The following is a 71235-nucleotide window of genomic DNA, read 5'->3' as shown; positions in this document are numbered from 1 at the left end:
CATGCATAGTGACTATATGGAGTTAATTACGGACCGGGCAAGGAATAGGTACCAAGCAATTCAACGGGCATTATATTGGAGCGCCGATAGGCATTTCCGCCCGCCTGATGAGCCCATCGATTCGGTCCAAACAGTCCTGCTGCAGAATCAAAGCATGTGTCTACGTTGCATTGCTATGATCGAGTTAACCCCCTCCGTTCTTGGGAATTTTGCATCTCAAATAATCATATTCGAATTTGAGCTTCAAACTTCCATCCAAAACAATTCGGATTATTTTTTTTCTTTTATCGATTTTGTTTTTCTTCGATTTTTTTAGAAGGTGGGGGTAAATTGTTGATAGTTAAGATTGTTTAATACTTCCTCCATTTCACAATGTAAGACTTTTTAGCATTGCACACATTCATATAGGTACTAATGAATATATAAACATGCTAAAAAGTATGTGTCTAGATTCATTAACATCTATATGAATATGGGCAGTGCTAAAAAGTCTTATAATATAATCCCTTTTATGTTTTATCATTTTCCTTTTACTAAAAGAATTAATTTACAGTGGAACTTTTGGATTTTAGTTTTGACTGGGAATACTGTCAGGGCTTTACCCAGCAATTTAAATTTTATAGAATGGAAATATGTAGAACTTTTGGATATTGTTACTGGATTACATGTTGAGCATTGGAAATCTTTTTTTTTTCATTTCCATCTCCGTGAAAATTGTATATGACTCATACCTGTATTTAATATTATTAACAAAATAAAAATTTAGGTAATTTATAACTTTCTAATTTCCATTAAGGATCTGCAACCAAGAGCAAAACACAGCCTGATTCAGAAAATACTGTAAAAGCTTGAGATCTTACATGCTACTTCCTCCGTTTCACAATGTAAGTCATTCTAGTATTTTTCACATTCATATTCATGTTAATGAATCTAGATATGACTTACATTGTGAAACGGAGGGAGTATGTTATTAGAATTTCAGGATGTTACATGTATTAAGAAATGGTTTTGGTCAGTTTTCTTTGTTAATTCTATGTAATTTTAGAAATAATTTATACCTAGAAATAGAGATAGCAGGTTCTGACATATAACTTAGTTTGAAATGGTATGAACATAAAGAATATGGTCTCGTCTGAGAGGACAAACCGGTGAGGACTATAGGTGGTGGAAGCTTTGGGCGTGGCAGCTCAAAAATGGTGCTACTCTTAGGGTGGAAAATATATTAGACCGAGAAATTTTGTTAAAAGTTTTTCTAAGCTATTGATTCAGTCAATTCGGTCACCACCCTTGTTTAATCAAATAGACCGCAGTTTGCTCCAATAGAAGACCATGAGGCCAACTAGCACAACAAACCCTAAGTTAACAAGCGTCAGCCGATCCCCTCGACATCGACACCTTGATACCCCAGGCCTGGGTCATAACTTGGGTAACTTGGGTGGATTTGGTGGGTCTTGAGTATTTTATAGTGTAATTCAATCTTGATGACCGAAATTTCTATAAAGATGGAAGACCGAGACTAAATTGATCGGTCCGATCAAATAACCTACCCTAGCTACTATGGTACCATGTAAAATACTTTGTCTCTAGCGACAACATTTGATACACTCTAGCAAAATCTTGTCCATAAGCATATATATTTGGTGAATTTTGTATTACTAACAATAGCCAAGAACATGAGGACTCTGTTCTGGACTCTGTTGTGCCCTCTCAAGAAATTGAATGTAATCTTCTCAAGCTGCAGAGACCGGCCTTGTTGCCGCTGCAACAAAGATGCAGTTGTCGCTCGCGAGAAAGAAAGAAAGCTGCAAACATCTCGAGCTGCCAGGGGCAGAAGAAGCTAGCAATGGGAAGTAAATAAAACAGTATTAATGCGTGCAGTGGAGTGCAATGCAAGCGAAGAGTTATTAAGGGGGTGTTTTGATCCAGGGTCGTAAAATTTTAGCGTGTCACATCGGGTATTATATGAGGTGTCGTATGGAGCCTTTGGACACTAAAAAAACTAATTACAGAATCCGTCAGTAAACCGCGAGATGAATTTATTAAGACTAATTAATTCGTCATTAGCAAATGTTTACTATAGCACCGCATTGTCAAATCATGGAGCAATTAGGCTTAAAATATTCATCTCACAAATTAATCGTAATATGTTTAATTAGTTTTTTTAGCATATATTTAATATTTTATGCATGTGTTTAAACGTTCGATATAATAGGGTGTAAAATTTTTGTGCGGGAAAACAGGGCCTAAGCAGGAAAGAGAGAAGAAGTATAGCTGCTGACTGCTGCATATTAATTGGAAGAGGTGGAAGGAGGAATGCCATGGGAGTACGGCTGTTCTTCACAGGCATCGTATGGGAGATTCAGAGATGAATGATACTATATATGACAGGGGCGAACTGGAGAAATTTTGCAGTCGACTAGTACTCCCTCGTCCTAAAGTATTTGGTGGTGTTGGCCAATTCATTCTCCAGGATGGAAATTTATTCTCAGCATTTTTTTTAAAAGAAGTAGACAACACATATTTACAACAACAATGTGTAATTAAGCTTTGTTCAAAAAAAAACAATCTGTAGTTAATTAGCTGATTTTTTTGCCAAATAAAGCACCATCAGCATTAATTTGACAAGAAAAGCTTTTTCAAGGCAATGTGTGAATACATATGTTGGAATAAAAAAATAGTGCTCCCTTGAATTTTGTATACACTCCTTCAGTAATAAATATTTAACGTTTGGAATAAAATTTAGTCAAACATTTCAAACATTGAAAAAGCCAAAAAAATTTCTATACGACCCATTGTTTCGTCTTATAAGCCATAACACTCATTAACGCAAAAAGTAATTTATAGTAAAATTTTTAGCGACATAAGGGCATGTACAATGGTCTTTATTAGCAGTCTCTCTTTATTGTCATACAAGCATATTTAGTGATGTAGAAGAGAGAGGAAGAAGAAAAGAGAAAGATGGTTGCTACGCATGACAACAACATAGAGTCGACTCTTAGCATTTATTAGAAAATTTTTTGTTGCATTGAGTCTAATAAAGGAAAAAAGACTAGTAAGAAAGTATTTTGATACATTAATGGTTAGAGACCGTATTGTCTTAACTATTGTAACATGATAGCCTCTAATTAACGTAGAGACCATGCCGGTCTCTACCTTTATACTTGCCCTAAAAGCCAGTGTTGTGAAAATAAACTATGAGCTAATAGTTGAAGAGTAAACGATGGAGCTGTGTTTACAAAATTAATCTAATAAGGGTGTGTTCGCTACAGTCCGCTCCCTACATGCACAGTACGTACAAAAAATGGAACGGTTAATTAGTATGTGATTAATTAAGTATTTGCTATTTTTTTCAAAAATAGATCAATATGATTTTTTAAGCAACTTTCGTACATAAACTTTTTGCAAAAAAAACACACCGTTTAGCAGTTTGAAAAGCGTGTGCGCGGAAAAAGAGGGAGAGGGGTTAGGAAAAGGGGTGCCGAACACACCCTAAATCCATAATATTACTGCCTCCGTCCCATAATATAAGGAATTTTGAGTTTTTGCTTGCACTGTTTGACCACTCGTCTTATTCAAAAAATTTTGGAATTATTTTTTTTTGACTTACTTTATTATGCAAAGTACTTTAAGCACAACTTTTCATTTTTTATATTTGCACAAATTTTTTTAATAAGATGAGTAGTCAAACAATAAAAAAAACTCAAAATCCTTTATATTATGGACCAGAGGGAGTAGTATAGTATACTTTTCAAGACAAATCTACATACTATTTTATTTTAAAATTAAATATTTGAGAAGTTACGATGTTAAACATTTAGGACAAAAGGGAGTAAGTTAATTTAGACATTGTAACTTTTAATGTAGGCTGCTACCCTCTCCATTTTAAAATATAGAGCATGCCTATTTTTTAAAATTGTTTCATAATATAAGATGTGCATGTAGCATACAATTAATTAGCATCTCCTCTCTTCAAAATTATTATTTTCTTAAAACCTACTCTCACAAGATCTTTAATTATTATTTTTTGAATTGAATGGTTTCAAACAAGGAGGTGATAATAATTGTTCGTTGGTCTTTAACCGTTAAGGTAGTTGTACCTTATAGGAGTATTTTGGAATGGAGGAAGTATATGATTTAGAGCCACTTATCTAAGTATCTAACTTTTTTCTATTAGTGAATCACGGATGTTAGATTGTAATTATAGGAGTAACAAGTTCATAATTTTGACGTTTTAAATTGTACTCCCATCCAAACATCTACTCCCTCCGTCCCATTTTAAGGACAACCATGAGTTTCCATGCTCAACTTTAGGCATCCGTCTTATTTGAATTTTTTTTATAATTAGTATTTTTGTTGTTGTAAGATGATAAAACATGAATAGTACTTTATGCATGACCTACAATATTATTTTTTTTCAAAAAATTTTTAAATAAGACAGATGATTAAAGTTAAGCACGAAAAATCATGATTGCACTTGAAATGGGACGAAGGGAGTATTTAGAATCATATACATATATTCTGACAAGACTGGTGCTCCACATATGTGTAGTCACGAATATCAAGCGGAAAAGATGCAGCAATAAATTGATCAATTACGAGCTCCCATCAATCAAACCTTATGGATTGAAATTTGAAAGCCATGGTATTCGCTCTAAATTTGGTTTCTCCTGGATCGATTAATTTGGTCACTCTCTGAATGTGAACCTTGGAGAAATTTAAGGCAACAACAAGAGAAACGGGCTTGCCATCGTGTAATTCCATTCAATACGCATGTACATATTACTGCTCCCTCCGTCCCAAAATAAGTGTAGTCATGGTTTTTCGCGTCCAACTTTGACCATTCGTCTTATTTGAAAAACTTTTGAAAAAAATTAAAAACACAAGTCACGAGTAAAGTAATATTTATGTTTTATCATCTTATAACAACAAAAATACTAATTATAAAAAAATTCAAATAAGACGGACGATCAAAGTTGGGCGCAGAAACTCATGGCTGCACTTATTTTGGGATGGAGGTAGTACTTGCTACTAGCTTGAGGACCATAAATTTGTGTGTTTGATCATGAGGATGTGATGTGGTTTAAATGTTTTTGAATTGAATGGTTTCATGACTTCAGTTACCCTGGTGGTTTAATGTGGGCTCCTGGGAAATTCCCCATATATACTTGCATATTCTACTGTTACTGCTCAATACTACTAGGCTGATAATTTGTTGTACATCAAGCAAAGCATTGACTGCATGTCTCTACTCTCTAGCATGAGAAGATGTATGAATGAAAAAAAAAAACATTTGCGATACATATGCTGGACCAACATTCATTTATTACTACATGCTGGACTTAGAGGGCCCACTTGCTAGTCATTTTGAGCTAGCTGGTGGTGGGGCCCAAAATAGCGTTGAAGAAAAGACCACATGGAATGGCATGCCTACATGTCCTTGCCATTGTTCTGGGGCCACAGTAGTGTGTGTGTCTATATATATATATATATATATATATGCGCTCGCGCAGTTAGACCCGTTTAGATGGGACTAAAACTTTTAAGTCCCTATCACATCGGATGTTTGGAAACTAATTATAAATATTAAACGTAGACTATTAATAAAACCCATCCATAATTTTGGACCAATTCGCGAGACGAATCTATTGAGCCTAATTAATCCATGATTAGCATATGTGATGCTACAGTAAACATTCTCTAATTATAGATTAATTAGGTTTAAAAAGTTTTTCTCGCGAATTAGCTTTCATTTATGTAATTAGTTTTATAAGTAGTCTATATTTAATACTCTAAATTAGTGTCTAAATATAGAGACTAAAGTTAAGACCCTGTATCCAAACACCACCTTAATTGGCAAGACATTCGTCTTCTTCTCTTTAATTGGCAGCCATGCAATGTAAATGAGAAACATATATACTGCCTGCGTGTATGTACTCCCTCCGTCAAAAAAAAAAAAAAAGACAAACTTGGTTTCCGTGCCCAACATTTGACCGTCCGTCTTATTTGAAAAATTATGAAAAAAATTAAAAAGATAAGTCACGCATAAAATATTAATCATGTTTTATCATCTAACAACAATAAAAATACGAATTATAAAAAAATTCATATAAGACGGACAGTAAAAGTTGGACACGGAAATTCAATGTTTGCTTTTTTTTTTTTTGGACGGAGGGAGTAAGTGTTGTGGTCAAATGGATCATATCACAGGCTTTGCGTGTGTGGTAGGAGAGAGACCATATGTCCATAATGAGTCTTCACAAGTGATGGAGTGCACCTGATCGATTGATCAATCCAAGTTCCACCATTGGAGGTATCGTATGTCTCTGAAATCTTTGCATGTGTGCTGCCCATGCACGCACGCAATAATCAGTTGTCCACATTTTATTTTATTTTATTTACTATGGTGTTCCACTCCTACACTACGGTCATGTTTTTTTTTTTTTAGCTTAAGATTATGAGAAATAAATGATGAGTGATTAGCTGGTGAAAATATGAGGTAATTAGCTGGTGAAATTTTGAGAAAGTTAGGTTTATTAGCTTCTAGCTTCTAAGATTATTTTCTTGGATAAGAAAACTATCAAATAGTTTAACTTTTTTGGGAAGCTAGAGACTCTATGATACATATTTGTTAAAGTGGCCACCCTTGGTCAAATTAGCTCATAACATGAAAGTTTAGATGTAAACATGTTTTGTTTAGGTTTAGGCGTGTTCTTCTATAAGGCTGAATCAAATCGAATGGAAAGTTGAATGTCGAGGAACACATGGACGAAAAATACATAAATGGTATTTAAAGAAAGTTGATGTAGCATTTTTGAAAAAAAAAATATCCCCATTTAAAAGTTTAGAAAACATGCATATTTATGTTCTATTCCATTACGGTAAAAGAGTACACCCTATACCTGTTGTTGACACAAACTCTTTAGCCCCTCTTTGTAGCCCATGTATTAGTGATAAAGAGCCCCTAAAGAAAATGCATGATTTTCATAGGATTGCTGGATTAGTATATTTAATCTCCATTAAATTCTTGCAAGGATTATACATTTAAAGTGACATTTAATTTAACCTGTAGATCGTATTTCATTGAAAATGGCATGTTTTCCATCCTGTTTTATAGCATATTTATTAGAACATACTTTTTTTCTATACTTATACTTATGTAAGTCTAGATAAATTTTGTGTATTATACTTGTGTGAATCTAGGTAAAAATATATATGTTTATTTGTTAAACACTCATTTAAAAATATGTGTGAATCTATGGATCTATTTTTATTTTTTTCCGGGGAGAATCTATGGATCTATTTGTAAATAAGCTTTTACTTTGTAAAATAAATATTACAAAGGGTCATTTACATATCTATAATCTTTTTAGCCACTTTTTTGTTTTTCTCATCATCAATCATTTAAAACCGTAAGGTTACGAATTTTCTCCTTTTTTTTTAATCGTTTAAAGCCGTAAGACTACGAATTTTCTTATTTTTTGGAATTTTTTTTGGCTCCTCTGAAAGGTTAAGCGTAGTTGGCTATTTTTGCAAAAAGCTCCTCGTGTTTGCACAAAATTACGCCCGCGTCCTCGAATCACCTGACACCACGTTGTGTTTTATCCGAAAAACCCCTCGTCTTCCGTAGAAATACAACGCGAAGAAGAGAAAATTCCATTTCTAGGGGTAGCTCTGTAAACATAGTAAAATAAGGGACTTTTCTAAAAAACATGCCGCATATACCCCCATCCAAACCCTAACCCGCCGTTCACCACATCCTGCCCACCCGCAACCCGCGCCGCCGCCGCCATCCGCCTCCCCACCCGCGGCTCGCTGCCGGTGCTCCTCCTCCGTGCGCCGCATCCACAACACCCACCCCCCCCCCCTCCCCGCCCCCAGCGCAACGCCGCCTCCCCGCACCTCCGCGGGCCCGGCCTCAGCGACGCCGCCACACTCGCTCCGCGCCAGCGCTGGCGAGGAAGCGAGGCAGCCGCGGTGCTGGGCTGCCTCCGCCGACGGAAACCACGGGGCACGCACGGGACGGCGGCGGCGGGACCAAACCCCCCTCCCCCCGGGGACATGCCCCGTCTCGGCGAGCGTACGTGTCGGCGCGAGGAGGCAGACTGGCGCGTGGGCAGGCCACGCGGCGACGCGGCTCGTGGCCTCATCTCCGGCGCCACCGCGGCCAGATCTGGCGGTCAAAGGAGACGGCGCGACAGAAGAGGATAACCGCGATAGGCGCGGGCGACGGAGCGGCGGAGGCCGACAGGTGCGGCACCATCGTGGCCTTCATCGTCCGCCTTCCCCCAGACACCGCCCTCCCCCTTTGTTCTCCCACCACCCCGCCCGCCATCAACGGGGCTTGCGGTTGCGGCAGATCCGGCCGGGCACGGGCGTCGTGCCACCGCCGCCCGTCAGAGCCAGCTGGGAGAGGCCGCCTGCGCGAAGGAAGAATTGGGAGGGAAGGCAGGGGGTGAGACAGTGGTGGTATGCCGCCGCTGCCACACCGGCATGGCGTCAATGCGGCCCTCTTCCTCGCGTAGCCGTCGCCGTTGCCGGTGGGAGAATAGGGGGCGGGGATCCGCCGCCATGCGCCGCCGGTGGAAGGTGAGGAGAGGGTGGAGTAGTCGTCGCTGTGCGCCACCGTGGGAGAGGATGCAGAGGAGGAGGGCGCGGGGAGTCGGCGCCGTGGGAGGAGGACGGAGAGAAGGACGAAGGAGCGGTGGAAGTAGCGATTTTTCTGATTTTTTTATGGTGGGACCTACCCAAAAAAAATTGATGGTAGACCCTATCTGATTTTTTTTATGTACGACGGTAGAACGCTCCACCGGCTCGGTTGACCGGCTGTCCTGGTTTTCTAAGGTTGTACTCGTTGCTTCATTTTTCTAACTCACTCCACTTCTTTTTTCGTGTGTACATTTCCCAAACTGATAAACGATGCATTTTTTGTAAAAATATTCTTTACAAAAATTGCTTTACAAAATTATATTAATCTATTTTTTAAAAGAATAACTAATACTTAATTAATTATACGTTGATGAGTTGCTCCGTTTTATGTGCAATGCAGATTAGTGCATTTCTGTAGTAGTGTTCCCACCTCCCCACTACTTAGGACAGAGAGGGTGGATGACTCCTCCTCCTTATCGTGCACAGTGGTGGCGGCGACCGCCGCCATGGCGATGGTATAGGCCGGCATGTCACGCGTCGTCCTTATCGGCGCCGGGATGGCTGGCTCTGGCCTACCTCTCTGCTTGAGCACCACCGCCCAGCGCTCAGATCTGGCGGATGATCGGCTTCCGCTGTTAGGAGCCAAGGGGTCTATGTCGCCGCTGTCTCCCGCTCCTAGCACCAATTTGGTTCGTCCTTTTTCCCTTCACCAATTGAGTGCATCGTGAAAGCGTAAATAATTTATGGGGTCAGAAATGAGATTGTCATCTAAGACTTCCTAGAAAAAGTCATGCATAATTTTTGGAAGCAACAAACTTACCATCACCTAAGTGATGTTAACAATCATTCTTAAAAAAAAAAGGCCAATGATCTTAGAGCCTATTTGTACATGTTCTGATCACCAACCAAGAGGTATCAAGGTTTGTTTCTTGCGACACCACAAAGCATACATTTTTCATACTATGACTGGCCGCAATTATCCCCTCCTAACTCCTGTAATTTATTGATGCAACACCAATAAAAGCCACCAAGAATGGATTTCAGAATGCGAAAGGTGGTTGGGGTTGGAGTATTGAACACAAAAATAGCTTTAGCTTAATGAAGTTGTTTGGAACTTTGTGCATTTTATCTTGTGAAGTTGTATGGAACTTTGGCTTAATAACTTCTGTTTTTTTTATGGTAATGATTTTTGTTCTAGAAGAAGGATAAATGCATTTTATCTTTGCTAATATACCTAAAAATATGGGTTAAGAAGTGCATGTATTTGTTGTCGTGCGCAGCGTGTTGCCGCGCGTACCCTTCTAGTTTCTCTCAACATCTGATGAATCCCGAAACTCCTAATGGGCGATCGATCGCCAGGGGCGATCGGGTCTCCCTCCTCTCCTCCACGTGGTTTCCATTTTTAGCACCGCATTACTTTCCTATTTTAGTAAATTTATACATCTAGAGTTTATACACCTCAAGTTTACACATCTAAAGTTTACATACCCAAAGTTTATAAATCAAAAGTTTATATATTCAATTCAAATTTGAATTTGAATTCAAATATTTTTTTATATAGTATTTCTATACATCTAAAGTTTATACACCTAAAGTTTATAGACCCAAAGTTTATAAGTCAAAAGTTTAGATGCCCGATTCAAATTTAAATTTGAATTATATCCGATTCAAATTTGAATTTAAATTCAAATATTTTTTAATATAGAATTTCTATACATCTAAAGTTTATACACCTAAAGTTTATAGACCCAAAGTTTATAAGTCAAAAGTTTACATACCCGATTCAAATTTGAATTAGAATTCAAATATTAGTTTATATACCAAAGTTTATAAGTCAAAAGTTTACATAGCTGTTTCAAATTTGAATTTGAATTCAAATATGTTTTATATAAAGTATTTCTATATATAAATTTTTCCAACTTTGTTTATTTATTTTTTAAAAAATTTATAGTGTAGTAGGAAGAGAAGCAGGGGAGGAGGAAGAGAGGAAAGGAGTGTAAGGGGGGTGGGGATCGATCGCCCATTAGCCACACCCGATGAATCCTTCCAACCTAAGCCACAAAGGTTCCAGATTCCTTATTTTTATTTCTATATCCTTCCTTCACTACCACATTTCATCCAACAGCTGATATTGGTTTCACCTATGAATCCAACAGTCATCTTTCACTTGATGACGTGGCTCACCCTAGAAGCATCGTGAGAAAAACTTTTCACTTATAGAGATTTGAATCAGAGAAAAAATATTATCTCCTTTGGAAATAGAGGAGTTATAAAAAACTGAACTATTTTCTACAAAAATCTATGACGTACTAAAACCATTGTGAGCCCTGAAACGGCGGATACAGGTCACCAAACTATAGGATAATAGGAAGTGCATTTTAAACAAGTTTCTTTCTATTTTATATTTTGGATGCTTTGATTTGTTTTTACAATAAAACTTCTTTTAAGTTTAACTAAATTTATAGAAATAACATCCATAACATTAAATTAGTTTTATTAAATCTAATATTGAATATATTTTAATAGTATACTTGTTTTGTGTTGGAAATGGTGTTATGTTTTTCTATTAACTTAGTTAAATTCAACAAAATTTTATTAAGAAAAGTTAAAATGTATTGTAGAATGAAACAAGGGGTAGTTGAGTACTAGTAGTAACAAGGAGAAGATCAGAAGATTGGGTGGGTTGCAAGAATTAACAGTATGGTTCCTATATGTCGCGTGTCCCATGACACATCAATCCAGAAAGCGTGTCCACAGAAGAAGCTGTGGTGACAGACACTCTCCCAGTGCCCTGCCTGCCAGCATCCGTATCCAAATGAATCTCACCTTCTATCTAATGCCTCTGTGATTTGCATTTATATGGTCTCTGCCTCACCAATCCAAATCGTAAGCAGACTACTGTAGTACATTATCAGTACCACCTGAATAATTAACAACAAAACAGTTCCATCTCTACTTCACTGTAAATTTCAGTTTCACCCAGTTCTTGGCTTTAGATTCTTTAGGTACTCTTTTTTAGAATGGAATTGTGGATTCCATTTACCTCTACTAAATCATTAATCATCGCCGCTGCATGGATCGAGATCCATACTTGATTGAACTTTGCTATCAGTATTTTCCAAGAACCTAGTGGTTATGGTACCCCCAAAAAAAAAAATCTAGGGATGCTCAAAGTATTGTCATGTTCAAAACTAACATGCTTGATCAGTATTCCCCTAAATTGATTTCGTATTCAGAATAAAAATTTAATTAAAATTGCCATCCAAATTGTTTTATTTTCTTAACTTTGTGACACATCAATGTACGATGTAAACGACAGCACTACGAATATGTGGCCTCCTTTGGAATTGAGAAATTTTACGGGAATTTACAGAAATGAACTAGTGAAAAATCGTGTAAAATTCTAGCCTTCCAGAGGAGCCCTGAATTGCCACAAGGTAGTACCACCGGAAACAATCCAATATATTCAGTTGTCCTATTCCATTGAAAGAAAAAGAAGTATTAATAAGAAGCTAATTTCTTACTCTTTCTTTTTTAGCAGAGAGGACTACCTAGTCCCTCCATTTCACATGCTTTCGTCGCGAGATGGAGAAAAGAGCCCAAAAACATCCCTCGTGAAATTTGCGAGCCGATTTGGCACGGTTCCTTCGTACAAACAATATTATTGTACACATAAAGGAAACCTACAGAAGACCTAAAAAAGAAAGGCAATAAACGGACAAGCTCAAGAACCGATGAACTTTACGAGCAAACAGACACCAGCCATTGTTTTTTCACCTACCAATTGCTTACCAATATGAGCATCCAAAGCCTACAGTATCAGCATATCAAAGATGCATTTTGGATCAGATGGATATTGCCCTTCCATTTTTCTTGTCACACCGCGCGCACACACATACACTGATACTAGTATGCAAGATGCAGGAAAGATCCAACATTTAGGTCCAAAATATCAGTACATTACCAAATCATTTGGTACATCCATCAAGATCGTAGTACTGATCCACATGCACGCGCGCTTAACTCCACGCATCTCGCTCAGCGAATCCATCAATCCATCTAGTACCACCACTATTCAGCAATTAACCTGGAGATGTACAGCATTAAACGCCACATTGCATTGAGCATATGAATCTGGGGAGACCTGCACAAAACCCAGCATTCAACTCAGCAAGCCGTAGCATATACCGTAGGCCAATCAAAACGACGGGTTGCAAGTCCCAAAGACACATCACAGGTGAACAGCATTCAGTATTACTAGCAGCTCCACATTTGTCCCAGAGATGAGCTGGCTGGTGTGTCGATTTGCCATCAGATTGAACAGTAGTCTAGTGCGTCCACACAAAGTTCCAGCACAGATTTAATGGCACAGATCAGGGAGATTACATGTACTAGATGATCCAAACGAATAAACCATCATGTTTTGCCTCTAGCACGATAGTTAGAGAAGCCTACTTTGTGGGTAACACAAGACAAGCAGCTCTGCTCTTAGCCTCCAACAAGGTGGGCACCAAGCTCGCCAAGGTCAGCATCGTCATCTTGTAGACGAACAGCATCTAACTTCTGCCTCAAGACCGTGATAGCGTTCATGATCAGCTCATAAGCTGTGATGGCGCCAGTTGTTTCAACAGTGAAGATAAAGCTGTCCTCCTTAGCATTGATCTCTATCAATCCGGGCTTTCCCATGGCATCTGCTTTCTTGATGACCTCATCATCGTATGTATATGCCTCTGCATCCTCAACTACCACCTGGTAAAGTCACAGAAAATTAGAGCTCTGTGGCAATCATGATTTGTTCCAATACAACAGATATGAAGAATCTTATGCTGTTAGAGTACAGCTATAATCAGCTATAAGTAATATTATGTTCGAGAAAAGAAAAGTTATAAGTAACATTCTTAAAAACACAAAGCTCCACAAGCCTACTCATATGTGCAAACTGAGAAAATCAACAGAATATATGAAAATAATTTGAACAAATAACCAGAATAAACCCCAGTGTCTTGTGGAAGAGCACATGTATCTCAAATTTTAGTATCTAAATGTGCTTTTCCATATAATAATCTATACGGGGAAAGCTTATGGTGGAGCCTATACACTAAGTAAGTTTAGAAATTCCCAGTGGAGTTTATGCTGTAACATGCTTCCTTTTTTTTTTTTTTTGCTAGTTGGACTTATTAGATAGCAGGAATGAATCATTTGGACTGGTAGTCTGGTATACTTCGTTAGCTTTCATGTGCACTCCAATTTATAAGATAAAAGATTTGGGAACATCTTCAGTTAGTCCACATTAAAAAGGTAAGTGAGTTTCTATGAAAAGCATCACCAACATCTATAATTAGCAGTCCAAACAAAGCAAATCCAGTAAAATAATGTTTTCTTTCAGAAATAGGTGCGTGCATAGTATTAAGTTGACTAGTCGTGCTCGTGCACTAGTCATAGACACTCGTTGCTCCCAATTTGTGCAACCAACTTGATTTGGATGGCCATTGGGTATCTAGGCAACTAAGTGCAACCAATTTGATTAGAAGAGAAAGGACGTGGGAGGATAAAGAGGCGATGAAATTAATTGAAAAGAGTATCCAGGCTTTGCTTGGAGGCCTGGCCCATCCGGCCCATCACTAGGGAATAAAGGAGAGAGTGCAATTATGTTTTTATCCCCCATACACATGGATTTGTGTTCCCTGTTTTGCCATCACAGTAGCAGCAAGAAGTTATAAACTTGTCAGTAGCAGCAACAAAGTCAGTAGAAGGCATCTTTCTGGGGCTAATGTGTTTGGGGAATCAGGGATTTAAGGGAGGGCATAATCGTGGATCGCAGCCAATAACCCATCGCCCTGACACCGTACCATACCAAAGAGAAGGGGAGGGTTTGTGTTTTTTGTTTCTCTGATTACCTTTCATCATAGGCATAATGTACTAGTGGTTACCCCACGCGTTGCAGTGAAAAAAATTAGAAATACTTAAAAAAAACACTTGAAGAAAACAGTTTGTAATGTCTAAGAGGACAAAATTTTAAGCTTGATAGTAGGTGACAATGGTCATGGAATTGCGAGTGTATATTACACAAAAATTGTTATGTACCAAACATGTGAGGTATTTAGTGGCTATAATTTGTCTAGGTGACATATATGGTTTTAATGGATATTGAGATTTATAGTAATAACTACACTAAGTGGGTTGTAAATGCGCATGACACATGAATGGTTGAGATCAAAACATGAGAAAAATCCAAAGGCTAATATTTTCTTGATGATGTGACTATGCATGTCAAGCTTTTGGTTCCAATTATATAGGATATATAGATATAGATGAGAAGTAATTTATAGGAGAGGACCTAACAAATCGTCTAATATTTCTTAATATATTCCTAAATATCAACCAAATCAACTGACAAATAAAAATGCCTATTGTAGCATAAAATGGTACTGGCTGAACTCCAGCCACAGCCAGACAACTGCTGCCCTGGGTGGAATGCCAGCGGCAATAGTGCTGGGCTGCTGGCCCAGAGAGCGCATTCCATACATACAGAGTGTAGTCGTCGAATAGTTGGCAATTCAATGGCTCAGTGACTTGAATGTACTCCGTACAACTTAATAACGGATGCACAAGGAACAAGACATGAGAGCAGAGTGTCCAAAGCATTATTAAGTAATCCTGAGGAATATTTCTCATATCATTCACAAAGCAAAGCACCCAAAGCAATGCACCGAGCAGCATAACATGGTTTAACATAGAAATACAGTGAAATAACAAAGATCCAATTGATCTATGGGACAAATGAAGGCTCGTTAAGGAAAATGATGTGGTCTAGTGGATTTTCAGTAAAATTGCTAAAATTGTCAAAAGCTCTTTTATTGTGGTCCATCTATCCTCTTACGAGGGCAACAATAGATACTAAATGTTGATTGTCTGTGCTTTACTTTGCTTCCATTGATACATCATTGGCAAAAACACAGTATCCTTTGTAAAATAAACATGTGCAGCACATGGTGCGAAAATCAGAACGGACGAAAATCAAAACGGACAGCTGGTTTGACCAGAGATAAACCAGAATTGGAGGATTGTGCGATCTGGATGTGAAAAATGATTGAAGAGACGATAAACCAGTAGGGACAGGTTAGCCTGTGTGTTGTGACAAACATGGGTCAAATAAAGGTCCCATTACTCGTGCGGAGGCCCATTGTGCCTATTGTGTCATAATACACATAAAAATTGTGCACGCAGGGGCTCGAGCTTTGGGTCAGCTGGATGGAGTTTAACTCAATTGGCCACCATGCCAAGCAGCTGGTTATGTCCTATGGGGAACATGCAATTTAAATAAATAGTTTTGAACCAGCCAAACCGGCAGTCAGACCACTTGGCCGGTCACCGGTGGCAGTGAACCAGGGGCCTGAATGGTTAAGTGACCAGTCCAAGTTTTCTACTATGATGCAGCACACCAAAATCAGCAACAATCATAAATAAAAAATGGGTTCACATATCAGCGGAAGGCTAAAATTTGAATTTTTTTTTAAAAAAAAAAGAAACAGCCAAGTTATACAGTACTAAATGTAAATATACAGCAAAACAAATTTGGTATGACGAAAAGTGACTGTACTTTAGCCATTATATGAAACATAAATTAAACATCATTAAAATTTTCCAGTTTTCTTCAAACTTCCATTATACTATCCATACTTCACTGAACAAAAAAATACTTCCTCCATCCCAAAATATAAGCATTTTTAGCATAGTGACAAGTCAAACTTTTTTAACTTTGACCATTAATAGCAAAAAAAATAAAAAAGATCGATCATGTAAAATTGATGTTACTAGATTTATCATTAAACAAACTATCATAATACGCAACTCTTTTTATTTAAAACATCTTACTTTTACAGATATTGTTGGTCAAAGTAGCATATCGAAAACCGTGTCAGAGTCCAAAAATACTTATATTTTGGGACGGAGGGAGTACTAAACTTAATTCAAATAGGGAACTTATTGCTTTTTATATATAATACAAACTTGAATTTCAAAATTAGAAAATATTGCTCCATTCCTTATTGGAATGCAACAATTGGCATTCATAGACTAAAAATGGAAACAATTGATTTTTTTTACCATTACCACGTATCAGGTGTTTCAACATGAATGTTAGCCATTGGATCTGTGAATAATGTATAGTTCACAATGACTTGGCGTACTATAAAAGTCCAAATGACAAACAATATAAACTTAACTTTAGCATGAAACATTTTAGATATGTTAATTCTCCAGCACATGTGATGCATTCAATGTGGTAGAAAATGAATTACTGGTTAATGCCAGTAGTAGGTGTATGTGATTTGGATGGCAATGGGTTAGTTCCCTCCAAGAAGGCAATATTAAAAAAAGGGCTTCAATGAACCCAGGATGGGAGTACTCTGAGAATTTAGGGATGTCCTGACAATATGTAATAATAGGCCTAAACAAAAATATTTTTTCAGAATTTTCTGACCCACTCAGGGTGTGTTAAGTTCACGCCAAAATTGGAAGTTTGGTTGAAATTGGAACGATGTGACGGAAAAGTTGGAAGTTTGTGTGAGTAGGAAAGTTTTGATGTGATGGAAAAGTTGGAAGTTTGAAGAAAAAGTTGGGAACTAAACCAGGCCTCAGTGTACAAGTTTCATGTGCATGCTCGCTTGCAGCTGGAGGAGCCTGCATGCCATCCAGTTCTTCACTGGGTTTGGCAAAACGGGATGACCCGGTCTTCATTACCCCTACTTTGGAGGCTTACGATAGAAAAGTAGGCTAGGGAGTTTTTTTGGTGTCATTTTCATGCAAGGGGCTCTTTTGAGTGATACCAGCACTTACCATTTGCTCGAAAAAGTGATTGGGTTATGGCAAACAAGATTGAACAGAACAATTCTGAATTCCACATCTTTAACAAATTTTATATTTAAAAACAGTATCTGCATAGTTTTCCCATAGTTCAGTGTGCAATGTGGACATCACAATTCCTGAATGTTCATCAACAATTTGAACATAACTTGGGAACAGACAAAACACAAATTCATCGAACATGCTACTGCACAATATATCCAGGCAAAAACATTGTTACTCATTTAGTTTGGTAATAGAATTTACAGAAGATTACATATACTAGCAACAATGCAATCCCAAGTACTTCCTCCGTTTCACAATGTAAGTCATTCTAGTATTTCCCACATTCATATTGATGTTAATGAATCTAGACATATATGTCGATCTAGATTCATTAACATCAATATGAATATGGGAAATGCTAGAATGACTTACATTGTGAAACAGAGGGAGTAGGTATCAATTTTCATTAAAAAGAAGATCAGGTACCAACCTAAAAATGTGATCACTAGAGAACTTAACAATACATGTCATCACTGTATATCAAATGCAATTTGATAGATCAGCACTCAAACCAAGGTATTAGACTATAGCTAAGCATAAAAACTGATAAGCCACAACAGATGACTGTAGTGACAAACATTGTCACTTCAGTGACGGCTTTCTATAACAGAAGTGCCAAAGACTCAGTAGTAACAGACTGTAAGACAATAGAGCATGACATTTTAAAACAGCGTGCCATTTGAAAACAGCAAAACATATCGATCGCTATCTAAGTAATCAAATATGGCTACCTGTGTTGAACTCTAAAGCTTAGATGGTGATATCATGGGGGGAAAGAAACCAAATTATCAAAAAAATAAAAGGGGGTTGGGGGGGGGGGGGGGTGAAGAACATGCTGACCTGTTGAGTGTTGGGATCAATGTTAAACACTTTTGTAGGGCTACTCTCAACCAAATTTCGTTTTTCCTCGAGTGTCAATGTTTCCATGAGTTCTTCATTGATACGTATTTCAGGCTCATACATGAAAGTCACAGTAGCGGCAGGGGACCACTTGGCATGGTCCTTGCCAATTCCCTTCCTAGCAATTGCTCGGAGCCTGAGCTCTTGGCCCCGACGCAGCTTTACAATTAGTATGCCCCTGGAATTAAAATATTATAGGTTGGTTGTTTGTAAGTATTAGTTCAGAAAGAGAGTACACTTACAGCTTTTCTGGCATTTAAAAGAAAATATAAGATAATAAAATACAAGCAGATGCTCCTAATCTAACTAGACCAATCTTGAGAACAGAAAATACATGTATGTCGGCATCATCCAAATATAAGACTGGAAACAATGACCTGCAGTCTAAATATGGAACTGATAGGAATGTTCCCCACACTAGATATGTTAATTTGGAATTTTGGGCATTTGCTCAATGCTTCACATAGGAATGAAAAATGGAAGCAAATGAACATATGGTGTACTTGCAACAAAAGCCTTGGATAAGAGATCACTGCTAGACCTGGGTCCGTTTGGTCACAGGGGGAGCTTTTAGGGGGATTGGGAGTTTAGAGGGATGAGGCTATTAACTGTTCTGTTTGGTTGGGAGATATGAGTTTGGGTGGGATGGGGATGAGAAAAATTGTGGGAGGAACTCCCTCCTTTCTAATACCTGGGTAGAGGGTGGTAATTGGGAAGGAATTCCTCCTTTACTTTACCTAAACAAATCTCAACCATCCATTTTCATTTAAGATCTAATCTATAGCTAAACTCCTTATCGATTCCCACCATATCTGCCAAACAAGAGATTGGGACTAAAAAGCAAATTTCCATGTTAATCTCACCAACAATTCCCTCATCTAAACTCCCAATCCTCTTCCCTAAAGTTGACAAACAAGATAGTCTATAATGTTAAAAATAGAGTCAACCTGTTCCTAACAGCATTTTGAACTGAAATGAGGAACAGCATTTTGAACTGAAATAAACTTGCAATAATATCCATAATGGGGCAACAGGGGAGGGGGTGTTGCCTCTGGTCAGCAGCAGCGGCGGTGTCGAAGGGTTCAGTTCCGCCGAGAGCGTGCTGGTAGGCCCTAGCCTGGTCGACGGGGCAGACCTTGGGGTCGGTGGAGCGGAGGTCGTTGGAGGTGACCTCGAGGGTCTGGTCGGAGTCGGTGGCGCGGGCGGCGAGGTGGAACTCGACGGAGCAGTACTCGCAGGAGCCGTCGCCGTCGCAGGCGTCGCAGTCGCGGGAGAAGCGCATGGCCATGGCGGCGGCGGAGGTGAGGGGGATGAGGCCGAGGCGGTGGGCGATGAACTCGTCGTTGAGGACGGAGGAGTTGACCTCGATCTCGACGAGGTCGATGGCGACGGTGGGGACCTCGGCGATCATGACGCGGCGGAGGGCGTTGGCCATGCTGGCGTCGGTGTCGCGGAGCTCGAACTTGGCGTAGTCGTCCTTCAGCTCGCGGATCCGCACCCGCGGGAACCGCTGGTACGACACGCCGCCTGCCGCCCGCTCCATGATCCTTCCGCCGCCGCCGGAGACAATCCTAGGGTTTCGCCGCAAACAACACAACTACGGAGGAGGGGATGGGACGGGAGGGTTTTTGATTTTGGGGAAAAACCAACACCCAAACCCAATAGTATAGGCCGAGGGAGGAGGGAGGGTTTACCCTCTTCATTTGGAGCTTGTATTGCTCTTGCGGCTGCGGGTGGGGCCATCTGGCAGTCTCGGCTCGCGGTGTCTCATCTCATGGTTTTTTTTTCGAGAAAATCCCTGGTATGCCCATGAAATCTCATCCAATCCCTTTCATGCCCTTGAATTTTACTCAATCTCCTCTGTACCCCTCAAATTTCGCTTTGATCCCTTCCATGCCCCTCCCGTTAGGTTTCCGTTAGAAATGGTAATCAAACCGTGTGTTGTATTGTCAGTATTTTTAAAAAATACTAAAATGCCCCTCCAACCCTAAGTCTTATCCCCTTTTTGGTCAACTTGCCTCTTATCCACTCGACTCGAGCGGCCTCCCGCGCCACCGGCTTGCAGTAGCTAGCGCTGCCGTTCCGCCCCCCTCCGGCCGTACGCGTCACCCTCCCGCCTCACGCGTCGTCGTCCAGCCGTCTTCTTCCTGCCACGCGGGCGTCGCCCTCCCACCGTGCGCGTCGTCGTCCAGCCGTCCCGCCGCCCTCCCGCTGCGCGCGTCGTCGTTCAGCCATCTTCTTCCTGCCGCGCGGGCGTCGCCCTCCCACCGCGCGCGCCGCCCTCCCCGTCACGCACGTCGTCGTCCAGCCGTCTTCTTCCCGCCGCACGGGCCGCCGGCCACCGCCCTCCCTGGAGCAGGAGGAGAAACCCCAAAGGAAGTTGGGGATCTCATCAGTTGGGGATCATCTAGCTGGTAAGTTAATCCTCTTCTTTTCCTGTTGATTTGTTGCACTTCTTATTGGGGGTGGATCTACCAGACCTAATCGACGGCGTGAGTATCCCAATGATCTGCCTCTCCTGGAGCTTCCTTGCAAATGCTTGGAGACCAACAACACTGCCTAGGCCTAGGGCACTTTATTACTAGGAGTTCAGCGACATTGTCCAACCTCTATTTGGAATTTCCCATGCATTCCCCGTGCTGTTTGTTGCAAGCTTGTGCTGTTTCTAGCATCGACAAATTTTGGTCACTCGCATTGCCTTGGCAAGAGCAGCGCTACAGCCAGCAGCTGAAGCTAACAACAGCCGAGACGACAAGCGCAGCGTTTTTTCCCCTAATGTGTTAAACTATCGAATGATTTAGTGCTTTAGCGAGCCCTTTTTTTTAATTATCATGGCTGCTCCAATAGTTACACCAATAATAGCATACTCTCCTAGGTTAGGCAAATTTCTTTATTTCATTCTACATGGATTTAGATCAGTTAGGTATATAACAATTTATTTTCCACAGTCAAAACTTTTATTTCACTGAGGACAATAGTACATGGAACAATAGCTCATGTTCAAGTATATCAATTAGGTAAGTAATTAGATCAAGAGACATAGATCAATTATGTCAATTTGCTGGCATTATGTTGTTCTATGCAATTTATTCTCAACTCTCTTTTCTAGATCAAGATCACTTACTGGCTCTAATCAACCTGAGCCATCTAACATGTTGTAGCCTTGCCATGTCTTGGAGATAAAACACCTACCGTTGCACCAAAAAAGGCGAAGAGCAAAACAAAGGGAAAGCCATCACGTTCTGGTACTCCTGATAGCCCAGCTATGTGCACAAGGAGCAAAAATAAGAGTCCTGCAATGGGCACTAGGAGCAAAAGAAAGCTTATGGACTAAATCATATATATGGCTTGCTGATTAGGTTTTATTTTGGTACTGCCATTTCTCTTGTGGAGGCTGCTGGGTTTTGTTGTTGTGATGCCCTGCAAAGTGCTCTAGTCATAGTTGACATCTCATTTCGCTATTGTAAGGATTGCTTTCTCATGAAATGTCCCTGTTATGGACATACTGTTATGGACCTTATGCCATTGTGCTCCTGATGTATGGAATGAAAAGTTGGTTTGGTTCCTGCACTACTGGGTTTGGAAATGGAATTGTGTGTGCATGATATGAACTGTTATGTATGGAAAGGATTTTTTGTATGTCTCTATAGTTATGTATGAAGCTATTGATGCTCTTATTGTACTAGGTACAGAGGATCCAATTTCTTCTATAGAGGAAACTCATGCATGTTGCTTTTCCTCATCCTATTATTTTTCCTAAACAAAAAGATATATTACATTTTTCAGTACCACAATAAATTTGTTATACACTCATTTAGCCTCAAAATACACATTGTTCAGTCACCATTTGTTTTATTTTTTTCAATCTAGCTGTCGCTCATACGGAAGATACACATTGCTCACCCTATTGCAGAAGGGTATTTTGGACATTTGGAACCACACTTAACTGCCAAATGAAGGAAACCTAACGGGAGGGGCATGGAAGGGATCAAAGCGAAATTTGAGGGGGTACAGAGGAGATCGAGTAAAATTCGAGGGCATGGAAGGGATTGGATGAGTTTTCATGGGCACACAAAGGATTTTCTCTTTTTTTTCTGGAGTATTTTCTTTTTTTTACACTGCTCGACCTTAAGACTGTGTTTGGCTAATAGGTTATGCCCAATGGGAAATGGAAATGATATCTCGTTGGAATGAGGTTGTAGATTATATGAAGAGAAATTGTATCCTATGTTTGGTTTGGTAGATGGAAAAAGAGTGTTTCTATACTAATGACCAAAATACTCCTCCTTGCAATAAGTGGCAGCACATAGACAGATAGAAAGGGGTCAAAATGGCAAGGGGCAACTTGGTAATTTCACCTAGCACTGTATCCACCCCTCAATCCAGCAGGATTACACATCCCATTTCCAATCTATCCAAATAGCAGAAATCTGGAAAAGGGAAATGATATCTATTTCCCACCCTCCTAATCCCATTAGCCATACACAACCTAAACTTAAACCATCTACATGCAATGCATATATGGATCACTAATTATAGTTTACCAAAGTTCAAAGTGAAAATAACTCAGTTCGGACACTGACATGGTCATCCATGATGATGATTAGAATTTTTAAATTAGACCCCTCCCCACTATAGTATAGTACCAAATCGACTCCCTCTTTGAGGCCTTGACGAACGGCGACGGCGGTGTATCCGTCGCTCCTCTTCTTGGAGACGTCGTCTAGGCACCCCCTTACCAAACTTCCCAAGCATTTGGTGCAAGCCCGCTCTAGATTCTTTCCTCTTTTATCGGTGTCCTAGCTTCCACAAGTTAGCTACATCGGAGGGTCTAGGGGAGAGAGCGGTTCCATCTTCTCTCTCACACTCTCTCCCTCAATCCCAAAGATTTGGATAGAGCGTGGTTTTGTGTCGGCTGTAAGGGTCGGTTTTGGGCAGTCTCAGACATATTCCGTTGTTGGCTTAGCAGCGGCCGATCCGGTGTTAGCATTTTTCTAGGTCTGTGTGTTAGTGTGTGGTTGGTGGTCAAAACATTGTTTGTTGGGTAACATGGTTTTCTTCGAGTTTTGTTTGAAATATTTCTAAATTATTTGCTATAAAGCGTGGATATACGCTAGTTATTATTACAAGCAGCTCCCAACAAAAAAAGTCAATAAGAAGTCGGGAATGCAACTATGCAACCAAATTATTTATGTTTTCTCCCGAAGAAAAAGGATGGCAGTACGATCGTAAGCAATGATGCTGAAAAATTGTAGACTTTGGTATCGTCTCAACATCAATCAATCAATCAATCAATTGCAAACTTTTGTTTCCATCCGATCCGATGGCGTACGTGTCTTTAACTAGTAGTACGTGGAGTAATCCTAATTAATTATCTGCAGCTCGATCAAAGTTGGGAAGCAGAATTAATACACACAGTCCATCTCCATGGCACTCACGCCGTTGTTCCTCCTCCTGCTGCTCACCGGCGTTACGGCGGAGCCGGCGCACCCGGGCTACGCGGAGGGCGATGGCAGCAGCTGCGACGTGGCGGCGGTAGCGGTGGCGGAGAGGCGAGAGGAGTTCGACGGCGGGCGGATCGTGGACATCAGCCACTACTACCGGGAGGAGATGCCGGAGTGGGAGTCGGCGGACGGCACCGGCGGCGGGTTCCTGCGGCTGGTGCGGTCGATGCGCAACGGCTCCGACATCGCCAACTTCTCGGAGCTCCGCCTCACGGCGCACTCCGGCACGCACGTCGACGCACCGGGCCACGTCTTCGACCACTACTACCACGCCGGCTTCGACGTCGACACGCTCGACCTCGCCATCCTCAACGGTACGCTTCCTTCATTCCTTCCTTCCTTCCTTCCTAATTAGCCCACACTCATCAACTACACTATAGCTAGCTCGTCAATTATTCAATTAACGTCGTTTTTCTCATCTTTTGTGATTTCTTTTTGTCTGTATGAGCAGGACCAGCGTTGTTGGTCGATGTTCCAAGGGATAGCAACATAACAGGTACTCCCTCCGTTTTTTAATAGATGACGCTGTTGACTTTTTCTCACAGGTTTGACCATTCGTCTTATTCAAAAATTTTATGCAAATGTATAAAATATAAATAACACTTAAAGTACTATAAGTAATAAAACAACTCATAACAAAATAAATTATAATTACGTAAATTTTTTTGAATAAGACGAATGGTCAAACATGTGAGAAAAAATCAACGGCGTCATCTATTAAAAAACGGAGGTAGTATAAATTAATTTCACCCAATGTCATCTGTTTACTTTCTTCAAGTAAGATACTCCTTATGTTCCAAGATAAGATCATTTTTGGCATCTCCCCCTTATCCCAATATAAATTTTTTTTGAGTAATTGTTGCATCGGAGTTTGTGAAAGTAAAGGATAAATGTATTAGGAGTATAAAAAGAGGGGAATAATTGTATTGTTATTTAATAAAGTGCAAATATGCTAGTCTTTATGGTTTATATTGGTATATGTGGATTGAGTGAAAAATAAACTTATTTTGTGACAGAGGTAATACATAAGGCTTGCTTGTAATTTTATTTTACTAGAAAAAAATACCCGTGTGTTGCAAGGGGTGAAGGCTATTTTAATCTTATTATTATACAGTTTAGTTAAGGTGAAATTCACCATGGGAATTTGCTTAGATATATATTTTTTTTAGAAAATCATGAGCTGCACTTAGGAGCCCGATCCTCTCAAGTAATTCGCTTGGGAGTCCTATCGTCTAAAGTTAGCATGCGAGTTTTTTTAAAGAGATTTCTTATACGACTCATTTTGTATTTTCCAAAGCGAACAAACTTAAAAAACCACTAAATATGGATATGTATTTCCAAAAGCGAACGAACTTAGAAACCGACTCATCCACGGATAACGTACCAAAGTATCGGCAAAAACATTTTCAATTTTTATAATAAGTAGAGATAAGTACGTGCACAAATTGCTACCTGTTTTGGTTCAGCATATGTCACCATCATAACATGTAGTCCCTCCGTTCCGTTCCAAAATAAGTAAACTTTTGTGTTGGGATGGAGAAAATATATACCTTTTATTATATCCTCTTACGAGCCAATCTCTGCTGTAAAAGAAAAAAAAATGTAATGCAACTAATAGTTAAGAGTTTTACTTGATTTCGAGTCTCAGTAAAAAATGTTTTCAAGATTTAATAATTATAAAATACAAACTAATAAATATACTTGGCCTAGAGTCACAATTATATTTTATCAAGTTGTGCGATTTAGAGTTTCATCAATTATAAGAGGTTAGTTTTTTAAAGGATAATTTAAGAAATCAATAATTCAGAAATAATAGTACTTTGTTGACTTAATAATTCTAAAATATATAATTAATAAATATTGAGTTGTACCCAGTCTAGAGTCTCAATCATCATTTTTTTCTATGATTTAGTAACTCTGCGGTTTAGAATTTAATAAATATTGAGGTGTGCTAAATTCTTAGTTTGAATTATTGTGTAGTTTCATTTATGATTTAATAGTTCCATAATACATAATAAATTAGTGCTGAGTTGTATTCAATTTAAGTCTCAATCATGGTGTTTTTAAGATTTAATAATTCCAAGATCTGTAATTAATAAGTACTAAGTTTTATAGTTTGGAGTTTCAATTATAGTTTTTTTATTTCATGATTTCAAAATTTGAAATTAGTAATTAATACGTCGTGACTCTTATTGTCTTCCTAGCTAAATGGATGGCTAGATTCATTCATGAAACTGCATTGATCCTAAGAAGCAAAATAAGCTAGAGGGTCCTGCATTAATTGGGAAAAATAGAAAATCTTATGTTATTTTGAGAAACGGAAACAATAGTCCCTGCATTCTACATAACGTAATAGCGGCAATATAAGCAATAGATTTATCTATGAGTGTCAAGTATCAGGAAAGAAAATTACAGTGAATATTAAATTGAAATCATAGATTTCACATCAATTTAGAATAACAAAGAAACTAAATTACCATAATTAATTTATAGCAAAATTGACAAGCATACACTAAAGAAAACACTAAAATGTTCCTTCATGTTCCTGCAGCTAACGTTATGGAATCCTTGCATATTCCCAAAGGAGTTCGGCGAGTTCTCTTTCGAACTTTAAATACAGACAGGTATTGTTATTCCCATGTTGTTTTTGCACACAAAATATATATTATTTAAGGCAAAATACATTTGCATTCACACATATATTTTTACAAAGACAAACCCAACATCATGTTAAAAGGTACCATTGTAATAATGTCGTAAAAAAATATCAGAACAATCAAGTATTAATTCCAAGTATTTCATAAACAAGATATTGAAGGAAACATGTCATTTGCACATATTATTAACCGTAGTATATAGAATGAGGCACTTTGAGTTAGTTAATTTCAACAATATTGTGTTGTTTCTCTGAACTGGTCGTCCAGTACATGGCATCTGAATCAAGTATATATTTAATAAATAATATATTTAATGATTTCTATTTCACAGGAAGCTTATGTGGAAGAAAGAATTTGATACAAGCTATGTTGGTTTCATGAAAGATGGTGCTCAATGGTTGATTGATAACACAGACATTAGACTAGTTGGTATGCTAAATTAAGTTGCTTACTCTTGGTATTTAACTATGGTAGTTCTTTTAAGGTATGTTATTTGCTAATATAGTATTGTTATAAACAAGACACGTTCATGCAAAATACATTTTTTTAATTTACAGTTGCAACCTATGTTTATGTATTATTTTGTCGTGCCATTTTCACCTTTGTTTCCTTAAGTCTGGCACCTTAACTTAGAGCAAGTTTAATAGTAGAGGTAACGCTAGCTATTAGCTAGCTTATATTAGAGCTAATATGTATAATAAATTACCAATAAGTTTAGTTTAATTGTTCCCTTCTCTCTCTTTCTCTCATTATAATTTAATGCATATATCTTAGAGCATGTGTAGAACTAGCTCTCGCAGAAGAACCAACACTTCTCATTTTTCTTTATCTATCTTTCATGTAAGTTTACAGTTGGCTTATAGTTTACTATTATCCTCTCTCATGCAGGCGTTGACTACTTGTCAGTCGGAGCGTTTGATGAATGCATTCCTGCTCATTTAGTTTTTCTTGAGAAAAGAGTAAGATTGTTTTTTAACGTGACATATCTATGTATTATTACTTTGTGTTACTATCAACCGGTCATTTTACCTTCTCTAAGGAATAAAATTTGTACTTTTCGTGACATATATCTCCCCCTTTTGTCGTTACTTGCTTAGCACAACTAAGTTTAGCTCAAATGTATTTTATATTTTCAAGTTGCTTTATAATTTCCTAAATTCCATTATACATCATCCAGGAAATTATTCTAGGACAATTCATCCATATGTTTTTTAGGTATTGCCACTCTGTCTAACTTTGAACAAATTACAATAATTCAATTGGATAGGGATGAAGGTTTTTTTTTTTAACGACTCGCACAAGACGGTGCGAAGTTCGATTGATAGAGAAGGAAAAAATTACAAGATTACAACCCTGGAGGTTCGTAACCAGGAAAAAGAAAAAAACTATACCACCACCCACACGCCGACATCGCCAACACACAAGCCCAGGAGAAGGCTAACACCGGACTGGCCGCCGCTAAGCGTGACCGACCGCCACTAGACCAACAAAGGGATGAAGGTCTATACCCAAGATAAAGATACAATCCCAATATTAAATAGTTCACAGTAATCACTAACGTGCAATTTTACAAAGAAGTACAATTGCTAGCTCTGATATCTGGAACAGAAAAGCTTAATACATAACCCTGTCAACATATCTTAATTGAAAAACAAACATTCAATGTGAATATGAGATGTGGGGCCAGGCCCTCATGTTTATTAATGAGAAATTTTACAATTGTAAACATACATCAGTGTTTTTTAACCTAATGTCAACTTTATTTTACATTTTTTTATATATAGTAACAACTAGAGTTCCACTACTACAAACTGACATTTATAAATGATTATTCTTATCTGCATTTGCAATGTTAAGTATTATATTCTTCTTCCCTAACATTGTTTTAACACAAAATTTATAAAAATGGATGAAAGGGAATAGAGTGTATAGATGATGTTATTTGTGTGCAATGCTTTCAAGGAAAAGAAAGAAAAAATGAGTTGGTTTCAAAGTTACATGATTTTAAGGCCTAAATAACAAGAAGGTGATAATTAAAAGTGAACACACCTGGATCGTAATTTCATTAAGGTAAGAAAGTGATATAGTTTAGAAGAGGCTCAAATAACTAGTATTTTAAGTGAATTCTCGCAGGTTGGAACCTATATATTCTATATTAATTCTTGGGATGTAGATTAATTATGAAGGATGATAGTAATGTCTATATTGTTGCTTTTCAATGTAGGAAGTCATCCTTGTGGAAGCCTTAAATTTAGAGCATGTTACCCCAGGAATATATACCTTGCATTGCTTGCCACTAAGGTTACGTGGTTCTGAAGGTTCCCCGGCAAGATGTATTCTCATCAAGTAACATATGCTTATAAGGTTTATATCGACATCTTATATGTGTTGAAATGTTGAATGGTGTTGATGGTTGTCAAGTCAGATGCATCCACCTAGGACCTATGTATATGACAAACTATGCATAGTATTTGACACATATATATGATTGTAAAATAAGATCATGTTGCCTTCTAACAGGTTAATGTCTGTGCATCTATCAGCTATAAACTTATATATATTACTATTGTAATTGACTACCAATGTAACAGTTGGATATATGACACCAATGCTACCTCCGCAAACAAGGAAGGTTAATAAAAGCCTACTAGCGCAAAACAGAATGCCAATTTGAATCCTCTTTATTTTAATATTTAAGAGGCTATTGCTTGGCAAACCATAGATCCAAGTATCTATTTGCAACAGTATGAGGACCTATGCCTTTGTGCTTCCTTTAGCCATGGACCTTTGGCAGTGCAGTGAGATGTAGTATAGAAGGGGAAAGGGTGAGGAGATGAAGCAATGTTGTAATCGAAATACTTCATAATCTAATCAAAAGACAGATAAGTTGGGGGGGGGGGGGGGAAGGGGGAGCGGTGTGCCAAGTAGGTAGGTGAATTGGAGAGGGTTAAGGAGGCTAAACATTAAAGCGGTAGTGGCAAGTGAAGTAAGGTGTCTAATATGCTCACTAGCATTACAAATGGGTGTTCTTGCGACTTTGATTCTTGAGTTTTATTTTTAAATTATCCTATTTAAGCAGCGGCGAATCCATCGATGGGGCTGGTCGGGGCTCTAGCCCCAACTTCAGCCAGCTATAGCCCATACTCCCTCCGTCCTAAAAAAAGCCAACCTCATACTAGGATGTGATACCTCATAATACAACAAATCTGAACATAATGCTAGTACGAGGTTGGTTTTTTTTTAGACGGAGGAAGTAGGTGCTAACAGGTATCCACATCCATCCACGTGCTCTAGTGAGCCATCACAACAAGAAACAAACAAGTTGGCTTGGGAAGCAGTACTGCCAAGTGCCTGTGGTCACATATATCCAACTGGTTCTTTTATTGTAAGTGCAACTAAATACAAAAAAGGGGAAAAATGTACATTGCACCGTTTTCATATATATATTTACAGTCAACTACAATACTTGTTACTACTATTTTTTAATTCTTTATTTTGAGTTCTTTCGGATATAAATTTAAAATTTGATTGACAATTGATTGCCGTGTACATATAGTTTACTAGCTTTAGCCATGTTCTTTCAGATTTTTAGTTTTTTTTGGGTACTTTCTGTGTAAATGATTATCAAACCGCTAAACATTATGATTTTTTAGAAAAAAAACTTCTTATAGAGAAGTTTCATCAAAATTCAAATAAACAAAATTTAAACTTTATAGTAGTCAACACTTAACTAGACGACTTAATATGTTAATAGTCAACACTTAATATGTTAATTATGAAGCTTATCTAATAAGATGGGTAACTACATATCTGAAACTCTCATTTGAACAAGGCACCGCTCTATTTTCATCTTGGATTCGCCACTGATGTAGCCCTTGATCTCCGCACTGTTGGAGCCACTCCTGTTGTTGAGGGCCTCGATCACTTGCAGCTATAGAGAAATTAAAGAGTCAACCTTGCCATGGAAATTAAGATGGACTAGGTTGTTGTTACCTTAGGGTAAGAAGGAAAAGGTGAGGATTCCAATTATGCAGTGGCGTCAACATTGACCTCCATGGATGGCTTTTGCTCGGAGGGCTTCACAGAGTCAACGACGAAAGCTTCGGTGTAGGAGATACAAGCACCATGGACTGTGACGATCTTCTCGGCAACCTTGTGTTCGGGCTTGTGTCGCTGTTTACGGCCATGCCTGATATTGGCATCCTCGATCAGGCTTGATGGGATCTAGGTGGCGGTAGTAGTTGTCCTGGGACAAGAAAAGTAAGTGTAAAAACACAAGAAACACACATAAATGACCGTTTGCTTGGACACTACAGAAACACATGAATCCGATGATTTTCCTTCAAAATTCACATGCAATAAGCCATTTTATAGAAATTTTATAGCATTAGTAAGCTCCAATCCTTTGTATCAAAGGACCAAATAGAAAAATTTCATATATGATTTGAGTCCTTTGATTCAAAGAGATCCTAATGTGTGAAATTTGTATATTAATGGTTCAAACGCACCTAAAAATTCCTATATATTTATTGTCGTATTCAAACGACAAAAGTTTTTTGTGTTTCTAATTCTATGTTAGAAATTACTATGCATACGATCCAACTGTCCGACTCACATACAGACGAATGAATTTGATCAATGGTTGTAAACAGTTGTAGTGCATATAAACATGTTCTCCTTTGATCTATAGTTGCATGTCTCTAGTTGTACATGAGTTGTACAACTGGGTCATGTATCATCTGTGTTTGTTTCCATATGAATTTCTATCATGTTCTTGGATTTTTCCTATCTCTACGATTTTACAATATACATTCCAAAGTAACCCTGAATAATTTTAAAATCTAATGACTAATCCCACCACCAACTCAATACTAAACTTTCAGTCCTCTTTTTCGAAGTTGCCAAATAGGATGCACAAGATATACATTTTGCCTATTTTTGAAATGTGAATGATGTTTATTTTGTCTAGTTTTACTGTTAAGAGATGTAATTCTAAAACGAACCATTTTTTTTTTAAAATGAAATTTGGATGGAAAGGATACGAACAAGACAGCAGCTGCTGGTTGGGGATCTAATAGAAACGGAGAGAAGGAATTCATTCAAATCAAAGAGTAAAAAACAAATCTTTCAAAGAAGAGCGATCGATTCGATCCATCATCCCCAATCTCGAGCCCCAAGTAAACCCTCTCCTCCTTTCCTCTCCCCGCCGCCGCTACCGCCACCGCCGCCGCCGCCGCCGCCGCGCCGAGCCTTACTCCCATTCCTTCCCTCGATGACCGCATGAGATGTGCGGCGGCGGCACGGTCCTTCCTCCCTCTCCCCTCCACCACCCGCATCCACACCACCGCCACCGCATCGTCTCCATCTCTCGCCGCCGAGCTCGACGCCGCCGACGCCCTCCACGCGCTCCTCTCCACGCTCCCGCCCTCGCTCCCCGCGCTGCTCCCCTGCCTCTCCCTCCTCTCGCCAACCCTCACCCCGCACGCCATCTCGGATGCCCTCCTCTGCGCCGCCATCCCCGCCGCCTCCCGCCTCCGCCTCTTCCTCTTCTCCGCCCTCTCGCCGCGCCTCCGCTCCCGCCCGCTCCACGCCCACGCCGTATCCCTCCTCCTCCGACTCTCTTCCCATGCCGACGAGGCCATGTTCGACGCCCTCGCCGACGCCCGCGCCGCCGGCCTCCCGGCCTCCTCTTCCGCTTTCGCGGCACTCGTCGCCGCGCACTCCTCCGCCGGCCGCCACGCCGATGCCGTCCAGGCGTTCTCCCGGATGGATGAGTTCCAAAGCCGCCCCACCGCCTTCGTCTACAACACCATCCTCAAGGCCCTCGTCGACAGCGGGGTCATCCTCCTCGCCCTGGCTCTCTACAACCGGATGGTCGCCGCCGGCTGCGCGCCCAACAGGGCCACGTACAATGTACTCATGGACGGGCTGTGCAAGCAGGGTATGGCGGGGGATGCGCTCAAGATGTTCGACGAAATGCTTGACAGGGGGATCATGCCCAATGTGAAGATCTACACCGTCCTGCTCTCGTCCCTGTGCAATGCAGGGAAGATTGACGAAGCCGTGCAGCTTCTGGGATCGATGAAGGACAAGGGGTGCCTGCCCGACGAGGTCACTTACAACGCCTTCTTGAGTGGTCTGTGCAAAGTTGGTAGGGTCAATGAGGCATTTCAGCGCCTGGTGATGCTGCAAGATGGTGGATTTGCACTGGGGTTAAAAGGGTATAGCTGTTTGATTGATGGTCTGTTCCAGGCCAGGCGTTTTGATGAGGGCTTTGGCTATTACAGGACAATGTTAGAGCGCAACATCTCACCAGACGTTGTTCTGTATACGATAATGATCCGTGGTTGTGCAGAGGCCGGCAGAATTGAGGATGCCTTATCATTCCTTGATGTAATGAAAAAGAAAGGTTTCGTGCCTGACACCTTTTGTTATAACACAGTGCTCAAGGTTCTATGTGATCACGGTGATCTAGAGAGAGCTCACACGTTGAGGTCAGAGATGTTGCAGAATAACTTGGTCCTAGACTCCACTACACAAACTATCATGATATGTGGACTGTGCAAGCGAGGACTTGTTGATGAGGCAATGCAGATTTTTGATGAGATGGGAGAGCATGGTTGTGATCCAACAGTTATGACATACAACGCACTCATTGACGGATTCTACCGGGAGGGCAGACTGGAGGAAGCTCGTATGCTTTTCCATAAGATGGAGATGGGAAATAATCCGTCCTTGTTCCTTCGGTTGACCCTCGGTGCAAACCAGGTGCGTGACAGTGAGAGCCTCCGTAAACTGGTTCATGATATGTGCCAATCTGGCCAGGTGCTAAAAGCATACAAACTTCTTCGAAGTATAATAGACAGTGGAGTCGTTCCTGATGTTGTCACGTATAACACATTGATAAATGGACTCTGTAAAGCGAGGAATCTTGATGGAGCAGTAAGGCTCTTCAAAGAGCTTCAACTCAAAGGAATTTCTCCTGATGAAATCACTTACGGGACTCTTATTGATGGGCTGTTGAGGGCGCACAGAGAAAATGATGCCATGATGTTGTTTCAGAACATTTTGCAGAGCGGTAGCTCCCCGAGTTTGTCAATCTACAATTCTATGATGAGATCGCTATGTAGGATGAAGAAATTGTCGCAAGCAATCAACCTCTGGTTGGATTACCTGCCGAAAAAGTACAATTTCCCAGTGGAGAGTGAAGTACTTGCTAATGCCCACAAAGAAATTGAAGATGGTTCCCTGGATGATGGAGTAAGGGAGTTAATCAAGATAGATCAAGAATATGGTTCTATTAGTTCAAACCCTTATACCATTTGGCTAATTGGGCTTTGTCAGGTAAGGAGAACTGATGATGCACTTAGGATTTTTCATACTCTTCAGGAGTTTGGCATTGACATCACACCAGCATGCTGTGCCCTTCTTATCAATTACTTATGTTGGGATAGAAATCTAAATGCGGCAGTTGATATTATGCTGTATGCATTGAGTAAATCCATCATTTTGTCACAACCTGTAGGCAACCGCTTACTTAGGTGGCTTTGTATCTGTTACAGAAGGCAGGATGCACAAGCTCTTGCATGGAGAATGCATCTTGTAGGATATGATATGGATGTATATCTCCGTGAGCCTACAAAAAGTTTGTTATACAGTCAATAGAAAAGTCTGTAGTGTTTGTAGGACTACAGAGCTGCCCTGAAGAGGGATGCTGATGTTTTTGTTCTGTACCAATTTTCTAAGGAAGAAAGCAAAATAGGGTGTTATTTACTGATTTCTTAGCTCTTGCAAGGGATTTTGTAACCATCAGTTGAGTTGTAACTTCAATAATGAGTCAAATTTTTTGATGTTCCACAGTCTATCATAGACCTCTTGTTGATCCGGTACAATTAATGTGCTGTTACTCAGTAGGCTGAGATATTTGCATTCTACTACCTCCGTTTTAGGTTATAAGACTTTCTAGCATTGCCCACATTCATATAGATGTTAATGAATCTACATGTGTCTAGATTCATTAACATCTATATGAATGTGGGCAATGCTAGAAAGTCTTATAATATGAAACGGAGGAAGTAGTAAATTTCACATGTCTCAGCTGCAACAAGAATGCAATACGTTCTCTTGTAAGCTCGGGATAAACAAAATGTTGATCATAATATTTAAAGTTTTTAGTTATGCTTTTTCATTGATCTTGAGCTATTCTTTGTATGCGATAGACATCATCGGTTTTTCCCTATTTATTATCCTCTTTGTGTGGGTCTTTGTATATCGTCTTGTCATTCTGGAGGTGAAAATGGGCTGGTAGTGTAAGTTGCAGCCTTGCAGGTAAAACATTACTTATATGATATTGTTTCCCCTGCTTCCGTATTTTATTGTGAAAATTGCACATAACCTGTATATGATATTCTTGTTTCTTCTGTTCTAATCCGCAGTTTCTTTTTCATATCTTTATCCATGAATCTTAAAAGTTGATGGTGTTCTCAATCAATTTTTTCAGGTATGTTCAATCATTTTGAAACAGAGCTACATATCTAATGCCATTAATATTTTTCGGTACTTGTTGTATGGTTAATGGCATTCAATTAAGAAAATAACCTAGAAGAACTTGATGAATTACAAGCAAATTACTGAGTGGTTAATGGTTATATCCAATATTAGTTCTTAGTCAAGTTTTTTAAGGCCCTGTTTGGAAGACATGAATTTACATGTCTACAGGAAGTTCCCATGCCCCAACTCCCAGATGGGGCCTAAATGTCACATACAGATGTCAGGGTTTTTCTTGCCTTGATTTCCCCTGAACTGATCAACTAAATCTGACTGTTGATCTAGCTTTTTGATGTGCCATTTAATTGAATGTTGGAATGTTGCACACTTGCACCTTGTATATACAGCATCATATTTGTGTAGAGGAGTATCGTTTATTACCACTACATAGTAGTTGTGTGGTCAATGGTCTAAAGAAATTGTGATTGTATAAAATCAACTAAAAAACATAAAAAAGAATTGATTAGTTGCAACCAAGTTATTCAGTGTTCAATGGAATATTAGAGTTTAATCCATGACATACCTTTTGATTGTACTTAACTGAGCTACTTGTTCTGGTTACCAATGTAGTTTCTGGAGGTGACAAAGAATATTCTATGAAGGACCACAAGTCACATGCCTATGATGTACATCATACCATACCATAACCTTCATAATATGGTATAAACCTTTACATTATTTAACATCCAAGGGAAGTTGAAATGAGACATTGCTCCTTCTATACAGCTATCATTAAGACATCTGCACTATAGAGCATGCAATGTATTAGGACATTCAAATGCTTTTGTGATATTTGAGATGTGCAAATACTCTGTTTCTCGAATTACAGGCCTTCTCAAGCATCTGACAGCCAATTGAATATTTGGACAAAGAGTACCCCTGTGTAAGTTTTTTTGTTCCTTTTAGTTCAGATGGATAACTCTAACATATAGTTCCTTTTCTAACATGGTCTTTGTGCGTCTGCTCTTTACAGATGAGGACCCTCTCATATCTCAGAATTTTATTTAGTGTGTTCTTGGATATCAGGAATCAGAAGCTTAGGATGATCGGGAAGGCAACCTGATTATAGCTGCAGATAAAGGTGATAATCTTTATAAATTGTTGCATTCTATAACTAATTGTTTGCTTGTTGGCTTATAAGTCGCTGCTGGAATTGAATTTTAAAACTTGATTTTTAAGTTGGTTGTGAAGTGTTTTCATAGTTTTCTATTTTCCAGCCACGGCTTTTGAACCGCCAAGAATAGACGGATAAAGGTCTTACCCTAATATTTTTGGTTGCTTCATTTATTTTCTTTACGGCTTATATGATTTCTATAGCTATTGCCTATTAAATTGTGGCCATCTACTCCCTCCAGTTTGGATTGTCAATAAAGCCTGTCTCTGGCATATACTTGATGGCTTGTACTCTTAGTGAACCAAGCCCCAGCTTGGCTTGATTAGGCTCAAATACATATGTGTTTGTAAATTGAGCCTTATCGGGTTACGTGCAAGCTTATCTGAGCCTATTCTATACTCACACAGCACAGTATTGCCTTATTGAGCCAAGATCAAACCTATTACCTATTCAAGCCTACAATATATTATATTGCATAAAAAAATATTATATAATTGCATTGATGAAGTTATTCAAGGTTCAACTGAGGTCAGCTACTCAGCTCGAACCACCGACTCATTGCTCAGGTCAGCTTGCTGACATCCTTTTCTAAACCCTGTCCTATTGGGGTTTTTTTGAGTCCTTTTGAATCTTTCCCTCCTCAATATAATGATGCGCAGCTCTCTTGCGTGTTCAAGAAAAAAAAAAGCTTGCTGATGTCCTTTTCTAAGTGTAACCAAACTTTATAAACTTTAGCTATTCTACAAAAAATTGAATTGGACATAGAAATGAAATGCTAATGTATGCCTCAAAAAGTTCTTTCATAATATTTATAATTGTATCACATGTTACAAATATTTTGTAAGAGAAACTAGAAAACATGTGTGTTGGAAACTATGTTGATGCTCAAAATCTGCCCTTTTATGAGAGAGAGTATGTGGTGGGAGTGGGACATACTTACATGGTGTAAACCATTGCTAGCTGTCTATTTAACCTCTTCTATAGGGTGTTATCTGCATTGTTCCTGTAGTTGCCTTGGGTACATGTTGGCCCGTTGCCTTGGGTACATGTTGGCCCATTGCAATCCAAGTACATTTGCCATAACATGATATATGATGAGCCCTTGTTTGGGTTAGGGGTTAGGATTTCTTCCCATCCACCAACCCTCATACCCACCTAGGCCCCCAGTAGCCTGAGCCTGCTACTGCTGGTCCAGAGCCCATTCTCCTTTGCTTTGCTTCACACGCGTGTGCACGCTGTCTGCTCCATGGGCACGGGGCTATGTCACAGGACAACACCAGATGTGGGCACACTACCTGGAGCTATGAAATTTCCTCAAAAGCTTTTTAAAAAATAGTCATATGTAGGGGAGGTGAATAGTACAACCATAAAAAATCTCTAAATAAAAAATATAATTTCGTTTGTAACAACAAATAAAGAATCGCACATCCTGAATGCAGTTTGCCAATTCCATATCTCAACCAAAATCGAGTTTGCACTTATAATTCTACATATGTTGTTTTTCTGAAAACTTTTATAGAGTGGTTTCCATGGTTTGTACCGTGGTAGCTTTCATCATATATTTTCATCAACTGTTGCTGGAGTGTTTCTGTCCTTGATGAACATTTTGATTTACGATCGTTTTGTGGCATGGCATCATCCGGAATCCAGTTTAAATGATGTTTGTTTATAAATTTTCGTTTTATGCATTGATGTTATTTCTGTTAACTAATTTTTAAACCTTGGCACTCATTGGGTCAGGTATTGCCCTTGGCTACAGCAAGAATAAAGGAGCCAGTCAATCTGGTAAACAGGTAAGTTTAGTTTTGAAATGGGGAATCAAATTTGGTTTCATTGTTCTGGAACACTGTAGTATTAATTACAGATTCAACTTGATGCTGATAAAAAGTTACAAAATTAGCAGTTTAGCACTAACAGCAATTATACACTAAGAGACTAACTAAAGGGGTGGAAACCTAATATTACTATGAGCATTTACTCGAAAGCGCCTGGCTCTATTCGATGGCCATGCCGCCATTTTTGTTACTCTTGTTCTCGCCTCCTCCTGACGTGCCCTAGCATTCTGATGGAGCAGCAAAGTATTTATCTTTAGGCATGCTTGTTAGTGCTACACATTACAGTAGTGTTATTTTTAGAAGAAATGAACTTCCCTTCCTTCCTTATGGTACTAACTGAAATGCAAAATATTGTCTGGTGTTTCTTGACATCGTGATTACACTTGTAGTGTAGATCGATTTTTTTTCTTCAAATATGAATCCTCTGTCTAATGATAGCTGTGAAATCCCTAGTGATGATTGGCCTCTTTCTTGATGTTCATTAAGATCATTTAAATGTGCCACCACGTTGTATTTATTGACCAGTGTCACTGTCAACTGGTCACAATTGTTTGAAACAATTTAGATTTGGAACTTGGAATACAACTTCTGAAATGGAGACAAGTGCTAAGATTTCAACAGGTCAGTTGGCCTAATCCACTATCTGTTGACCCCATAGAAGAAAAACCCTCCAATTCTGCTGTATGAAAGTAATACACGCTGACAAAAGAGGTTCTATTTGCCGAATCTTCTCCCTTTTCCATTTAGCAAATGCCCTGCTCTGTGCATGCTTGTGCTTTCCCACTTGACAAATGGCAATTCGATCTTAGTGGTAAGCATAAAAACTAAACCAAGCATTTTTGTCGTCAATATTATTACTGTAGTTTTAGAACATTGGAATAAACACAGCATAGCTGGATTGTATCTAGCTTATCCAAACAGTAGATGGTCTGTGTTTGAGAAAAAAAAAACTACCAAAATGCCTGTGTTTTTGGATATCCATAGACTTACGTATGTTTTGATTTTTGACCATTGTTTTGCATAACAGGTAGAAAGTGTTTAATCTTATAAGATCATCCTCAATGAGGGCTGTAATGACGTTCTTTTCATGTTATGTATTTATGTTCTTTTGTATTATTATTATCCAATAAACTTAACAAAACTACACTTTATAATTAGAATAAAAAGTAGTAGTTTCACAAGACTTGATGCATAATCCTTGGCTTTGTTTGAAAAAAAATATCAAACAACTGCATTTGCAAGTAATAGTTTGGCAAGACTATACCGTTGGTAGCACATTGTTTAACATAAGTAATATGTTAATTATATTTTTCCCTAAAAGTATAGTTTCATAAAACAGCTTGCAAGTAAATAAAAGTGCAGTTTGTGAAGCTATCTGTAGTGTGTGATGTTTTTTGGGGGGCATTAGAGGTGTAGTTTCTTTTAACATATTTAGCGTAGTTTTATTTGTATTGTGAGCATGAAATAGGGCAGGTGGTTTCACTTTTACCAAGATCTCCAAAGTAATCTTTTCATCATTTTCATAATGTGTAATGGTACGTGAAGGTAAACGTTACACAGCCAGCAAGAGGAAGCATATATTAGTATAAACTGTATGCAAATAAAGAAACAAATGACACATGAGTACGTACAAGGTGCAGCTAGGGAGTGGGCACATTTTGTTCCTATGTGCGTGGTTGGTGCCCATCTCCCAAGTCCCAAACACCATTTGGAGTTTTCTCACACAAACAGAATATTTCTGGGATCCCTTGTCTGCATTTGCATCAAGAGATGGTCACGGGTGATGCTGCACTGCAATTGCATGTGCATATGCTTGTGCTTGCTCTCTCTACCTAGTTACTATGTTTGTTCTTTTTATTAATCCTGAAATGTATATTGCTACAAGAAGAGAAAGAAAAAAAAAGGTGTATATTGCTACAAGAAGAGAAAGAAAAAAAAGGTTAAGCAGCAAAGTATTCATGTAGTTCAATTGAATAATACATCAGAAATTGATTAGCACCAGTTGATTGCTAATTTCAAGGTTTGGAGGTAGAAAGAAATTAGTGAAAAAAAGCAGCAAAGCTTTGATGTTGACAACAGAATGCTTTGATGCTTTCTAGGTTTGATGTTGTTGGTCCCAAATTGCTCTGCTCTTAGCTAGTACTTCATGCATATCATGGCCATATGCAAATGAATAATCAACTCATATTAACAGGCAAAGATAATATGATGGTATGAACAAAACACACCAATTCCTTTCAGAAATTGGGCTGGAAAACCATGGCAAAACCAACAGCGAGCAAACTACTACATGCATGGTGCAAAGCATCAAGAACTCAACAAGTTTACAGGTTTGGGACATGGAGGAGAAAAAAGAGATGAAGAATGAACGGCGTGCGTGCGTCACTGAGCCGACGACGACGGCGACGGTATCCTGTCCATCGCCGCCACCACCTCCTTCATGGACGGCCTCTTGTGCGGCGCCATGGCGCAGCACGCGAACCCCAGCCGGAGGCAGCTCGCCAGCGCCTCCTCCCTCCCGGCCATCTCCCCGCGCAGCGCCGCGTCGGCCAGCCGGAACACCTGCTGCCCGCTCTCCTCCGCGGAGCTCCACTGGCAGAGCTCCAGGCTCGTCAGCGCGCGCCCGGCGACCAGCTCGAGGAGCACCATGCCCAAGGAGTAGACGTCCCACTTGGCGTTCGCCTTGGGGTTCTTCACGCCCTCCGGCGCCTGGTACTGCGCCACCGCTGTGTCGCCGGACCCGGACGGCCCCGCCAGCGGGCTCGCGCCCGGCGGCGGCGACAGGTCCGGCAAGCTCTTCGCCGACCGCTTGCTCCCGAACCGCCCCGCCCCCGCCGCAGCCGCCGGCTTGAGCGTGTCCCCGCCGCGGATGAGCCGGTGGATCCCGAGGTCCGCCAATAGCGGCTCCATGTCGGCGTCGAGCAGGATGTTGCTGGGGCGGACGTTGCCGTGCACGAACTTCTTGTCGTGGAGGAAGGCCAGCCCTCTCGCCACGCCGCGCGCGATGCGCAGCCGCGAGCTCCAACTCAGGCTGATTGGCGACGACCCCGTCTTCCCTGAAGTGCACAAACGCGAGTTAGCAACGCGCGACGCGGCGGCGGCGGCGATGGCGATGCTTTGGGCTTACTCTTGACGGAGATGTTGGCGAGGCTGCCATTGGCGGCGAAGTCGTGGATGAGGAGCATCTCGTCGGGTCCCCAGTAGAAGCCGCGGAGGCGGAGGATGTTGGCGTGGCGGAGCCTGGCGATGGCGCGCATGTGGGCGTCGAACTCGCTGAACCGCCTCACGCCGGCGTCGTCGCTGCCGATCCTGCGCACCGCCAGCACGGCGCCGTCGGCCAGCACCGCCTTGTACACGATGCTGCTGCCCGCCGCGCCCAGGATGTACGCCGACGCCTTCAGCAGCGTCTCCATCTCCAGCTCCACCTCGCCGTCCACCGTCACCAGCACCGCGCCGCCGCCGCCGTCCTTGCCCTTCTTGTCGTCCGTCTTGGCCTTGGCGGCGACGACGCCCTCCTTGGACGCCGACGTGTCAGTCACCTCCTCCGTGCTGTCGCTCTCGTCTCCGGCCTTCTTCCGCAGGCAGCACGACAGGCTCCGGCCGATGCCGTCCGGCGACTCGTCGGGCTCCGGCTTCTTGAACACGACGCCCATCCTCTGCTTCGCCGCCTCCTCCCGCTGCCTCTTCTTCCTCACCTGGTACACGTACATGAACACCACCACCAGGACGGCGATGCCGGCCACGTCGCCGGCGGCGATGGCGATGATGGTGGCCATCCTCATCCTGCCCTGCTGGCCTGATCCTGACGCCGGCGCTCCGGTGTCATCGCCGGGCAGCGCCTCGGTGGGGTTCTTGGGTATCGCCGCGATGGCCGGCGGCGAGCGTGCCGTGCCATTGATGGGTGGATCCGCGGCGGAGGCGCAGAGGCTGTCGAGCGGCCTCCCGCACAGCTCGGCGTTGCCCGCGAACGCCGTGGGCCTCTGCACGGTGAAGGGCGCCAGCGTGGGAATGGCGCCGGTGAGGTTGTTGTAGGAGAGGTCGATGGTGACGTTGGGCGGCAGGCGCGACGCCATCTCCGGCGGGATGGCGCCGGCGAGGCGGTTGGAGGAGAGGTTGACGTAGCGCAGCGCGGCGCCGCCGAAGTCCGGCGGGAGCGTGCCGTTGAGGAGGTTGGAGCTGACGTCGAGCACCTGCAGCGCCGGGAAGCCCCCGACGGGGAGCGCGCCGGAGAAGAAGTTGTTGGCCAAGGAGACGGCGGTGAGGTTGGGGAGCAGGGTGAGGTTCGCCGGGATGGGGCCGGAGAGGGCGTTCCCGGCGAGGTTGAGCGCGCGGAGGCTGCGGAGCTGGCCGACCTGGTCGGGCAGGGCGCCGTTGATGCCGTTGCCGGCGAGCGAGAGCACGCGGAGCTCCGGCGCGCGCAGCAGCTCGACGGGGACGGTGCCGTTGAGCGCGTTGCCGGAGAGGTCGAGGTGGCGGAGGTGCTCGATGAGGCCGAGCTCCCTGGCAATGGGGCCGACCAGCTGCGCGTTGGGCAGGACGACGCTCACCACCCTCGCTGCCTCCGACGCCGACGACGACGGGAAGGCCATGCAGACGACGCCGTTCCAGGCGCAGGGCGTGTCGTCGGAGTAGCCCCAGCCGGCGAGGGAGGCGAGCGGGTCAGCCAAGAGCGAGAACTTGAAGGAGAGGAGCAGCACGCCGTCCTGGTTGAGCGCCGCCGCCGTCGGCTGGGTCATATGGCCGGCGCCAAGGAGGAGGAGGAGCAGCAGCAACGAGATCGCCATGGACGACGACATGGAATGGAGATGCCAATGGCATGCATGGAGATTTGAGGGCATAAGAAGGGAATGAGGGTTTTGGATTGGTTAGGGATAGTAGGATGGTAGTTCACCAAAAACTCTCTTCTTGTAAAGAGGGAAGGAAGAGAAGATGGTTGGATAGATAGCTAGGCTCTACTCACTCTAGAGTGAGTGAGTGAAGTGGGAGTAGTAGTAGATCCCCCCCTCTCTCTCTCTCTCTCTCTCTCTCTCTGTGGGGCTCTGTCTGACTAAAGTAGTATCAAAAGGGGTCTGTCTGTCTCTGCCCCTCTTTCTATGTTGTCAAAAGGGGTTATGAGGGATGAAAGGGAGTGTTCAATCATGCAAGAATGTGAATGAATAAATGAGTGAAATGGATAGCTCATCATCACCCTTTAGAGCAAGTTTAATAGTATCGCCGGGCTGAAAATTTGTACATGTAAGTAATAGACGGTACTAATAGATGATACGTATAATAACTAGTTGCTAAGTTACCTACCCACACATCCCTAAGCAGTTGATTTTTATTTTTTTAATGAGACTTGTTTCTTTCTACCCAATCTTTGATGGAGCAATGGTTAAGTCATTGGGCAAAAGCTAGGACTGAGGACTGGTTCTCAGGACTTACATCGTTTCCTGTGCTGGAGCTCGGCGATTGCATTAGCACCCACTGCCTTCTCTCTCCGGTTTTCTCTCTCTTCCACCTATGATTTCTATGATGTGGATGCTTGTGTCGCCGGCTTATCGTACTCTATTATACCTGCTCTTAGTGGATATCCATGAATTGAATTGAATGATTCCTAGTGGTATCAAGAAATTTTGAGGCTGTTGTGGAATTGGCATGGTGAGGTTGTTTGTTTGATGCTAGATGCTTTTGTTTGCCAACTTTTGGGCCCCCACATGCATGGATGGATGGAGTTGTTTTTTTTTTTTTAAAAAAAAGAATGGGGCTGATGGATGGATGAAGGATTGGGGGTATTGGTAAAAAGGTGCATGCCAGCCAGCCAGTTTTGGTCTGGTATACTTTGGTCCAATCCATTGCCAAGGGGTGGCCTTTCACAAAGAGAGAGAGAAAAAAAAGAGAATAGGATATGGCTGAATCATGAAAAGGGGTATGCATACAAGCATGCACAAAAGTAAGCTATTTTGTCCATGAAAAGGCAGGGAGTCGACCTGTGACATATATATGTTGGGTCCTGTCTTCTGTCACTTGTGTAACCCTTTTTGTTTTCCCCTGATCGAACGCTCGAAGCGTGTGCATTTTGTATCACTGTGTATGTATGTGTAGGGCACAAGCTGAAAGCATGTAAATATATATGTAGACCAGGACTAGAATAATTTCACAAAATTGCAAGTTAGCTGCACAGGAGCCCAACTCCTCGGCTGCAAATAGAATCATCATCGTCTTGTAGGTCTCCTTTGGATTGAAGAAATTTTTGCTCCCTTTGTCTCAAAAGTATGATGCTATTAATTTAACACATAATGTTTAACCTTTCATCTTACTTAAGAGAAATATTTAAATATCATTTATTTTGTTGTGATTTGTTTTATCATCAAAGAAATATAATCTTAACTTATATTTTTACATATTTATACTAAATTTTTAATAAAACGAATGATCCAATGTTATGAAAAAAATTAATAGTGTAATATATTTTAGGACAGATGTAGTACGAAATACGATGGAATTAAATCCTTCCAAAAGTTTTGCTTTGAGAGCCTTTAGATGGTAGAATTGATTCATATGAATTTCATGGGATAGGGGAATTTCCTTTGTATTTTTAATTTGATTGAAAACCTTAGAAATCTTGTAGGATTCTAATCCTATAGGATTTTTTTCTATATGGTCCTTTGAAATAAAATGATTGAAAACTGTTGGATCCTATGAAATTCCTAATTAGGCCTCCTTTGATTCATAGGAATTTCATAGGAAAAATATAGGATTTAGGATTTGGCACTGTAGCAGCCTTTGATTCACATGATTAGGGCACAGGAAAGTTAGATGAAGTTTTCCTTTGGAACTTATTTTCACGGGGAAAACATAGGAAAAGAAAACATCCATCCTAATCTCTTTTTTCCATGTAGGATCTAGGTAAATGATAGATCTGTGCATCATTGTTGTTCTTTTAGAAGAAAATGTACATTGCGATATTATGAATAAGACCAAAATGACATGTATTAATACACTTCCTAGCATTCCGTTTCCTGTGAAATTCCTATACCCTTTCAAATGACTAGTAACACAACTTTCCTATGTTTTACAATTCTCTATTTTTACCGTTACATTCCTACAAGATTTATGTATTTTTCCTATTCCTATGTTTTTTTATCCTACGTTTCAAAGGAGTCCTAAGGATCAGCTCAGTTCATATAAGTTTTGGAGGATTTTTAACATGAGGTCCAACCTTATGGAAAGTTTCCTATGAGTTTATCTCTTATCTAATTCCCATGTTTTTCTAGTGGTTCGATCAAGCGATCATTTCTGTATTTTCATGTGTTTTACAATACTTTGTTTTTTTAGTATAATTCCTTACAAAATCCTATATTTTTCATATTCTTTTGTTTTCTCAATCCTTCGATTCAAATGGGCCCTTAGAGGAATTCTACCAAGAGTTCTAACTTTGTGTTTTCAATTCCTTTGAATGTCTCAATATGCACCTTTGAATCAAAATCCTAGAGAAATGAAATCCTCCAAAATTTCTACAATTTTCCTTTGAATCAAAAGGGGGCCTTATCTCTGTTTCTCTCCCTCCTCTCACTAGTAAATCAATATACAGTTTTAAAACTTCCTGTACTTTTCATGCCTGTACTTTTCATGTGAGACACACAAATATCTACCTTGTACAATTCCTGCAGGATTCAATAAGCCATGACATCCTGATCTCCTTTGCTTTTAAAATTCTAGCGTTCCAAAGGAGCCCGTAGTATAAAATTTAGGCCAGAGGAAGTGTTTGGAGAGGGCTCCAGCCAAACTTGAGGCTTTATATATATCGGTGTAAGTTTATTCTAGAATTGTCACGAAACAATAGCTGATCAAACTGCTATTGAAATCAAGCTGTTGAATACGACAGTTGTAATTTTGTGGGAAATGTCAAGCTCCTGAAACAACTACTATACTACATACAATCTGGACCTAGGAGTGCACTAGTTCAGTTACGTACACCCTAGTGCATATATATACTCTCATGTTTCATAATTCTTACATGTTTTAAACAAGGTCAAGATTAAATAATTAAAACTTTAACTATCAATAACCTTTATAGTTTGAAGACATTTGACACGATGTATAGATTAGTCTAAAAAGTACTTTAATAATAAAATTACACATTTATTTAATTCTGTTATACTATAATAGAAAAAATTATAGTTAAGACATTTCATGAGGATCGTGTTATTATCTAAAACGTAAACAGAAAGAAGTAGTAGTACATTTGTAAGAATACGATGCCCTGGCAACAAATTAAAAAGATGGAGTGAGAGTGATATGTGAATGAACTGTTCTAAAGAAAGAGAAAGTGAATGAACGGAATACACATATTCAGACTTAAGATTTTCCGCTCTTAATTTCTTGAGAATGGAGCAGAGTCGGCAGGCACACATGTGAGTCAACAGTAGTGGAGGTGTGGCCTGTGGAGTTTTGGGCTGTGAAGGTCATTGACTCCAACAGTTTTTCAGAGGGTGCATGCAATGGGCAGTGCAGGGCTGCAGGCTCGGTATCAAAAAGGACTAGTCCAGCTTTGTCTTTGTCCAACCAAATGTACATAAAAAACTATATATAGATTTGTGAATGGAGGCAGGCAGCCAACGCAAGAGGCAAGGGCCATGCCATACCTGCCTGCCTTGTGGGCTCATCCTTCCCTATCGAGGATCTATCCTCTGTAGTTATATGTGCAGTTAACACTTATATTAGTATCACATAACAGGGGTGTGTTTAGTTCCACACCAAAATTGAAAGTTTAATTGAAATTGAAACGATGTGACGGAAAAGTTAAAAGTTTATGTGGGTATAAAAGTTCGATGTGACGTTTTTAGGTTCAAGGTTTGGAACTAAACTCGGCCTAGGCTGAATCGACGGATCACAACTAGTGGGCTCAGCTAGCTAAGGTAGGGTTTATTATTTTGGTTAAGTTAGCATAGAATGATGGAAGCAGTACCACTGCTGCGTTAATGTAAGAGCAAATTACTTGTGTACCCTGAAAACTCACTCAATCCCTTTCATACCCCTAAAATTTACCCGATCCCTTCTATACCTCTGAAATTTTAACTTGATCCCTTCCATGTCCCTACCGTTACATTTTCCTTTATTTCGCTACTACGTTTGGTTGCAAATGTCTTTTTTGCCCTTGATGTTTTAGGTTTGAATATAAGTTTGAAAAACGATAGAAAATTTTGTTTGAGTGCACAGTATGTGCATTTTATGAAACTAATGAGACTAAATAATTTGTGCAGAAAATTTTGACATAAATTTTGCAAATAAAACAAATGTAATAAATTAAAATTTTTATTTGAAATTTTAATAGGACAATGGATATTTTTTATCGAAAGCATTCATTAAAAAATTATTGTGAGCATTGGTAGTCCTATCTTTGTATCAGTGCTCCTCATTTTTATGACTTTTCTTAAAAATATATACATATTTTTTATTTCTTTATCTAAAAATAAATTTTGTGATAAATAATGCATCGCACAACAAACTCATAACTATAATAGTCTCATGCGACAGACTTTACGTTTTTAATAATGTAATTCATGATTTTCTATGTTTATCCAAAGGGTAAAATGGTCATTTTTATAGAAATTAGACGGTCAACTGACGGGAGGGGTATGGAAGGGATCAAAATCAAATTTTAGGGTATACAAGGAAGGAAGCGAAATTTAGGGGTATAGAAGGGATTAGCTAAAATTTAAGGGGTGTAGAAGGGATTTTCTCTTAATGTAATGTTGCCGTGGAAGGCGGTGCCACATATCCTATCAGACAGTGCTATGGTCTCGGAAGAGAGAGGATGAAATAGGGAATGGGCCTTGTGCATCCTCCGTCCATATATTAACTATTGCATGCCCTCAATGCTCAAGCTTGCCTCCCCAAGTCTTCCTTGGAGAAATTATTCGAAAACTCTTGCGTCGCCCTCCCCAGGGGCGGCTCGGGAGGCGACGACCCGGCCGCCCCCTCTCCTCCTCCTTCCTCCTCCGCCTCGCCGCTGCCCGAGCGGTCGCCGGCAAAACCGTGCGGCTGCAAGGACGGCAACGGAGGGGCCTCTTGCGGACCTCGCTCTCAGGCGGCCAGGGGACCCGCCAACGGTGGCGGCAGTGGTGGCGACCGCCAGATCCATGCCGCTCTGGCTAGATCTGGCGGGGTGGTGGGTGGCAGCGGGGATAGCGATTGCAACGGAAAAGGCAGGGGCAAGCTGCGCCGGGCGGCAGTGGCTAAAGGCGCAAGGATGGCGACGGCGGCGGGTATGGGCAGCGGGTGCGAAGGTGGCGGTGGTAGAGTCTGCGACCCTGGGCATCCCCGGATCTGCGTCGGCCGCCGCCGGATCTAGAGCCAGGCGCGGGGCAGGAGGCGGTAGGCCACGGGGATGCAGTGGCAGTGCGCAGATGGCGGGGGCAGGTGGCGGGAATACAGCCATGCAGGCGTCAGTGGGAGCAGAGGAGGCGCTGTCGTTGGCGGCGTTGGTGGACGCTGCGCGTGGAGGCACGGCCGGCAGCATGCTGGCCAGCGCGACGCGTTCGGCAGCGGGAGGTCGGCGGCTAGCTTCATGGAGGCCGGCTTGGCGGTGTGGAGTTGTGGTCGGCGACATGGATGTGTGACCAGCCATGGCGGCGAGGTCGTCGCGGCACGTGGGGGCGCAAACGGCATGAGGGGACCAACAAGGCGCGAAGAGGTGCAACTGGTGCGGAGGCCGATGAGGTGCGGCTACCTCGCGGTCGCGGCATAAGGAGACGCGGCGGAGGCCGGCGCGACGTGGGGAGGTGCGGTCGACGCAGTGGGAGGCGAGGTCGGCAGAGGCGGAGGCCGGCGATGTGCGTGCTGGTACGGCAGAGGCGCGGGTGGTGGTGACACATGAAGGCTGGCCGGCGGGGGGCGCCAGTGCAATGGCGCCCATGCGCCGGCGGTAGTTTAGATGGTGGTGGAGCAATGGTGCATCAACTGTGGATAGGCAGGCGGAGGACTGCGGGTGATAGCCCAGCCTGGCTAGCAACAGTGGCGTTTATGCGTCACTCCCCTTCTGAGGGTGCTATCGTGCCTCTAGTGGGGTGTCTGGGTGAAAACCTAGTCTTGATTCTCTTTGAGACCTCGACGGACGGCGATGACGGTGCTTCTGTCGCTTCTCTCCTTGGAGACGTTGTCTAGGCAACCCCTTGCCAAAACCTCCCAAGCAACTGGTGCAAGCTTGTTCTAGATAAACGTCCTCTTGTGTCGACGCCCTAGCTTCTGCAAGCTGGCCACTTCGGAGGGCCTAGGGGGGAGAGCGGTTCGAAAGGACCTAGATGTCGCCTAGAGAGGGGGGGGGGGTGAATAGGCGTTCCTAAGAATTATCACAACTTTATAGCATATTAAAGTGATGAGAACTTTCAAGTCAAATCGGAACTTCCGGTATGGGATTGGAAGTTCCCGTCTTAACCGAAAAGTTCGACAGATAACAGAACAAACACTAGCTATGAACTTGTAGCTCGAACAAACAAAATGTATATGAATCAAAAGGTGACAAACAAGATATCTAAACAAAATATAAGGTCACCAACAATATTAATTAAGCATGCAAGTAGATCGGGTAAAAACAAGCTCAAGCACAATATAAGAAATAGCAAGAACGAGCAAACCAAGAGAGGAGACACGTTGATTTGTTTCCCGAAGTTCGGATCCACGAATCCTACGTCTCCGTTGAGGAGCCACAAGGGCCAGGTCTATTTCAACCCTTTCCTCACAAGGTTGCACAAATGCACTTCTCGGTTTCACTCTTGATTTCTTCCCTTGCGGAGGCAAAATCGAAGCCTTAATAAACTTTCCGTGGCACACCACAAGCTTGGGTGCTCACCGGCGACGCCTAGCCGTCTAGGAGACCTTAGTCCCCAAGAGTCCCAAGAGTAACAAACACAATCGAAGATTTGCTTGCTATGAACTCGAGTGCTCAAAGTGTGGAGTGAAGCTCACTAGCTCTCAACTTTTCAATCTCTCAATCCAACTCTCTTCCCTTCTCAAATCCCTCTCACAAAGAGGCACCACAAAGGATGGAGTGAAGCTCACTAGCTCTCAACTCCTCACTCTCTCAATCCAACTATCTTCACTTCTCAAATCCCCCTCACAAAGAGGCATCACAAAGGATGGGAAATGGGGATGACTATTTGGCTTTGGATGTGTCTAATGTTGCCCAAGAACAGCAGCCACTCAAAGGAGGGGTGGAGGGTTAGATGCAAAGACTGTAATTTTTGGAAGTTCCGAAAAGCATTTTCGGATATGTCCGAATATTTACAGAAGCCAATCGCAGATTCGCAACCATTTTCGGAATGTCCTAAATTTTCGGAGTTTTCCGAAAAATTTTCGGAGCTTCCGATAATTTTTCAGAATTTCCAAAAAGTACAGAGTAAAACGATTATAACTTTTCGCTCGGGAGTCCGTTTTTGATGATCTTGGACTCTATGGAAAGCTCACTCAGAGGACTACCCAACTTCACCAAAAACAAGGCCTAAAGCCACTCAAAGGATAGGTTAAAGCTTGGGTTTCTCTCAAGGTAGCACTATGATAGGTCAATTTGAGCACCGAGACGTACACAAACACCTCGACATTGCATCCCTCTTAATAGTACGGCATTCCTAAACTCAAATATAAATAGGAAGAAAATTATACCAATAGGAATGCCTTCTTTCCATCTTTCTTTCATTGTCTTAAGGGATGCCAATGCCGATACCGTTTCACCATATATTCTTCAAATGATTGCTGAGGTTACTTATAGCTTCAAATGGTCTCGCACGGTCCATCATGACAAAGCCGTCACTCGCCCTTCACCACTGGATTTGGTTCTTCGGCGCCAAGCCCCTTGCTTGCCCTTCACCGCCACATGGTCCATCACGTCCGAGCATCGCTTGCCCTTCACCGTCTTGCCATAGTAGCCACTTCGTATCCCACATCTTCAATATCTCCACTTTGTTATTCTTGGTGTCTCTAGGTGTAATGATATCACTTGAGCATCAGCACCTTTGCAATCCTTGGGACCTATTTCTTTCATTCAACTCAATAAAATTATTAGTCCCAATGATCCGGTTGTCAACCTCCACATGTTAACTAACCGATCGCATGTATAAAATGATATGAATAAATGATGAGTATTAATCAACACCACAAGTGTCATGTACTCAAATATATGCTCACATGTAAAGATCCCAATTAAGTAAAAGTGAATAACTTGTATCAAGTACATGCATAACCAAGGTATAGGATTTGCTCCCCCTAAATGTATGCATACTGAATATTTGTGTGAAGCAAGAGTATGCATAACAAGATATGAAACATTGAGAGCTTATCCTATACAAGAATAGAAGACATTTATCAAATATAGATATTAAAATAAAAACATACCTTCATCATCTCCACGTTCTCAATGTAAATAGACTAAATAAGAGAAAAGACTCAAACAAAACATTAGTCTCACATGCATATGTCAATCTCGTGGAAATATTATATATGAACATATCAATATGTACATGGAGAGAAAGAGTGATACATATAGCTTGATCTCCATGCATTTCATCCTTGCGATTTAGGTCCACCATCAATGAACGTTTCTATCTCAACTCATATGAAATCCGGGAATCACCTCTCACACACTCCACTTTCATATCCACATGAGACTAGGCAAAGAAATGCTTATAAAAACATTAGTCTCACATAATTGGATTTGTTATTAATCATCAAAACCAAATTAATGGCACTTGAACTTTCACGGTTCCATTCTTCTCTCTCACCCTCTCTCCCTCAATCCCAAAGTTGTGGATAGAGCGGGATTTCGTGTCAGTTGTAAGGGTGAGGTTTTGGGCAATCCCAGCTGTAGTTCCTTTGTTGGCCTAGCGGAGGTCGGTCCGGTGCTAGCGTTCTCCTGGGTCTGTATGTTAGATCTGTCTGTGTGTGGGTGGTGGTACACTTTTTCCGTTTTCCTGGTTACGACCTCCCAGGGTTGTAATCTTGTAATTTTTTCCTGCTCTATCAATAGAACTTTCGCATTGTCTAGTGCGGTCATTCAAAAGAAAGTTCTCCAACAATTGTCCCTTCAATTGTGTACTTCATTTTTCTTTAATGCGCAAAAGCTTTACACATCACTATATTAGAAGAAGAATGTTTAAATATAACTTCAACGCTTCATATGGTCGTAGTCATGGAGAGGCTAAGAGAGGGGAATACAATCCAAAAGCAGGCTAGCTGAACCAAAACAAACTCTGAAAAAGAAAGGACATGGGTAAGTTAGCTAATGACAACAACTAACTGCCCAAAATATCTCCTAGAGAAGAAGGTTCCGCCTCTAGCTAGAGCGGCCCCTCTTGCACAATCCTATCCACCACCTTGTCTATCTAGGAAAGAACATTGTCGAAGATGTAGGAATTTTGCTCCAACCAAAGTTGTCATGTAACCAAGAGGACAAGAGAGTCAAAACTCTTCCTGAGGTGCTCATGCATTCGGCCACAGGAGTACTCCCACCAAAGATGGAGGACTGATTGCTGACCAGGAGAGAGGTTTGGCAAACCTGCCTTAGCGAGCAACTTGTGACACACCTACCTAGCGAAAACACACTCCATCAGAATGTGGTTTGCCGACTTTGGCTCCTTGGGGGGTGGGGGCACTGTGCCATAGAAGCTCTGCACAAGGGAAGGAATGGTACCTGGCGAAGAAGGCATTGTATATCAAGCTAGTAGTGAATCCAGCGCTAGTCGACTGCTAGATGAGTCGGTCTGTGATAGAGTCCTGAAGCACGATGTGTTGAATGTTGTCCTAAACTGTGAAGAATTGGAAAAGTACATAAACTTCGAGCACGGTTGAGATGTCCCTGATCCAAGCATTGTAAGGGAGGTCGGCAGCCCCCATTGTTGAATATTGACGGTGAGGAGCTATGGCAGGGAATAGATCCGGAGCAAGCAGACAGATAGCTTGCTCAAGCCAATTATAGGACCAAAACAGTGAGCGGCAACCGTCACCCACAACGATCGCAGTGGATGCCCGAAACATGTCTGTGACGCAAGGCTCAAGCTAAACTATGAAGCTAGCCTAGTAGGGTTTGCGAGTGCATTGCAACCACGCCCACCACATCCGGAGGGTCCAACCCATGATCCAGAGCTCCATGATGCCGAGACCGTCGAACTCCTTGCACTGACACACATTGGGCCATGCCATGACTGCATCCACACTTCAAAAGAATGTCTGCCATCTCGTCAATGGACTTTAGCACCCGGTCTGGCAGCCCGAGTGCGATAGAAAGATGTGAACAGGTTAAATTTAAAACTTAAGTAAATGCGGAAGCAACACTTTTTGGATATATTCGAGAATGATTTCAAATATTTTTGAAAATGACAGCAAGCGAAAAGCACAAAGAAAACTATATCAAATATGAGGAGCAAGCACAAATAGCAGCTAGACTAGCAATGACACAAACAAGCAAAGCTAAGGGAGGGAGAGAGGGATATCACTGAGGTTCTTGCAAGATGAGGTGTTCTCGAAGTTCGAATCCTCGAGGGGATTTTAGTCTCCGTTAAGGAGTTCACATAGAGCCGGGTCTTCACTAACTCTTTCCTCTAGAAGTTGCACAAATACACTCCTCCTTCCACTAGTGGTATCTCTTCCCTTTCGGAGGTGAGATCCGACAATCACAAACTTCTCCCAGCCAACCACAAGTAGATCGGTGTGGCTCAAGAGTCAAGAGTATCACCTCACCGTTTAGTACTCAACCTCCAAGAGTAATGGATAAAGCTAGAATCTCTTGGGGATGAAGCAAGTGCTCAACAAATCTTCACGACGTCAACAACATGCACTTACACAAAATCAAAACCACAACTCTCTCTCTCTCTCTCACACACACACACACAAAATCCAAACTCGAAGATCGGTGGAGAGGGGAATTGAGAAAGCAAGGCTCAAAAGTGAATCTCAAAGTATTGCAAGCCAAGGGAATGAATTGTTCAATGAGAGCAGCAGCCTTGATTTGGAGAGAGGAGGGGGCTATTTATAGCCACAGCATCAGATCTGCCCATTGGGAGCAATTATTCCCTTTCTTGGGAAATTTCCAAAATGGACTTTCAGAAACTTCTGAATGACACCTTCTGGATTTTTTTCCCCCAAAAAGCACTTCTGGAAACTTTTGAAAAGCACCAAAGATGAAGTCAACATTTTCAAATATTTCCGAAAATCAGTTTCGGAAACATCCGAGAAAGACCAATACTGATTTTCTCAATTTCAACACATTTCAGAAATTTCCAATGGCAGTTTTGGAAACTTTTGGAAAATACCAGTACCGATTTTCCAAGTTCAAGTTAGTTTGGAAATTTCTGAATGCAGTTTCGGAAACTTCCGAAAAAGATCAGTATCGATTTTTGCAAGGCAAATATGTTTCGGAAAATTCCGAAACTCATTTTTAGAAAACTCTGGAAAACACCAATGCACAAAATCAAGACTGAGAATTACTTCAAAAAAGATTTTGAGCACTTATTTCATTCCTAGGCATCAAAGCAACATCCCCTTAATAGTATGGCTTTCCTAACGATGCAATCAAATGAAAATTTACATTTTACCGTTTGAGCTTATGCTGCATCTCATCATATTTGCAACACAAACGGATTTTGCCTTTAACATTACTTCATGGAGAACTAAAATTCCTTCACTTAGTCTCAAACAAATTATTAGTCCTCACTAATCGTATTGTTATTAATGACCAAAATAATTAAGGGTTTAGATGCACTGGGATTAAACAAAGAATCGACTGGTCTAGCATCAGCCACCCTACCATAGCCAGGAGTTTGCGCTTCCAAGCTGGCAGACGATTGTGGACTGCGTCGACGAGCGGCTGTAGGCTGCTATTGGTAATTTCTTGATGGAGAATAGGATGCCAAGGTATTTATAGGGGAACTCCGCGATCGCGTACGGAAAGACGTGCGAGACCACGGCCAGATCATCCTCCAAGCACCGGATCAGCATGATAGAGCATTTTCCAAAGTTTGTGAACAACTCAGAGGTCGACTCAAAACATGGCATGATCCCCTTGATCACCTCTAAGTCCTGATCGACCAGGGAGAGAAAGAGGACTAGGTTATTTGCATAAAAACGATGCCCTGTGCTTGATGACGTGAACATCAAGCGGTTAGAGAACTCTGGTGTCGTTGGCATGTCGGATAAGACGTTAACCACATCCATTACCAAAATGAATAGCATCTGGGAGAGAGGGTCTCCTTGTCGAAGGCCACGCTTGTGGGAGAAGCGCGGCGGTGGTGATGTACACTAGTGGTAGACAGGTGTACTTCTCCAAAATGATGATAGACTTGCAAAACCTTTCATAGAAGCTGGGTTATGTAAATTTGTTTCAAGTTTAAAATTTTGGAATGTTACAGGTTCAGTATGCAAGAATAAACCGAGTCTTAAAATTGTGGTTTTCCCATATTAAATTACAACAAAGTGCACATTTTCACCAAACTTTATTCTCTGAAAAATATAGTTTTGAAACACTTATCTGGATCTAGCGACCTATGCTCACTGGATAACATGGATCCACAAATGGATGTGATCGAGTGTAGCATAAGGACCTTTACAGTGCACCTACGTGGCGAGTTACCTCGTTGGTCCAGCTAAGCCAAACTCTGACGTGGATGAAAAAAGGTGGTTGGACCCGTGTCTTTGCAAGGTTTGCATCTTCTATCAGGGATCCGGTTTCCTCAGGCCAAAAAAGAAACCGTGAGCGGTCCCCTCTCCTATGTGCACGTGCTACTACCCTCAATCTTCTCGTAGACGCCACCCGTCGCCTGGAGCTCCGTTTGTCATAGCCTTCGATCCGCGTGATCTTGTAGCTCGCCAGCTATGCTACCAGGTCTGACGAGGAAGGGGAGAAGCCTGAGGGCGAGAAGAAGCGGAGGGGACAGGTTGGGGGTGCGGCGACACCAAGGGAGGAGCGGGTGCTGAGGGATAGCCACCGACAGAAGAAGTGACTAGATGAAGAGAGGCGCGACGGCTGGTGGTGAGGAGAGCCGGGGTCACCGCCATGCCATGGCTCATCCTCGACTCCTAAGAGGGGAGAAGCGACGACAGTGGTGGCCGAGCTCCTGCACCACTCCAGATCCGTGCCGCCGTCGTCGAGTCCTCGCTCTCTAAGGAGAGGAGAGGAGAGGAAGGTCACCGGTCATGTGCCACGGAGCTCGTCCTCGTCTCCCGCTCGCGCGGCGAGGACTTCGTCATCGTTCGCGTGCTGCTGAGCTCAAAGTCGTCCCCCGCTCGTGAGCCGCCGAGCTCGTCGTCATCCAACTGATTGGCTCCGCAGACCTCGTCGTTGTCGATTTGTCGGGTCCGCCGCCACCTCGGCTTCCTTGACCGCTGCCGCATCCCCATGCGGGTTGGGCTCGAGCAGCGTCCGGGAGTGGAGAGGCCCCGATGGGGAGAGGGGATAGGCCGGTGGCGGCGTAGTTCGTTGCTGAGGTGTGGGGAGTGGGGAGAGGCCAGCGGCGGTGGAGTTCATCGCCAAGGTGGGGAGAGGCCAGAGGTGGCGGTGTCGCTGGTGAACTCGCCGAGGTGGGTGGGTGGGGAAAGTGGAGAGGGTCGTGGACCTGGTGGTTGTGGGTGCCTAGGTGGGGTTGAGATTTGTATTATTTTATCCACTATAAGGTGTTCATTGTAAAATTTGTACTTCTTTGTAAATTGAGAAAAAAAAATGAGGGTTAAAATCAAAGTGGTAGGTGCTGAAACGAAAAATTTAAGTCACCCATAAGACCATTTGCGCTGTGGGGAACCAAAATTTAGACACGGTGTCTTTAGTTTATGTGGCATTTTTTAGGTTTCTTGGATGGGTTGCTAGCATTGCTAGTGTCGAGTGAGAGAAGACAGGAGGACGATCGCGAGTGAGTCACGAGCCTGCAATATAATGCACGCCCAACCGTAATACTGTACAGCAGCGCAGAGCAGGAATCTTTCTTTCCTTTCCTTTCTGTGCTCTTCATGCAATCGCAATGGCCCTTTAACTAATCAAGTGGATAATAAGTCATCTCTTTGGTTTATCAAGAGTATTAATTTATCTGCTCTCACGAAGTAATAATGATCCGTCCGTTTATTTCACCAACGACGGCCTGGATCTGCCTGTCTTACTGGCATCGTTTCTTGTTTAGATCCCAAAAAAATTTAGCCAAAAACATAACATCCCCATATTCTGTCCCAGAAAATCAAAATCATGGTTAAGAATTTTTTCTGGGCTAATTGGAAGGCCCAGGTATTTCATAGGAAACAAATACACTTTCACATGCTGGCAGAGCTGTCCAAATTAATGCTTGCTTATCATCCATCCCCTCCTATGCAATGGGCTTCTACCAATTACTTGAAGGTATTCATAAGAGGTTTGACTCTATTAGAGGGAGGTATTACTGGGCTGGAAACAAAAAAAAGAGGGAAATACCATATGGTGAAGTGGGATGACATAGCTTTTCGTAAGGATTTTGGTGGGCTAGGATTCACTGAAACTAGGAAGATGAATGATGCCTTAATTGCTAAATGGATCATGAAACTGGAATATGAGGACCATAACCCATGTATAGATTTGCTGAGGAGGAAGTATTTACATAATAGTGGGGTGTTTCAAGTTACCATAGGGAATTGCTCTCAATTTTGGAAGGGGGTTCTCAATTCCAGAAAATGGTTCATGTTGGGGGCTGAGTGGAAGCTAGGTAGAGGTGACCATATTTCTTTCTGGCATGATTTTTGGGTTGGGTCATGTCCTCTGAAAGTGAGATTTTATAGGATCTTTGAGATCAGTAATCAACAAGACATTCTGGTTAGAGTGATGTTAAAGGAAGGATATAACTGCTTATCCTTTAGAAGGTCTTTTGGTCCAGATGAAGTAGAGGAGTAGAATGAGTTGAAAACTGTTATTTTAAATACTAAGTTGGAAGATAGGCAAGATCTGCTCTGTTGGGGTCTCAATTCAAAAAGGAGTTTTACTACGAAATCTATGTATACAGCTATGTGTTTCAGAGGGATTGTTGATAAGGAGATAGAGAAAATTTGGAAAGCGCCATGTCCAATGAAAATCAAACATTTCTTATGGCTGGCTCATAGAGATCGTATTCAATCTGCTGAACAATTGCAAAAGAAAGGATGGGGGGATGTTAATTGTGGCCTGTGTGGAGATTTTGAGTCTACTAATCACATCCTTTTTTATGCCCTATGGCTCGCTTTGTGTGGTGTTGGTGTAGAGATGTTCTGAACTGGCCTTACCCTCCTAAAAATCTTGATGAGTTTTTTCTCTTATGCAACCACAGCTTTGCATTAATTAATGATAGATTACATATTATGTTGCTGGCTGCCATTTGCTGGTGTTTGTGGCTGACAAGAAACAACATGGTTTTCAGGAAAACTCTGCTTTACTCACAACTAACTTTGTCGTTTCAAATTATTTCTTTGTTGTTGCAGTGGAGGAAACTCTGTCGTGCTGAGGAAGAAGGGAAATTGGAACAATTTGCTGAGAAGATGAAGGAGCTGACCTCTAATCTGAAACCGAGAAGAACTGGAGTAGGGTGAATTAGTTTTTCTGTTGCTTTCCCTTTTGAGTTGTGCTATCCTCCTTTCCAGGCCGGGGTGTGGCCATCTAAACTTGTACTAGATTGTAAGCTGGTTTCCCCAGCGCTACCACTTTGGTTTTCAATAAAAGCCGGGTCCCTAAGGACCTTTTGTCTTAAAAAAAACATCACATCAAATATTTAGACATATGCATAGAGTATTATATGTGGGAAAAAAACAATTCCACAGTTCGCATGTAAATTGCGAGAATGAAGAGGAAAGATCTACCCAAAAGTATTTGTAAAGAAAGATACCCATACGTATTTTTATGCTTCTAAATGAAATATTTTAAGAGCTAGTCAAAGTTTTAAAAGTTTGATAGAATAAAATCAATAATATCATATATTTAAATATAGATTATGCCCCAACAAAAATTCCAGCAAAAGAAACTTTGGTGCTTGTAATTTATGTATAAAGTTACATGCTGGTGGCAGCATCACATGTGAGCGATATCTAGTGATGTTTAATTCTGCCTAGTTCGCATGTGACATCCAGTGCTGATCTCAGACACTTGGATTTATCTTGCCCAGCTATATTGTTATATATTGTTATAGTAGGACTCCCTCTGTCCCCATAATATAAGGGATTTTAAATTTTTACTTGTAATGTTTAACCACTCGTCTTATTCAAAAAATTTGTGCAAATATAAAAAACAAGTTGTGCTTTAAGTACTTTAGATAAAAAAGTAAGTCACAAAGAAAATAAATAATAATTCTAAATTTTTTTAATAAGACAAATGGTCAAACAGTGCAACAAAAACTCAAAATCCTTTATATTATGGGACGGAGGGAGTAATAATTACAGAACACAGATATAGTAGCTATATTATTAGGATGGTCCCAATGTAACCCTTGTCAGCCAAAATAGGCATTAGGAATGCCCTAGGCCATGTTTGTCATTTCTTCAGGCAGACCCGGTAGACACAGCACTACTCCCTCAGTCCTTAAAAAAAAGGCAAACCCTAGGTTTTCGTGTCCAACTTTGACTATCCGTCTTATATGAAATTTTTTTATAATTCATATTTTCATTGTTGTTAGATGATAAAACATGATTAATATTTTATGCGTAACTTGTCTTTTTATTTTTTTCATAATTTTTTTAAATAAGACGAACGGTCAAACATTGGATACGAAAACCAGGGTTTGTCTTTTTTTGAGACGGAGGGAGTAGTGGTGTAGCAATTCTGCTTCTGGGAAAGCATCTGTCCCCACATGATGTTCCTAGTCCATTACATTTGACTTGACTTTGACTCAAATGGAACCATATCACCTCTTCACAAAAAGTAGAAGGAAATGATTCAATGGCATAGTGTGATAGCAATGGTCACCTCCTCGAACGGAGTACAGAAAACACAAGTACCCAACAAGTGTAGGCAAACAACAGGGCAAAAATAAACCCAGTGATGATATGATTTCAGGATCTTCAAATTTTACACAAGGTGCAGCTCCTCTTTTCTTCTCAACAAGATGGAATAGAATTCGTGAATTACAAGCGTGCAGCTCTAGCCTCTAAGCTTGTGTTATCAAAATCGCTCCTCTCTTCTAGCATACCATAGTTCACCAGCACCCCAAAGCCTTCCGGTCAATGTTGGGAAACTTGGAGGTTGGAGATCAGGGCATATATTTATTTTTCGTTTATTCCATCCCATGTAATCATGGGACATCTTTTCTTTGCCAACACATCCTGATTATGCTTACATAAGCTGGCCAGACAATAAAATATGTCCATTTCCATACCTGAATCTGGTCACCCTTTCATGACCCCGAGATAAATGGGATCTCGGCTAGTGAAGTGGGAAGGGATAGAGGGAGATTTTGTGCAGCTAGATAAGTGATGATACCAGCTGCATAGCCTGCAAGGGCAAAACCACTCACCTGCAAAACCAAGCGGTATAAATACAATGTGGACTCAAAAGACATAGATCATTTCAATGTTTACATATATTCTACGGGCCTAGTCACTTGTTGCTAATTACGTACAAGTACACACAACTTACTACCAATCGTTAAGGATTTGAGGTTCTGAGATGACACTAACAGCACGATGGACTTATAAATTAGTGTTGCAATTCACCGAAAAGCACAAATAGTTGAAGAAAGGTGGGCAATCTACTTTACATCCAAATCATTGAGAAGACACTTGTGCAAATCTATAAACAAAGTTATGCCGTAAACAAATAAGCGAGCTTGGTTTAAAACATAAAACTATAACTAATTAATGAAAGCATGGTATTTCATCCCTTGCAGAAAAGCACAATCTTGCCCCTACGTACGTACCATCAATGCATGATATCACAATTGTTTTCCTATAGAGAAGCTAAACCAAGCTGCAGCCCAAAATCAATTTTTTTCCCTGTTCCCAGCCCTTATCAGAATTACTGAAAGATATGATGAGCATATATGGATTGGATTTAACAGTTCGACAGGGAAATATCAACCACACCGAATAAGTTTCTTGTTCTGTAACATACGATTCTGTATTGTGTAAGTTGTTCCACAGCTCCACTTATTATTAGAGTAAAAGTTCAATTTACCTTGCGGAAATACCAAAAGAAATCCACCTTTTCCATTCCCATGAAAGCCACACCTGCTGCAGAGCCAATGATAAGCATAGAACCACCCGTACCAGCACAGAACGCAACAAGCTGCCAAAAGTCCGCATCTTGAGGAAATGAAGTCAGGTCATACATCCCCATTGTTGCAGCAACAAGTGGAACATTGTCTATAATTGCTGATGCTACACCGATAGCGCTTGCAATAAGGTCGGCATTCGGAATATTGGCATCGAGATAGTTCGCCAACTGCCTCAAAATGCCAGCAGATTCCAAGCTAGTGCAAAAGATTAGCAAATGAGGACCATGTAATTGATATATGGACTAGAGTACTAGACCACAAATACCACAAAAGCTAATTTTCAATGACTTCATTACAGGGTGGGCTAATTTATAAGCATGCGTAATGCACTATATGCATACAAACAAATGCTAAGAATTTACATTACTGCATATATAATTTTGGTCATATATGAAACTCATGGCTGAAAATTGATTTAATAATAGTAACAGTGCCTCTCCATATCCTGAACATCCTGGGTAGCTTTAACATGCAAACATCTTGTTCCTACATAGCAGTTGTTCCCCATTGTCTACTTTCTTTGCTTATTCCTTGATACCGCTACCTTTCTGGTACATGTAGGGAAGGTTGTTCCATAAAGGATCCTCAAAAAGATCCACAGCGCATTATATTTAGAGCACATCAAACAATGGAAACAAATAAGGAACCTAATCGTGAGACATCCTTTTGGGAGTATATTGACAGGTATCACACAAGTAATGTCTGCATACCACCAAATAAGCATGTTGATAAACATAAATATCACTAGGTAACTACCTGAAATTTTAATCCTGGAAAAACACCAATTATACTAACTATTATGCATGCTTAAGCTATACAATCGTTGAGATTCAAAAATGTAAGCATTTCTTAAATAATGAAAGGTAAGACATTTCTTAAATAATGAAAGGTTACCTACTAACCTGCCAACTGACATAAGAATTCCTAAGAAAAATAGAACTCCTTGTGTATCAATCCGTGACAGCGCTTGTGGAACTTTCAATCTCTGCCTTCCAGAGTCCCCATAATGTATCGCATCTGTCAGGATCCAAAGAATTGCAAGACCAAGCATCATGCCCATGAAAGGTGGCAGCCCAGTGAGAGCTTTAAACACTGGAACAAACACTAAGGCTCCAAGGCCAACAGCAAATACAAGTTGTCCTCGAGGAGCCATCTGCTCTGATGACAGCAAGCTGGAAGATTTCTGAGAAGATCCATTTGCTTCACTGATTCCAACATATATAAAGTAAATGTTAGATGAGGCAACAGAAATACTCTTTTCATGCTATCTATTAGTAGTGATTGGTTAACAACCTCGTGAGGGACATCAGAGCCAGTGGAACTGCCAATGAAACAACTGAGGGAAGAAACAAGCCCTGCCAGATCATAACCCAACCAATTCATTTCACGATCCAAATAAGTAGTGTTTTGATGACGTGGTAGGCAGAAACAGGATGAAAAACAAAAATTACCAATAAGTTACCGTGCAAATACAGACCCAATGACCTAATTTGCCACAATTCTCATGGTACTTGATTTAAATACTTATTTAAGCTACCTCACTTTTTTTTTACAAAAGTCAGCAGGAGATACTCCTACAGGCCTACTGCGTGATATATATACTTCCTCCATTTAAAAATGTATATAAAGGCATATAGTTTGTAGGCTCTTACACCAAGGAAACCTGTTTGTTTTTACTAAAATACCCATAACTAATGTAGTACTACTCTAGTTGCATGCATTTATAGCCTATAAAAAAAATAGGGGTATTAAGGGTAACAACACATAAAAGGTGCTTTGAAAAATGTGTGCGCCCTACATTCCTTTTACAGAAGCCTTGAAGAAATAACCCGTACATTTTTATACAGACGGAGTATATTATAAAGAGAACAGAATATGTAAAAGAGGTTGGCAATACATATTACTTAAACAAGCATTTGAAACCATCATCTCAACATGCATTATAATTATTTGGGTGAATTTTAATTTTTAATACCTGCCACACACAGTTTGTCTATTTTTTTTAAACTATTCACAAAAAAATGTGTACTGGGATTACCAAATTCCTTAGCTTTCTGAAAGGATTATTCAAATGTTCAAAACAAGTTCTCAAATATTAAAACAACAAAAATAGCTAGAACCATGAGAAATACTGCTAAAATATCACACTTGAGCTGCATTTGTTCGGTAATTTAGCTGATAAGGTGCAGTGTGAACCAAAATGTGTTCTTTGATAATTTGACTAATGATACACAATTTGAACAAAAATAATTTTAAGGAATTTTTATGTAGTTTTACTTAATATATAGCATTTGCAAAATAATACAATAAAAAAATTCAATGTAGTTTTTTTCCTTGAAAACACAGGACTAAACTTCATTTCATTAAAAAGAAAGGAGGAGGAAAAAAAATATAAACGAGAGGATCAAAACTGTCATCCCCATAGAACACACACACACACACATACACTCATCACCTAAGAGGCAACGCACAAGTCCAGCCCTAGCCATCCAGATTAAAAAGTTCAATGTAGCGGAAGTCATGCATTTCCAATAAAAAAGGACATGCATATATGTAGGATGTTTATAAAATCAATCATAGATGTGAGTACTCAAATCTTAGTTGATACATCCAGTACCAATTAAGGGGAATAATGCAACATTATAATCCAAAAAACTTGACGTATGTTTTAGAGGCCTCACAGCCATGAAACAATTATATAAACACATAATAAAACACTATAAAGCTGACCTGCATTGTGTTCAACGTTGTAATCTGACCATGAATCCACAACATAGTGGTCGTCACATCACCAATTGGTGTCCATGCACCCCCAGCATTTGCAGATATCACAACAACAGCGCCTAACAATCTGTCCCAATAAAACAATAGGGAAAACTCAGGAGGTCAGGATGCAAGACATTCTTCCAACAATTTCTTGTAACTTATGATGTCGCGTACATTAAAAGCTAAATGTCAAAATGCCTAGTGTAAAAAAATCCCACTTGGTGCAGGTATGCAAGACACACCAGGTTCACCTCAAATTGGCACAAAATATTCCTCAAACAAACCAAGAAGGACGTAATGGACTGGCCTAACAACAGCTAACTTCGAGAAATAGAAATGGAATGTTGGCTACAACTATGAGCCTCTTATTTCTGTTACATTTGAACCATAATTTGGAATGTAGAATTTTGCAAAAATTAATTCAGTGCACAGAGGAATCCAGGAAAAAAAATCATGTTCGAAAGGGAACGTTACATGGTAAGAGGAAGGAAAAGGTTCGCTCTTATTTCTCGAGGTTGGCAGGTCAGCCGATTAACTGCCTATTCAATTCTTGTCCCACCATATATGATTTTAATCTTAACTTCTCCATACATTTCAAACTATCTCATCATTTTTATTTTTATTTTTTTTGGGGGGGGGGGGGGAGCTTTTCAAGCAGATTTCTTGCCTAAACCAGGGAGGTGTCAAGGCATAGGGACATAGGGATAGCAGAAGTGAGCTAGGCCTAGGTATTATAGGGGTGATCGTAGCTCTCCATCATTTTCTCAATTCCCCTATCCAAATAGTAGATGAGATCTAACCTTATATCCCAAATCCCATAACCATCCCTGCTATCCCTAAATCCTGCCCAAACATAAGATGAGATCTGACCTCAAATCATAATTCTCATCCCAATCCTGCGGTGCTTGCACCCTTGAACCAGATGATCAACTGCAGTACATACTTCCCCTACTAACTTAAACTCTTTTGTATACTGTGGCTCTGTGCAATAAGGTGGGACGATCATCATAAAGAAAATTTCTTGAGACATGTGAAGAAATACTGTAAGTTATTAAATTGTTTTAGTATAATATATTTCCTTAAAAGCATCTGTAACTCATATTTAACTGGACCAGCCTACATATACTGCAACCAAACCACATATTATCAACATATAAATCATTTTCAAGCATTTGCGTAATACATTTCGTTCGACAAAGCTTCAGCAAAGACATGTGCATAGCACGAGTAAGAAGATCAAACTGTGGGTCGTACAGCAATTAAGCAAAATCAAGCAATGAAAAGTCAAAATGCTAAACCTGTAGTGAATAAAAAATTTTTTATGGAAAAAACAACTATGCAAAGATGCCAACACAATATTTTGAAACTAATCCTGTAAACAGAGCAAACATAAAATAATTGAATTTATTTAGCATGCAAGTATTTGACCACTGAAAATCAAATCCGTACAAAACAATAGAGAAAAATTACCAGAGCATGTACAAAAGTGATATAAGAGATTATGGAAATTCGTACTTTCTGTACTCTGATGGAGGTACTAGTTTCCGAAGCAATGAAACCATCACAATAGTGGAAGTCAAATTGTCAAGGATAGAACTCAAGAAGAAAGTTACAAACCCTATCTGGAAAACAGAAAAATCCTTGTGTTACAAAGCAACATGATGAAAATAGCAGAAATAAGAATATATTAATCCAAGGTTTAATATTGATTAGCTTATGAAATCAAATATTTCCTTTATTTACCAAATAAATTATGTAGCTAGAGATGAAGGCATGATTAGAAGTTGCCTATAAGGAAATAGTAGGAAATAAATGATCTATCATATAAAAAATAATGAAAGAAGTTACTCAGAACAAGAGAAGTAAAATGTGCATGGACAAAAATAAGAATAGATTAATATATCAAACCAGTTTTGGATTTCAAGGAAATATTTCTCCTCTTCCAAAATCAGAATTCTCAGTGGATAAAATTTTAACATCAAATACTTGACCTCCTTGTTCTAAAGAGGATACAAGCTTATGATATTGCCAGTATTGAACTAACAGTTTATTCTAGGAAGCATAGTAATTCATATGCCACATTAATTCAGCATGTACTCGAGAAATTTACATCTCAGGGAAGTTTGTCAAGATTTTATTTCTAAATAAAAATGTAATCCAATTCATTCTTGCATTTTGTGGGTATAGACTGGAATTTGTCTATGAATATGGTCAAAATTATTTATCCACAGAACAAACTCTTGCATTTGCTGATATCACATATAGACAGCAGAATTTATTTGGTTTTGCTACATATCATGGCCTGAGTGGCGATTGGAAGGAATTAGAAGGATAAATCAGATCTCCTGTCAAAAAGGGAGGGGAAGGATAATAAAACTTATAGACTCAGCTGCACAAAGATCTGTTCTTAACCTCAGAAAGAGTGTGGTTCTAGGCCATTTTGGTAACACGGCATCAACAACAGGAACCCATCCATTGAAATTATGTCATTGAGAATTATAGCGTATACAATCTACCAATATAACAGAATATTCAATGATCAAAGCATATGTAAAAAACAAAAAACTCACCACCCAGAGAAGAGTTCTTGGATTTCGAGTAGATATATTGTCAGTCACTAGCTTAAATCCTTGATGTGCATCAACAATCTCAACAATGGTCATTGCACCGAGCAAGAAAAAGACTATTTCACTAACTTCGGCGGTTGTATGACTCAACTCTTGAACTGCTACATCAGTAGATGGAGCCTAAATTGCAGGAAGAAACAGAAAATAGACAACAATAAAGGTGATCCACCATGATTAAAAAAAAAGTGATTCAGTAAATAGAATATAATAGGTGATAAAAAGTTCAGAACATGAACCACATTACTTCAATGGAAATGCAAACCCTCCGCAGGTTGAAATGCTGGCACTACAAAGCTAGATATTCACTAAGGAAGATGAGATATTTTAGTCAACCGCATTTCTTATTCAGTTCAAATTTCAGAGGAGTTTGCAATTTTTTTAATCAATTTGATCGCGGTGAGCGCTATACTGCATCTGAATGGCATTCAAAGTATCGACTATCTAACATTGCTCATGTTGCAACTAAGCACCATATTCTGACTCAATAATGACGAGGCTAGAAATGTATTCACTAAAAGTGTCTTAAATTTCTTCTCTTTTTTTATTACAGTTAAAAAAATGCAGAATATTAAATATGTTCTTAGTTGCCTATGATGCAAATAAACTAAAATGTGAAAAACATAAATGATTAAGAGGGCTGATGCAACCAGCCAGCCAGAGCCTCGAGAAAATTCCATAAAATATAAATAGAATGTTTCTCTTACAGATTTAATTATTTTGAGCCTGAAGCAATAACAATATTAATATCAATTTGACTACTCAAAAAGCTATCAATTTCTGTCTAAACTTCTCAAGGACATGTGTTCCAACAATAATAATCAAGGCAGTCTAATGGAGAAACTATGAAGTAGAGATTTAAGATTTAGGATTGATAGGTTAAATCTTAAAGATACAAGATGTAGGACCGATAGCTTGTCATTCGGAAAGGGTTGTTCAAGTCTTCACGGCAACTTCACAGATTAGCTTACCCCGATACTTCTGATAACCCATAGGCAAACGGCCATGAGCAATCCAACTCCACTTTTGTTAAACGCTAGTGATTCCTCAAATATGATACCTGCATAACCGAGAGCAAACACTAGCACCATTGCAATGTCCTGCAAAAGTAAATATATGAACTAAGCTCAGAAGAATCATCACTCGAACATCCACAACTACAGATAGTTAAAGATAAGTGGAGGGATGAAAAGAAAACCAGATTTAAAAGATGGGGTATTTGAGCATGATGCCTACGAATGAACTGACCTGATGTTCAGCAACCCAGGAATGGTTTATTGCAGCTGCCCCAGCCAAAGCTGTTGCTATTATAGTTAAAGCTTTAAGAAGATCATTTTTTGGCTTGTAGTTAGCTTCAAAATACTGTGAGCTAACTTCATCAACGGAGCATAAAGGATCACAATTTCCTGTCGTGTCCAACAGCTGAAAAATTAATGGAACAGGAACTTGTTAACAAATACTACATATGAAAATTTAACAAAATTTTAGTACAAGTGCGCATACAATGATACAAATAATGGCTGTCTCACACAAAAAGTAAAACCACCGGTAACTTCATAGCTGAGGTGGAAACAGCTTAAAGTGGCAACCCTGTCAAAGTATTATTGCACGATCTGCAAGATTGCTGGAATAAAAATAACAGAATATTATGTTGCTAGTTACATCTCTATCTGTTCCTTTTTGTAAAAGAAAAGGAGAATATGCTACTCCTATTTGGATGCAGCCTTGTATTTTACTGCAGATATCGTGCAGTGCAAATCCTTATGTACAAGTTTGATGGAGAGGGTGATGACAAGTCTTTTATGCGGATGCAGGAGTGAGATGTTCCTTCAAGTGAGTGAGCATTGGCATAAATTTTTTGTTGCACCAATTTCATTTATATACATGTAGTAGTATCCAACAATTAGCAGTAATTCACGTGTTTGCTACTAAAGCCAGGCGGGCCTGTGCGAAAGGTAGTGGCATGGTGAGTACTTGTTGCGAAAACACTAAGGGCGGCCTTGTTGGGTTAATCCCACCTACAAGGCCACAAGGGGATTGGAAGGGAGCCTCCAATCAAATCCGTCCGTCTTGCAGATTAAGTGAGCAAGGCATAAGGGATCGGGAGAGAAATGAATTCCGTTTGAGATTGTATGTAGTATTCCTGTGATAAGGAGAGCGAAAATGGTGGAAGCAAGAGGAGGTGTAGGTGTATAATATAGTAGAAAGCAGGGGCGAACCCAGGGCCCGGGCACCCTGGGCCACAGACCGGAGCTTGGGCCAAATAATAATGGACCTCCACCTAGATGTATCTCAGAAGTTTTGGCCCAACAAGGTTTGGCCCGAGGCCCAACATGTGGCTAGCCCTACTTCTCCGCTATGCGACGAGAGACCGAGAGAGTGCGCCGTCACTAGGGATGGCAATGGGGACCCAAACCCCGACTAGGAAAAACTCCATTAGGGGATGTAAATGGGATGAAATTGTCACCCATGGGGCTATTTTCGGGAAAAAGTTGCCCCCATCAGGTGAGCGGGGACGGGGACGTTCCCAGTCCCCCAGCCCCGAATCCCCGTGGGTGCCCCGAGAGTGGTCACATGTACATGCCCACAGTCCATAGTCCATAGAAACTAAAGCCCATTTAGAAGCCCAATTCGTATGTGCTTGTATATAAACCAAGAAACCCTAGGTCACTCTTCCCATCCTCCCCACCGATCCCCTTCCTCTCAGATCCAATCAAACACCGGCCAAGGGACGAGGTCTTCAGCCGTCAACCGTCGCGCCTCTAGGGCCTAGGCCACAGCACCGACGCCTCCAGGCCGCGCCGCGTAGCGTGCTGCAGGCCACGTTCTCTTTGCTGCGACATAGTGTCGCACTGCCACATGCAAGTGACCACGCCGAGCTCCTGTTGCCGCCTCCAAGCAGCTTGCTCGTGCAGCAATTTGCAAGGAGCAATGCAAGAAGATGGCGATGGCACTTGGTGTATGCACATGCATCTACTTGGCTTGTTTTCTCAACGTTTCTTTTTTTCTCGTGTTTATGGCTCAATGTAGCTGGTGCTTAATAATTGAATACCGTAGCTTCTGATTGATCTGTGTCTCCAACTCTCCGTGGTCATGTATGTACTATTAGAAAATATAGATGTATGCTCTCCAAGATGATTTTTCTCGATATGTTCTCTATCTGACAATGGCCTTGTCAGGTGTGCGGCCCCGTTGGAGCCCCGTGTCCCCCGTGGGGCTCGGGGACGGGAGAAATTAAAAGCCCCAACGATAGGGACAAGGACGGTGGTCGAGTGATTTCTGACTGCACGGGGATGGGGACGGTGGGCTACAACCCGACGGGGATGGCCCCGTTGCCATCCCTAGCCGTCACCCAGCGATTCCCTCCCTACTCCCTCTTGCCCAGCCGCCAAATGTCGCTACTCTTCCGTTGACCGCCCACCGTCAGCATGCGCACCGCTCCTCTGAGCCTCCGACCACCCTCCCCGGTCGCATCCCTACCCTCTACCCCTGTCTCCTGCAGTGCTGCCTCCTAAGCTCCTCTCCCTGACTCCCTGGCTCTGCATAGGCGCCGTGGCATTGTGCTGCGAACGCGGCCACGTGGGGTGCGGGCGTGCGGCGCGCCGGCACCGCTGCACGGTTTGCCGCCAGTGGCCTACTCTGTCGCTCCGTTAGCATCCGGCAAGGAGCAGCAAGCAAGCAGAGGACATTGTGAGACTTGCTGCTGACTTGGTATGGTGAAACTTCCAATCGCTATTTGACTATTTCTTTTATTTTTAAATGATGAAATGCCTAAGTAAATTAGCTGCAGAAGTACAGAATAGTAATTCCATTCAATTTGTAATAAACTTGTAATAGAGAATTAGAAATGAAAGATGAAGAGAGAGCTATGGTTTAGGACGTCACTAAAATCTTCGTACGCCCAATTGGAGCCACAAGCCCACAAGCCCACAATCCTCCAAAGAGTGGTTATAGGAGCCGGCAGCACTCAGCAGCGCAGTTTTTTCTTGTGATTATGTGAAGATGGTTCAGAGTGAGGCACACAGTTTTTCCTTTGGTTTATTGGTTCATCGAATTAGCTTTTGTTTTACCGGTGGCAAAACAGGTGAATTGTCTTTGGTATGTCAATTCTTGTTCTAAGATTTTCTTATTATTAATTTTATTTATTCCCAAACACTGTCTTTAATATACATTTTTATTTTTTTACTTTATAGGATGAAGATCTGCAGCTACTATAGTTGAAAGAGGTCCACGAGGATATTATAGGATGAAAGGAAGCTAATGCGCAACGAGGTATTTGTACTTATGTATCACTTATAGGATGAGAGGAAGCTAATGCACAACGAGGTATTTATACTTATGTATCACTATCAGATTGCAATTAAAATTTGTATTGTACTTTTAGTGGTGATTAGTGTGGTGTTTATGTTATTGGATAGGAGTTAGACTTGGCGGGGGTTAGGGTCCGGCACTGGTAGAAAGAGTGGAGGTCCGCAGCAGAGTAGTACCTCGTAGTCGTCAGGGTCGTCGGGTGGCGGTG

General features: G+C 41.1%; 5 protein-coding genes and 1 long non-coding RNA gene across 7 annotated transcripts in view; 3 read left to right on the top strand and 3 right to left on the bottom strand.

Annotated features, from left to right (window-relative positions):
• Window positions 1-12862: 12862 nt before the first annotated feature.
• On the bottom strand, window positions 12863-20123 carry LOC127784758 (DNA-directed RNA polymerases II, IV and V subunit 3-like). The gene is made up of 3 exons (XM_052312125.1): window positions 19506-20123; window positions 18397-18634; window positions 12863-13395 (listed from the first exon to the last, which is right to left on the bottom strand). The coding sequence occupies exons 1-3, from the start codon at window positions 19997-19999 to the stop codon at window positions 13135-13137; spliced, it is 993 nt and encodes a 330-aa protein (XP_052168085.1). The 5' UTR covers window positions 20000-20123; the 3' UTR covers window positions 12863-13134.
• A 3695-nt stretch (window positions 20124-23818) lies between these two features.
• Window positions 23819-29280, top strand: LOC127784144 (cyclase-like protein 4). Of its 2 annotated transcripts, none has more exons than XM_052311340.1 (6): window positions 23819-24274; window positions 24412-24456; window positions 26512-26584; window positions 26949-27046; window positions 27506-27576; window positions 28846-29280. In XM_052311340.1, exons 1-6 carry the CDS (start codon window positions 23884-23886, stop codon window positions 28864-28866), a joined length of 699 nt encoding a protein of 232 aa, XP_052167300.1. In that variant the 5' UTR covers window positions 23819-23883; the 3' UTR covers window positions 28867-29280. The 2 variants fall into 2 exon arrangements, with proteins under 2 accessions (XP_052167300.1, XP_052167299.1); XM_052311339.1 differs by having other exon boundaries at window positions 28842-29280.
• Window positions 29281-31767: 2487 nt separating this feature from the next.
• Window positions 31768-34585, top strand: LOC127783542 (pentatricopeptide repeat-containing protein At1g79540). The gene has a single exon (XM_052310733.1). It carries the CDS (start codon window positions 31898-31900, stop codon window positions 34280-34282), a length of 2385 nt encoding a protein of 794 aa, XP_052166693.1. The 5' UTR covers window positions 31768-31897; the 3' UTR covers window positions 34283-34585.
• A 110-nt stretch (window positions 34586-34695) lies between these two features.
• LOC127784901 (uncharacterized) lies at window positions 34696-39804 on the top strand. Its single transcript, XR_008019617.1, has 3 exons — window positions 34696-36047; window positions 36138-36245; window positions 38019-39804. It is a non-coding gene; the product is annotated as an uncharacterized LOC127784901 (long non-coding RNA).
• A 245-nt stretch (window positions 39805-40049) lies between these two features.
• LOC127784900 (probable LRR receptor-like serine/threonine-protein kinase At4g37250) lies at window positions 40050-43408 on the bottom strand. The gene is made up of 2 exons (XM_052312314.1): window positions 41241-43408; window positions 40050-41169 (listed from the first exon to the last, which is right to left on the bottom strand). The coding sequence occupies exons 1-2, from the start codon at window positions 42949-42951 to the stop codon at window positions 40496-40498; spliced, it is 2385 nt and encodes a 794-aa protein (XP_052168274.1). The 5' UTR covers window positions 42952-43408; the 3' UTR covers window positions 40050-40495.
• A 16557-nt stretch (window positions 43409-59965) lies between these two features.
• Window positions 59966-71235, bottom strand: part of LOC127784485 (sodium/proton antiporter 1) — an 11542-nt gene continuing 272 nt past the window's right edge. Inside the window, exons 1-10 of the mRNA XM_052311804.1 lie at window positions 71204-71235; window positions 67965-68138; window positions 67688-67816; window positions 66663-66839; window positions 65608-65714; window positions 64057-64177; window positions 62620-62681; window positions 62229-62531; window positions 61227-61521; window positions 59966-60567 (exon numbers count right to left, since the gene is read on the bottom strand). The exon at window positions 71204-71235 is cut by the window's right edge and continues 272 nt beyond it. Coding sequence (XP_052167764.1) covers window positions 60448-60567; window positions 61227-61521; window positions 62229-62531; window positions 62620-62681; window positions 64057-64177; window positions 65608-65714; window positions 66663-66839; window positions 67688-67816; window positions 67965-68138; window positions 71204-71235 — 1520 coding nt within the window. The 3' untranslated portion in view covers window positions 59966-60447. The remainder of the gene's footprint in view (window positions 60568-61226; window positions 61522-62228; window positions 62532-62619; window positions 62682-64056; window positions 64178-65607; window positions 65715-66662; window positions 66840-67687; window positions 67817-67964; window positions 68139-71203) is intronic.

The sequence above is a fragment of the Oryza glaberrima genome, chromosome 9 (genome assembly GCF_000147395.1).
Source record: "Oryza glaberrima chromosome 9, OglaRS2, whole genome shotgun sequence".
NCBI classification, from domain to species: domain Eukaryota; kingdom Viridiplantae; phylum Streptophyta; class Magnoliopsida; order Poales; family Poaceae; genus Oryza; species Oryza glaberrima.
This window is presented reverse-complemented; position numbering and strand designations above follow the sequence as displayed.

What these genes read in the sequence shown, in the direction of transcription:
- LOC127784758 (XM_052312125.1), bottom strand. Translation starts at nt 19,999, where the DNA reads ATGGAGCGGGCGGCAGGCGGCGTGTCGTACCAGCGGTTCCCGCGGGTG. An exon ending in GCCGCTGCTGCTGACCAGAG is followed by an intron (nt 18,635 to 19,505) that starts GCAACACCCCCT and finishes TTTTAATTCCAG; the next exon opens with GGGCATACTAATTGTAAAGC. An exon ending in TTGATCCCAACACTCAACAG is followed by an intron (nt 13,396 to 18,396) that starts GTCAGCATGTTC and finishes TGACTTTACCAG; the next exon opens with GTGGTAGTTGAGGATGCAGA.
- LOC127784144 (XM_052311339.1), top strand. Translation starts at nt 23,884, where the DNA reads ATGGCACTCACGCCGTTGTTCCTCCTCCTGCTGCTCACCGGCGTTACG. An exon ending in CGAACTTTAAATACAGACAG is followed by an intron (nt 26,585 to 26,948) that starts GTATTGTTATTC and finishes TCTATTTCACAG; the next exon opens with GAAGCTTATGTGGAAGAAAG. An exon ending in CACAGACATTAGACTAGTTG is followed by an intron (nt 27,047 to 27,505) that starts GTATGCTAAATT and finishes TCTCTCATGCAG; the next exon opens with GCGTTGACTACTTGTCAGTC.
- LOC127783542 (XM_052310733.1), top strand. Translation starts at nt 31,898, where the DNA reads ATGAGATGTGCGGCGGCGGCACGGTCCTTCCTCCCTCTCCCCTCCACC.
- LOC127784900 (XM_052312314.1), bottom strand. Translation starts at nt 42,951, where the DNA reads ATGCCCTCAAATCTCCATGCATGCCATTGGCATCTCCATTCCATGTCG. An exon ending in CGCCAACATCTCCGTCAAGA is followed by an intron (nt 41,170 to 41,240) that starts GTAAGCCCAAAG and finishes TGTGCACTTCAG; the next exon opens with GGAAGACGGGGTCGTCGCCA.